The 70,121-nt window shown below is 48.3% G+C and overlaps 3 protein-coding genes across 4 annotated transcripts; 2 read left to right on the forward strand and 1 right to left on the reverse strand.

Annotated features, from left to right (window-relative positions):
* The first annotated feature begins 32,871 nt into the window (after window positions 1-32,871).
* On the forward strand, window positions 32,872-37,030 carry LOC129326356 (protein sel-1 homolog 3-like). Its single transcript, XM_054974512.1, has 4 exons — window positions 32,872-33,557; window positions 36,243-36,362; window positions 36,466-36,606; window positions 36,977-37,030. Exons 1-4 carry the CDS (start codon window positions 33,300-33,302, stop codon window positions 37,028-37,030), a joined length of 573 nt encoding a protein of 190 aa, XP_054830487.1. The 5' UTR covers window positions 32,872-33,299.
* A 245-nt stretch (window positions 37,031-37,275) lies between these two features.
* LOC129326469 (protein sel-1 homolog 3-like) lies at window positions 37,276-47,037 on the forward strand. The gene is made up of 3 exons (XM_054974638.1): window positions 37,276-37,389; window positions 38,290-38,463; window positions 46,805-47,037. Exons 1-3 carry the CDS (start codon window positions 37,282-37,284, stop codon window positions 46,943-46,945), a joined length of 423 nt encoding a protein of 140 aa, XP_054830613.1. The 5' UTR covers window positions 37,276-37,281; the 3' UTR covers window positions 46,946-47,037.
* A 5,312-nt stretch (window positions 47,038-52,349) lies between these two features.
* LOC129326461 (uncharacterized) lies at window positions 52,350-55,901 on the reverse strand. Of its 2 annotated transcripts, none has more exons than XR_008596695.1 (2): window positions 54,171-55,901; window positions 52,350-52,445 (listed from the first exon to the last, which is right to left on the reverse strand). XR_008596695.1 is itself a non-coding variant. In XM_054974629.1 (2 exons), the coding sequence occupies exons 1-2, from the start codon at window positions 55,533-55,535 to the stop codon at window positions 54,283-54,285; spliced, it is 783 nt and encodes a 260-aa protein (XP_054830604.1). In that variant the 5' UTR covers window positions 55,536-55,901; the 3' UTR covers window positions 53,968-54,282. The 2 variants fall into 2 exon arrangements, 1 of the variants encoding a protein (XP_054830604.1); XM_054974629.1 differs by lacking the exon at window positions 52,350-52,445 and having other exon boundaries at window positions 53,968-54,610; window positions 55,081-55,901.
* Window positions 55,902-70,121: the final 14,220 nt, after the last annotated feature.

Here is a 70,121-nt window from a genome sequence, read left to right on the forward strand (position 1 = left end):
AAATATTGTTTCAGTTTCTCTCAGTCTGCATTAAATTGTCCTGGATCAAGTTCTTTAAGTTTCCTTGTCATTTTGTCCATCTCAGCCATGTACAGCAATTTATATATCCAATCTTCTATAGTCGGTATCTCTTGCACTTTCCATTTCTGCGCATACAAAAGCTTTGCCGCTGTAGTCATATAAAATAGCAATGTTCTATGTTGTGCTGGAAAGTCTTCCATTCCCAAGTTCAGTAGCAGCAATTCTGGGTTTTTATTCACTTGGATTTGTAAAATCTCATTAATTGCTTCTATTATTTCTCCCCAGTACTGCTTTGCTACCTCACATGTCCACCACATATGATACAACGATCCTTCATGTTTTTTACATTTCCAGCATTTATTCGACATATTACTATTTCCCAGCGCAATTTTCTTTGGTGTCAGATACATCCTATAAATCATTTTGTAGACATTCTCCTTGATATTTATGCACGTCGTCATCTTCAATGTTGTTTTCCACAGGTATTCCCACGCCTCCATTGTTATCTCTTTATGAAAATTTACAGCCCATTTTATCATCTGAACTTTTACTGTCTCATCTTCTGTAAACCATTTTAAAAGAATTTTATATATCCTTGAAATTTCCTTTTTGTCCTCTTGTAAAATTACATTTTCCAATTCAGAGTTCTCCAATCTTATTCCCCCTCTCGAACAGTCCGCATGATAGAGGTCTCTGATCTGTCTATATTGGAACCAACTGTAATTTGGAGACAACTCCTCCTCTGTTTTTAATCTCAATTTTGAATGTTCAATTCTAGTTATACGTTAAACACTGCTGCTCACTATCAACAGTTCTCGGATCTATTACCTCATACGGAACCACCCAAGCAGGAATTCCCTCTTGTAAGTAATTTTTATACTTCTTCCAAATTGCAAAACGGCTACTCCGAATATAATGGTGCAAAAACATAGAATCTGCTTTCACTTTGTCGTACCAAAGGTATGCATGCCATCCGAATATTTTCTTATATCCTTCCAAGGCCAGTAATTTGCGATTTTTCAATGTCATCCAAACTTTTATCCATGCCAAACATATTGCTTCATGATATAATCTCAAATTGGGCAGCTGCATTCCACCTCTTTCTTTAGCATCCTGTAATACTTTCATTTTCACGTGAGGTTTCTTGCCTGCCCACACAAAGTCCGATATTTTCTTTTGCCATTTTTCAAATTGTTTGGAGTCCTGGATAATTGGAATTGTTTGCAACAAGAACATCACCCTTGGCAAAACATTCATCTTTATTGCTGCGATTCTCCCCAACCACGACAAACTCAGCTTGTTCCATTTTATCAAATCACGCTCTATTTGAATCCATAGTTTCTCATAGTTATTCTTAAACAAGTCTATATTTTTCGCAGTCAGTTCAATTCCCAAATATTTCACCTTGTTTGTTACTTCGCAGTCCGTTATTTCCATTAGTTCCTGTTGTTTCTGTTTAGTCATATTCTTACACAGAATCTTTGACTTCTTTTTATTTATAGAAAATCCAGCCAAATCTCCAAATTCTCTTATTTTGCTTATTACTTTTGGCATATTCTCGATTGGGTCTTCCACAATCAACATAACATCATCCGCAAATGCCCAGACCTTGTAGGAAAACTCCTTTATTTTTATCCCTCGGATTGCATCATCTTCTCTTATTTGAGTCATCAGTATTTCCAAAATCAGAATAAACAACAATGGTGACAGCGGGCAACCCTGTCTTGTGCCTTTGCCTATTCTTAACTTTTTAGTCACTTCGTCATTTACAACAATTGCTGCACTTTGGCCACTATAAATTTCTTTCACTGCTCGTATGAACTTATCTCCCATTTGCAGCTTTTCCATGGTGGTAAACATAAAGTCCCAGTTTAAATTGTCAAAAGCCTTTTCAGCATCTACGAAGAAGAAACCCACTTCACGGTCACATCTCTTATCATAATATTCAATAGCGTTTATAACTGTCCTTAAATTGTCTTTTATTTGTCTGTTTGGCAAAAAACCAGCCTGTTCTTCCTTAATAAATTCTGACATCCAACCTTTTAATCTCTCTGCTAAGATCTTTGCAAACATTTTATAGTCATTATTCAGCAAAGAAATTGGTCTATAATTTTTAACATTGGTCAGATCTTGTCCCTCTTTAGGAATCAATGATATATTGGCTTCACTCCATGTATCAGGCATTCTCCGGTCTCGCATAACTCCATTGATCACTTCTTTCAAACAGGGCATCAGTTCATTGACCATTACTTTATAAAATTTAGCTGTTAGTCCATCTGGCCCAGGTGCCTTTCCTAATTTTGTTGACTGTATTGCCTCTTTTATTTCCTCATCCGTAACTTCCCTGTTCAGTTTTTGTTTCCATTCTTCCGAAATTACCGGAAGCTTCATCTTTTCCAAATAACTCGCTATTGAATCCTTATCCACTTCTGTTTTTTGGTACAACTTGGCATAGAATTTAAAAAAGGCCCTACTAATGGCTGCTTGGTCCGTATATGTCTCATTGTCCTCACAAATTTTATTTATAACTCTCTTTTCTTTCTTTTTCTTCAATTGCCACGCTAAATACTTCCCAGGTTTATTTGCACCTTCAAACGACTTCTGATTCAGTCTTTTTAAATTCCATTCCAATTCTTTGTTATTCATTGCCGTCAGTTGCTCTTGTAAAATTTTAATGTCCTGATAAATCTTCTTTTTCCCTGGTCTCTTCTTTAGTTGCATCTCTTTGGCCTTTATTTTTTCCATAATAGCTATTCTCTTCTCCTCCTTTTTCTTCCTGTCTCTTCCGTTTAGTTCCATTAGTATGCCTCTAACCACCGCCTTATAAGTGTCCCATACTCTGTTAGTTGGAACTTCATTATTCATGTTATGCTGTATAAAAAATTTGGTCTCTCTCCGCAGAAATTCAACATTTTCTTCTTTCTGCAACAAATCTTCATTTATTCTCCATCCTCTTCTCTTACTTCTCTTCCCAAATCTCCACATAACAGGGTTATGATCCGAGCCTACCATAGGCATTATTTCCGTCTCCTTAGTCCACAATGCTAAATCTTTGGAGGCCCAGATCATGTCAATTCGCGATAAAGTAGAGTGTTTCATAGAGTAAAATGTATATTGTCTACTTTTTGGGTTTTGTCTTCTCCATACATCTTCCAAAGTCTCCTGATCCATTAGTGCAAAAAAAGATTTCGGCAATAGTCCTCTTTTCTTTCGTGCAACTGTAGTTTTCTTATCTTCTTCTACATTGGTTACTCCATTGAAGTCTCTGGCTAGTATTATTTGATCATACGATAGCTCATCCAATTGCTTCCCCAACTCTTCAAAAAAATTTTCTTTTGCTCCATTAGGTGCATATACCCCAATCACCAATAACTTTTTTGAATTCCAAATTATTTCCACTGCTAAATATCTGGCTTCCTCATCTCTCACCACTAGTTTGGGCTGCAATTCTTCTTTTATATACAACACCACTCCCCTTTTCTTTTTTTTGGATCAGCCACAAATTCACTTCCCAATCTTGCAAATTTTAAATATTTTTCATCTTGCTTTTTAATATGGGTTTCTTGTAAACATACAATATCGCATTTTTGTTTTAATAGCCAGTGGAAGGTACTTTTTCTCTTACTAGGTGAATTAAATCCGTTTACATTCCACGATATAATTTTGCACTCCATAATCATGATCTTGCTGTTGGTAAGTCTTTTTCATTGTCCCTGATGAAGTTGCCCATCTCTGACTCAGATCTGATACGCTTTTTAACTCCTCCAAACTCGAAAGACAATCCTTCAGGCATTTCCCATTTGTATCTTATTTTCATGTCTTTCGATATCTGGACTAGCTCTTTATACTTTTTCCGATCCAGCAACACCGATCTGGGCAATTCCTTCATAATGATCACAGCTTTGCCATCGACCTCTAATGGATCTTGAAATTGTTTACTCAAAACCATTTCCCTTGTTTTTCTAGTCGTAAATTGCACGATCACGTCTCTTGGTAATTTCCTCTGGGTCGCAACTCTTGAATTTATTCTGTATACCACGTCTAGGATAGCCGCCACTTCCTCTTCCTCTTTCCCCAGGTACTCAGTTAGAACTTCTGTAATTTGCTCTTGGGCAGATTTACCCTCAATTTCCGGCAAACCACGAAATCTCAGTTGTTTCTCCATATGTTTACTTTCCGCCACGGCCATTCTTCCTCTTATCGCTCTCATCTCCGTCCTCTGCGTGTTTGCTAGATCGTCCATCCCTGCTTCAACTACCTTAAGCCTTTGCTGTGTGGCTTGTAGCTCATTCTGTATTTTTTCCATACCTTTCGTTACTTCCGCCAATTCACTTTTAAATGTCTCTTTAAGCTCTTTCGCCATCTCTTTCATCATCCCTTGCATCATCTCTTTAAGTTCCTTATTAGCTTCTGTAAATTTTTTATCCAAATTTTCCACCGCTGCTTGCCACTCCTTTTTCGACATCGTGGGGCTGGCTTTACCTCGCTCCCACGAGTCCACTCTTCTTCTTAACTCCGTGGCGTTTATTTTTTACAATATTGTTTTTTTTAAAGTCCCGAATTAACTTTATTTTTTAAAAACAGTTCATTTAATCAATCCAAAATGTCAGGCGTCTTTTCTCTATGGTTATTTGAACTATAGTCCAATTCCAAGATGGCCTACTTCCTTTTCCGCTGAAGCCACGACCTTTCCCTTTTCCAAAATGGCGATCTTCTACTTCCTGCTCCTTGGAAAAGGCCGCTTCGCTCCAGCCTCTCTATTGCTCTGACGTACTTCCTGTTCCTTTGCCACCCACAGCAGTTCTCGCGATGTTGAGACTTTCTCACAGACCCTTATCTCTTCCCGGCCGCAGGTATGTAAACTATAATTGAATTTCTTTGCTAACTCCTTTTAACAAAGTCACTTTTGAAAACTTTTTCTTGCCGGAATTTCCCCTCCTTCTAATCACTCTGTCGCAGTTCTTAATTTCAATGTAGCACTTTAGTTCTTTAAATAATCCGTCCCGTTTCAAGAGATAGTAATCTTTACCTTCTTAGTCGATTTATTGGGTTGTAATCACTGTTTCAATGTCCAAATTCACTCCGATTCCCCTTGTTGCTGTATGAAGCTTGGGCATGAAGGTCTTATGCCAACCGAATTGGCTCCAGGACTGCTGTAGAGATCTTGGCAAACCTGTCTTCGGGTGGGACCTCAAGGGACAAGTGGGAGTCCATTGTGTAGGACCCCCCCTCGCCCGAGATCAACACGCCCTGAGGTTCTTGAGCGTTCAAAGCCTGTTCTCCGCCTGAGAACAGTTGGCTGCGGGCGATTTTCCGCCCCCCCCCCAGCCTTAAAATCAGCAGCCCGGACAGCTCAGCTCTTAGAACTGCGTTAGAACCCCATGGATCCCAAACCGGAAGTCAGAATCCTGTACCTCACAGACCCCCTCCCCAATCTTTCCCAGGAAGATGAAGCGGCAGAGAGCCAAAGGCACTGCTCTGCCCCCACCTCTGTTCAGAAACTAGGAAATTGCCGGGACCACCCGGCAGCCGTGATCATGCAAACATTATCTCTGGGGCCAAGACGACTTCAGCCCCAGCCCTGCAAAGACCTGCCCTGGTTCCTTCCATGTACCTTCCCCTAAGAGACTTCCCCCTTCTCCTGTGGTCTCATCTGCAGGTTTCCCGAGAGCCTTTATCTGAATGACGTAGAGGGATGGTTTGTCCTGGGGGGCTCCAAGTACATCCTGGGGGTGCAGGGATTTTTCAGCCCCTCCAGCTACTACAGGAGCAGCACCCAGGCCTCATTGCAGGTCAGTCCTACTTCTCTGTGTCCTCTGGGGTGGCTCTCCTGGGGTCCTTCTTCTGTTACTCCCCAAGGTGAGTTCCTTTGGGGTATTTTCTGAGCTAGCACAGCATCACGGGCGGAGTGTGCAGACTTCACCTGCTGGAAAAGCACAGATCCCACAGATCTCTTCTGCAGGATCCAAACCCATTCTGCCAAAGGTTATCTGTTGGCTATGCTCTTGGGTCTGTGATGACCCTCCCACACTTGCAAAGCGTCCCTTGATCTCACAGCCATCAAGTGATGAACCGGCTCTTCATGCTCTGGATGCGCTTTGTTTCCTTTCTTCCTCACTTAGACTGAACCACCAAAGCTCTTGCAACACCTGGACCTGCCCCAGTGGTTTGCCACATGCCAAGAGTTTAAGGACGCTGTTTTTGCCCGGCTGCCTCTCTACCAAATCCAGCGAGCTTGGAAGCTTTGGCAAGGTGAGCCACACCTCCCTCTTTCCTGGGACTGTGGCCCAGCCTCTTCTTGAAACCACGTAAGCCCCCTGGGCAGTTGCTGTCAGTCAAAGGCAAAGGGAGATTGGCGTGTCGGAACTGGGCCCACTGCATGGATTTTTCAAGGGAGGATGGTTTCCCAGCCCCTCCAAAGCATTGCAAAAGAATGGCTTGGAACCTGCTTGCAACGTGGCTTTCTCACTCCACCCCTTCCCATGCAGCCCTCCCCCAAAGCAGGTGTGGGGGGCCTCCAGGACCACCGTGGGACGTGGCAGAAAAGTCTGCAGAAGAAGAGCCCAGCGGCCCTTTGAGAGGTCTGCACAGCAGTTCCTCCCCAGTGGGCTTGATCTTCGGAGGTGGACACTTCTCTTTTTTGCTAGTCTCCCAGCAAGATTTGCTTCCCCGGGAGAGTTTGGGGGTTAGACCTCTGCTGTGTTGCTCTTTTCGTTGTGTCAGTCAGCCTCAGGTCATTTTGGAAATCTGCCTTGCTCTATAGAGGAGAGGAACATTTCAGATAAGTAAATGGAAATCTGTGGCAATGCCCCCTCTTGGATTAAGCATGCGCAGATTTGAATCCAGCCCTCGTCATTTCAAAGTTGGCAGTTTCAGAGGATAATTTGGCAGCAGAGAATAGGACTGGAAGCAAGGGGCTTAAATTACATGCAGAAAGGTACTGGCTGGATATTAGGAGAAACTTTTTTCAGGGTCATAGTAGTTCATAGGTGGAATCAGCTGCCTAGGGAGGTGGTGAGCTCCCCTTCACTGGCAGTTTTCAAGAGGAGGCTGGATGAATACGTCAGAGATGCTTTCGGCACACCCTGCATTGGGCAGGGGGCTGGACTAGAAGGTCTGTATGACCCCTTCCAACTCTATGACTCTGTGAAAGGCAGCAAGCCACATTTTCAAAACACAAAACTGTGCTCTCTGAGAGCGTTGTAGGTAAAAACAAATCAAACAGCACCAATGGGGCCACCTTTGGGGGGCCAGCTACTTAAAGTACTGAATATTTTAACAGATCTTAATAAATTCTCTTAAAGGCATTCTTATTGTGCAATTTAAGCTTCATTTCCCACCCCACGCCGCTTGGAAAACTTTCACCTGTCCTACCCAGACCCCCTGAAATGCTGTCCCTGGCCTGGCACACTGAACTGTGGCCCAAGACAACTTTTTCCTCTGCAAATTCGGCTATAACAATCTGCACCGAAAGATCTATGGACTTCATACAGCAGTTCTCTGACTCCCACACCCTCTGCAGCTCCCCGACCCTCCAATTTTTATTCCTGGGTCAACAAACCCTCCAGAACAGCAGGGGGGCGCTAAATGGGGTCTGTACTGGAAGGGGAGAATCATAAAAGCTTGCTGTCCCCTCTTTCAAAGATTTGTGTTTTATTTGTCCATTTATTTCCAACACTTGTTTGCCACCTTTCTACCCAAATAGGGTCACAGAATCATAGATTGGAAGGGATCTCCAGGGTCATCTAGTCCAACCCCCTGCACAATCAAGAAATTCAAGACAATGAACATTATACAAACTAAAAACAAAAATTAAAATGTTTAGAAAGTCCTTGGAACTGTGGAGTAGAATACAGGCCCCAAGGTACGGCGTGTGCCTTCAGGGTAAAGCACTAACCAGCCTTCCTGGACCCTTTTACCTGCCTCCCCCTCCCCTCCCCTCCCCTCCCCTCCATTTGCTCCTGTCTTGCCATACTCTTCTGCAGCGGTCTCCTCCCCTTATAACACTGACTCCTGGAGCGCTGAGGCCATGCCTGTGTGGCTCTTCTGCCCTGTGTACAGCACTAAGTGCATGACTGGCACTGAAGACATGTCGTTGTGCGGGACTGGGCAGGGGTGGGGGAAGAAGGTCTGTGGGCCTCTGCGCAGGACTGAACTTTTGGAAGGGCCTTCCACACTGCGTCCTCTTCCAGACTCCCTCCTCCTTACTGTTTCAGAAACATGCCATCCCGAATACGAGGCTCTTGCTGTGCAGCAGAGGACAAGCTCTCCTGGGGAGCCACGCTGTTGGCAGTGGGAAGCCCCGTATCCCCGCCGGCGAGAAGCCGTATACACCCTTCTGCAGCGGGCAGTTTGGAGAAGAGGTAAATCTGCGGCCATTAGAGAACAAGGCTCTTGCAGGTCTCCACGAATGGCCACAGAACTGTGGAGCCACGCAGTTGGGCCTGAGGCTGCTAATTCAATGGCCTTTGCCTTAGCTCATTTACTCTCATTTCAAAGGGATAGTGAAAGAGATCTGTCTTAACAGCTGATGTCTCCCGTCCCTGCAGGTGACCAGTTCGTGAACATGGAGACCGTGGCCAGCGCACTCTTCCAAAGGTTTGAGAAGCAAGTGGCAGGTCTACAGGATCTGGCCCATTTGAACAACTTTTACCCCCAGCTGCTGCAGGCCGGCTGCCTGGGATACTCCAGAGCCCTCTATCTCATCTCCACCCTGTACCGGACTGGCTTGGGACTGCCCTTGGACTCCACCAAGGTACCTCTTCATGGGGCTGGTATCACACTGCCCTTTTATTCGCTAGAGTGCCCGTTGTGCACGCAGGTTCAGTTCCTGGCATCACCGGGCTGCAGGCGCTGACAAAGACCCCTCTCTGCCTGACCCTTGACGAGTGGCTGCAGGTCAGAGGAGAGCAGACTGACCCTGATGGGCCAAGGGTCTGTCTCAGGAGAAGGCAGGCTCTTGTGCTGCTCAGTTGTGGCTGCTAGAGACAGAAGGATCCCACCACAGGCAGCCAACCGGGAGGCTCCAAGGTGAGGGGTGGAGAGCAGAGCAACAGCAGAGCCACTGTCCAGTGGCCGTAGCATGTGTCAGCATCAGACCTGGTGCAGTGCCGTAGCCGTTTGCACCCTTGTCGTTAATGCCCCCACTTTTCTCTCTCAGGCCCTGAAATTTGGCCTTCTCTCCGCCCAGGCGGACGATCGTCTTTCCGGAATGCAGCTGGGCCACAAACACCACCTGGGGGTGGATGGACTTCCTGTGGACCTCTCTTACGCCTACTACGCCAATGTTGCAGCTCAGACCTTAGCTGACCGGGAGCTGTCCAGGGAGGGGCAGGTGCAGTTTTCCCTCTCGCTCTTAAATTAGTTGTTTCTGGAGAAGGTGTGCCCTGACCTGGGAGGGGGGGCAGGCTAGCCTGATCTCATCAGATCTCAGAAGCTGGGCAGGGTCAGCCTTGGATGGGAGAGCTCCAGAGAAGATGAGGGTTGCAGAGGCAGGCAATGGCAAACCACCTCTGTTAGTCTCTTGCCATGAAAACCCCAGCAGGGGTCACCACTAGTTGTCTTTGACTTGACGGTGCTCTCCACCACTACCAGAGAAGGTATGAGCCCCTTTCCTGGCCTGGGGACAGCAGGCAGAAAGGTAGTTCATACACACACCCAGAGCCGTCCACAAACATCCCACACCCGTTAGAACTGACAAGATCCAGGAAGGCTTAGCTGAACCAGGCAACTGCTAAACAGGTAAAACTGTTCTACGGTCTAGTTTATGCTTTATTGATCAACCCTGAGATGTCCAGATTACCTTGGTCTACTCATATGAACTGTGTAATGTGGAGAAAATGTACTTGTGGAAGATGCAGCCCAAGCCTTCGTGAGCAGAGCGCTCCCTTCCCAAGCGTGCCATGCTCAGAGAGGTTCCTCCTCTCCCGTGTTTGCTCTTCTCTCTCTGCTGTGGCTCTTGCAAGCTGGCCTCAGCCCAAGGCAAGGCCTAGAAGAAGGCTGGGGATGACCCAAAGCACTGCCAGCCTTCCCAGAGCACAGCCTGGCGTGCCACCAGTGAATCCAAGAGGTAAAGCCACTCTGATTGGATTCTGTGGCTCAGCGGTAGAGCATCTGCTTGGCATGCGGGAGGACTGAGGTTCAAACCCCAGCAGCTCCAGTTAAAAGGACCAGGCAGTAGAGGATGGGGAAGACCTCAGCCCGGGACCCTGGAGAGCCGCTGCCAGTCAGAGTAAGCAATATGGACCATGATGGATGAAAGTAGCTGGAAAGAAAAGAGACAGAAGCAGAATAGAAACCAAACTAGAAGGGGATACCAAGGGTCATCTAGTCAACCCCCTGCACAATGCAGGAAATTCACAGCTAATTCCCCCTGAATAGACAGGAAGGATACAGAAGAATCTGGCCTGCCCCCTTACCAGCTCTGCTAGTCTCTCTGGAATACTAGTGTGTTTTGTGCAACCCGGCATCACACAGTCCTCCATTTCCAGCCCCTCAAACTCTCCCCCCAAGTATCGTGCAGTGGAGGAGGAGGTGGAGAGGGAGCCACAGAAGGAGGAGTTCTGCCCATCTCGTGGTCCTGCCACTTCCTGATTTTTCTCCAGGGTGGGTGGAGAAGGGAGGAAGGCAGGTTTACGTCCAGGAGGCAGTGAGTAGGGAATTGCACGCCATCTCTACATTCTTCTCCACATGGGAGACAAGTGTAAGAAACACTGAGGCTGGGATATGAGTAGGCAGGCTGTGCTCACACACATGGTGGGTGCCACCTGATGGTAGCCAGTGAACCACCACTGTGAGCAGGTTCAATACAGGCAGCTTTGTGCAATCTGAACAGCTAGATAGCTCACTTCGAAGACCTTGCAAGGAAACATCTAAGCATCATTGAAACGGAACATTGGAAATGTTTTCGCTTTGAGCTTGCGCTTAGGAGCATGAGCTAAATGTACAGAGACATCTGCCCCCCCCCCCCGCTTAGTTTCTTTACTTATATTATTTATAGTCTGTCTTTCCCACTGGACTCAAGGCGGATTCCTCAGAAGAAGTCAATACAATCATCCAGATGGAACATCCAATAGAAAATACAATCGGGTTAGACTTGTAGAAACCTGGAATCAACCAGAGATCAGAAACAGTAGTGAAGCAAAGCATAAGTATTAAGATGACACATTAAATGATGCAAAAAATACATACTAGGAACTTACTTACAGCACAAGATAGTACGAAGCGTATACAGTGGTATAGTCTACAGTTCCTAACCCTTTACCCCAAGCTTCTTTCTGAATCATGTTATTACAGTATAGTCCTGTGCAAAAAGCCCTCTGGAATAATTCAGTTTTGCATAGATTATGGAAAGACAGGAGGGTGGAATCCTTCTTGATCTCAACAAACAAGCTGTTCCATAGGGTGGGGGCCACAACAGAGAAAGCCGTGCGTACACGCAGTTGCTGATTTTGTCCATTCATGTTATGAGATCACCAGGAATAAGAGCATCCTTCTCCCACTTTGAGGCTTTGCTCCTGTAAAGCTTCCTTGCCGTTGCTCCATCTGGTGTAGTGAGGTCTTCCGTGCCTGGCAGGGGCACTGCAGGTCTGAGATGGAGAAGTGATTGCGCAAACTCTGCTACCAGATGCAGAGGAGTTAGCCGTGTAGCGCTTTCGTGGAGAAGCTGAGAATTGCTCTTCAGCTCTTGCGCTTGCCCACCCTGTGTTCAAATCCTGAGCCTCGAGTTCTGCTCAGTTCTGGGCCCGTTGTTGCTATCTTGCCATCCCCCATACAGGCCTTTGTGGAGCACATCCGGCTGATTGACGAGGATGCCCTCAAGCTGCAGACCAAAGAGAACGATGACCTCTTTGTGTGGCTGAGGTTCCAGGCTCGGAGAGGCATGGCCGAGGCTCAGGTAGGCTCAAGTCTCCCCAAAGCGTCTGTGTTCCTCCATCGCCACGATGGTGGTCTGGAGAGGTCGTGCCAACTGTGCCCACGTGCCCCTCCCTCTCTTCCAGCAAGCGGTGAGCAGGATGTTGTTCTGGGGGCAGCAAGGAATCTCCAGCAAGCTGAAGGAAGCGGTGAAGTTCTACGAGAAAGGAGCCGCTTGGCTCAAAGACCCCACCCTCATGTACGACTATGGAGTGGTGCTTCTGAAGGTGAGCAATGGCACCCGTCTCTTTTTCCCCATGGCCGTGGGCTGCCAGGGTCAGCGTGCTGTGGGCTTGGCATCACAGGGTTGGATCAGAAGGGGGAGTCTAAAGGCCATCTAGTCCATCCTCAAGCCCTCAGTTAGCTCCACAAAAGGCCAACCTGCATAATTCATGCCACAGAGTGTGCCACGGCAAATTGCAATTTCCTCTGGGTCTTGTCATCGTTGATGACTTGTGGAAACGAGCCAAGCCCTGATCCATGTATTCCTTTGCAGCGCCCCTTCCCTTAGGCCCAAAGATCACAGGGGCAAGATGACTTCTCTGACCTGCCCTTCTCCTGAAACCACTTAATTCCTTTATGCGTGTCCTCTTTCAGTCACTCATTCATTTACTCCCCTTGAGTGATCTGTTTGGAGCGATCACATACTGATGCAGTGCAGGTGCCAGGGCCGTCGTCACACGGGCATCTCTTCCGTTAAATTTACAGCATATAGCGTCCTACCTGTTATCGGCACAGTAACGTTTCTTTGGGTCACCTAACGGCCTTTCGTGCCACCAGCTGTCCACACCGAAGCACTCTGTTCTGTTCTCTCTAACCGCGCAGAAGCAGCTCCTCCCCCCCTTTTTTTAATTATTCTGGCGTTTAATTCCGCGATAACGGAATAACAGCATATAAACATTCGGTTGGGGCAAAACATTATGACCTTTTTGTTTTTCCAACTTTGAAATTATATAAATAGCCCTTTGCCCGCAGAAAACTCCCTGTCTGATGTGATCCCCATCACTGAAGACTGCCATGGCGATTGTGTCATTTTTACTTCAGCAGAAAGTTTGCATTGTGTTATGTCGTTATGGCGTTATAAGGACATAATAAAATTAAAAAAGGGGAGTTGCGGGAAGAAATGGATTCTGGGATTGAAGGGAGGGCATAGGGCGTTGCGAGGCGAAATACATCGGTGTGAGGCATTCACACTGAGGCACAAAATAGCACGACTATCAAGCACAAAGCAGAAGAGAGAAAATCGCTATAGTGTTGGAATAAGGTGGGTGTTTGCCAGGAAATAGCGCCATTTTAGCGCTAAATAAAAGCCCGTGTGACGACGGCCCAGGCGTGAACTGAATCCACCTGCAGTGATCGCAGGGGACTGTGACGGTGCCTGTAGTGCCGCGGACTGGAGGCTGTTCCAGTCAGCAGAGCCTTATTTCCACTGCAAGCCACAATGGGGAGTGAGTCACCCATTGACCACACAAGCTTTTGTCTCCAGGGCCAAGGAGTGACGCAGGATATCCCCAAAGCTCTGGACTTGCTCAATCAGGCAGCGGAGCAGGTGAGTGTGGCAGGTGGTTCAGGTACTGTGGGCTACATCCCAGCGCATGGCAGAGCACACGCCCGTGAGAGACCCCTGGGCAACTTCCGCCCTCGAGCAACCTCATCCCCCCTAATCTCAGCTCTCTCCTGTTAAAAGTGAGTCTCGGGACTGCAAGTGGCCCAGCCCCCTAAGCTAGGAGTCAGAGAGTCCCACAGGACAGAGCCCGGTGTTTGGACTGACATGGTAAAACTTTTCAGGGGAAATCTGTTGGCAACTCCTTTGGCAAACCGACCATTCCAACACACAGTTTCCGAGCTCCAAAGCTGCAGGGCTTCCCAAGCCAGCCATAATGGGGCAACCTCGATGGAGGGCCTACCTCCGAACACAGAAGGTTCATTCAGCTGTCATGGCTTATTAGCAATTTCTTATTACTTTTGGTATCTGAAGAAGGGAGCTCTGACTCGCTAAAACTCACACCCTGAAAATTTTGTTGGCCTCTGAGGTTCAACTGGCTCAAACCCTACCATTCTACCCCAGACCAACCCAGCTACCTACCTGAAACTACCACTTTCTCAGGAGGCTTTTCAGAACTGGTTGGCTAAGCCTCTGGTGGATAATATTGGGGTGGGATCTGGCTTCAATCCCAGAGGCAGGATGGACTTTCCAGCCATAAATCCATAGGTGTCCATCAGCAGAGAGTTTCTGACAGTGTAGGGGGTGGGTTTGAAGACCCACTGAGGGTCCCTTCCCATTCCATGGAAGAATGACAATAATAGCCAGTAGAACAGTTGAAAAGGCAGACAGCAAGGTTTGGGTTCCACCAGGAAGGAAGATCTGCATCTGGGGGAGCCTGCATTCGACATAAGGTGGATGTTTAAAAAATTCCCTGCTTCCACTATCTCCCCCCAACCCTGCAGGGTTTCCTCCCAGCTCTCACAGCCTTGGGATGGTATTATCAGGTCTTTGAGAATGACTACAGGAGGGCCGTGGAGTTCTGGGAGAAGGCCGACGAGATGGGGGACCCCGTGGCCCCCTCCAACCTCGGGGCCTTCTATGCCTACGGCCAGTACCCGGGGAAAGACAGAGATGAGGTGAGTTTCCCAGGAATGGGGGGTGGGCGTGATGGGCTGTCCCTGTCTCCTGCAAGAAGGTCCAAGCGTCCCCACCAGGGATAAGCAGTGTTGGAAATAGCAATGTCTGGTATACTGCAGCAGCATGAAGGAAGAAGAGCCTACCATGCAGGGGGCAGCAAGGATCACTTAGTTAGGACAGTGAGAGTAGCACCTCTCGTTTCCTGGGGGTCATTTCCTTGTCTTGTCTCCTATTGGGCTAAACAGGGCAATATCCTGCTTCTTCTCTCTCCTGCCACACTTCTTCTCATTCTCTGCAAGATGTAGTCAGATAGCTAGGATCTATCTCTCCCTCTTTCCCTTCAAGTATGTAACTTCCTCAAATAAAGCTTTTGCCTCTCTAACCAGCTCGGCGTTTAATTCCGCAGCGTTGTTTTACACTCGCTCTAACAGGGTTATGGGCCCAGAGGCAATTAACGCAAGCTGAAGTTAAGAGAGAGCAATAAAACTCCTGCCATAGCCGCAGGCTAAAGTATAGAGGGCAGACAATAGAGGAAAGATGTCCTCTTTTCTTTCGTGCAACTGTAGTTTTCTTATCTTCTTCTACAATGGTTACTCCATTGAAGTCTCCGGCTAGTATTATTTGATCATACGATAGCTCATCCAATTGCTTCCCCAACTCTTCAAAAAAATTTTCTTTTGCTCCATTAGGTGCATATACCCCAATCACCAATAACTTTTTTGAATTCCAAATTATTTCCACTGCTAAATATCTGGCTTCCTCATCTCTCACCACTAGTTTTGGCTGCAATTCTTCTTTTATATACAACACCACTCCCCTTTTCTTTTTTTTGGAACCAGCCACAAATTCACTTCCCAATCTTGCAAATTTTAAATATTTTTCATCTTGCTTTTTAATATGTGTTTCTTGTAAACATACAATATCGCATTTTTGTTTTAATAGCCAGTGGAAGGTACTTTTTCTCTTACTAGGTGAATTAAATCCGTTTACATTCCACGATATAATTTTGCACTCCATAATCATGATCTTGCTGTTGGTAAGTCTTTTTCATTGTCCCTGATGAATTTGCCCATCTCTGACTCAGATCTGATACGCTTTTTAACTCCTCCAAATTCGAAGGACAATCCTTCAGGCATTTCCCATTTGTATCTTATTTTCATGTCTTTCAATATCTGGACTAGCTCTTTATACTTTTTCCGATCCAGCAACACCGATCTGGGCAATTCCTTCATAATGATCACAGCTTTGCCATCGACCTCTAATGGATCTTGAAATTGTTTACTCAAAACCATTTCCCTTGTTTTTCTAGTCGTAAATTGCACAATCACGTCTCTTGGTAATTTCCTCTGGGTCGCAACTCTTGAATTTATTCTGTATACCACGTCTAGGATAGCCGCCACTTCCTCTTCCTCTTTCCCCAGGTACTCAGTTAGAACTTCTGTAATTTGCTCTTGGGCAGATTTACCCTCAATTTCCGGCAAACCACGAAATCTCAGTTGTTTCTCCATATGTTTACATTCCGCCACGGCCATTCTTCCTCTTATCGCTCTCAGCTCCGTCCTCTGCGTGTTTGCTAGATCGTCCATCCCTGCTTCAACTACCTTAACCCTTTGCTGTGTGGCTTGTAGCTCATTCTGTATTTTTTCCATACCTTTCGTTACTTCTGCCAATTCACTTTTAAATGTCTCTTTAAGCTCTTTCGCCATCTCTTTCATCATCCCTTGCATCATCTCTTTAAGTTCCTTATTAGCTTCTGTAAATTTTTTATCCAAATTTTCCACCGCTGCTTGCCACTCCTTTTTCGACACCGTGGGGCTGGCTTTACCTCGCTCCCACGAGTCCACTCTTCTTCTTAACTCCGTGGCGTTTAGTTTTTACAATATTGTTTTTTTTTAAAGTCCCGAATTAACTTTATTTTTTAAAAACAGTTCATTTAATCAATCCAAAATGTCAGGCGTCTTTTCTCTATGGTTATTTGAACTATAGTCCAATTCCAAGATGGCCTACTTCCTTTTCCGCTGAAGCCACGACCTTTCCCTTTTCCAAAATGGCGATCTTCTACTTCCTGCTCCTTGGAAAAGGCCGCTTCTCTCCAGCCTCTCTATTGCTCTGACGTACTTCCTGTTCCTTTGCCACCCACAGCAGTTCTCGCGATGTTGAGACTTTCTCACAGCCCCTTATCTCTTCCCGGCTGCAGGTATGTAAACTATAATTGAATTTCTTTACTAACTCCTTTTAACAAAGTCACTTTTGAAAACTTTTTCTTGCCGGAATTTCCCCTCCTTCTAATCACTCTGTCGCAGTTCTTAATTTCAATGTAGCACTTTAGTTCTTTAAATAATCCGTCCCGTTTCAAGAGATAGTAATCTTTACCTTCTTAGTCGATTTATTGGGTTGTAATCACTGTTTCAATGTCCAAATTCACTCCGATTCCCCTTGTTGCTGTATGAAGCTTGGGCATGAAGGTCTTATGCCAACCGAATTGGCTCCAGGACTGCTGTAGAGATCTTGGCAAACCTGTCTTCGGGTGGGACCTCAAGGGACAAGTGGGAGTCCGTTGCGTAGGACCCCCCCTTGCCCGAGATCAACGCGCCCTGAGGTTCTTGAGCATTCAAAGCCTGTTCTCCGCCTGAGAACAGTTGGCTGCGGGTGATTTTCCGCCCCCCCAGCCTTAAAATCAGCAGCCCGGACAGCTCAGCTCTTAGAGCTGCGTTAGACCCCCATGGATCCCAAACCGGAAGTCAGAATCCTGTACCTCACAGACCCCCTCCCCAATCTTTCCCAGGAAGATGAAGCGGCAGAGAGCCAAAGGCACTGCTCTGCCCCCACCTCTGTTCAGAAACTAGGAAATTGCCGGGACCACCCGGCAGCCGTGATCATGCAAACATTATCTCTGGGGCCAAGACGACTCCAGCCCCAGCCCTGCAAAGACCTGCCCTGGTTCCTTCCATGTACCTTCCCCTAAGAGACTTCCCCCTTCTCCTGTGGTCTCATCTGCAGGTTTCCCGAGAGCCTTTATCTGAATGACGTAGAGGGATGGTTTGTCCTGGGGGGCTCTAAGTACATCCTGGGGGTGCAGGGATTTTTCGGCCCCTCCAGCTACTACAGGAGCAGCACCCAGGCCTCATTGCCGGTCAGTCCTACTTCTCTGTGTCCTCTGGGGTGGCTCTCCTGGGGTCCTTCTCCTGTTACTCCCCAAGGTGTGTTCCTTTGGGGTATTTTCTGAGCTAGCACAGCATCACAGGCTGAGTGTGCAGATTTCACCTGCTGGAAAAGCACAGATCCCACAGATCTCTTCTGCAGGATCCAAACCCATTCTGCCAAAGGTTATCTGTTGGCTATGCTCTTGGGTCTGTGATGACCCTCCCACACTTGCAAAGCGTCCCTTGACCTCACAGCCATCAAGTGATGAACCGGCTCTTCATTTCCAGATTCATAGTCCTTGGACATAGATCCAGAGGAGTTAACCATGTTAATCTGTAGTTGCAAAATAGTAAAGAAGAGTCCAGTAGCACCTTTAAGACAAACCAACTTTACTGTAGCGTAAGCTTCGAGAACCACAGCTCTCTTCTTCAGATGCATCGTCAGAGAGCTATGGTTCTCGAAAGCTTACGCTCCAATAAAGTTTGTTAGTCTTAAAGATGCTACTGGACTTTTTAGTCCTTGGATGCTCTTTGTTTCCTTTCTTCCTCACTTAGACTGAACCACCAAAGCTCTTGCAACACCTGGATCTGCCCCAGTGGTTTGCCACGTGCCAAGAGTTTAAGGACGCTGTTTTTGCCCGGCTGCCTCTCTACCAACTCCAGCGAGCTTGGAAGCTTTGGCAAGGTGAGCCACACCTCCCTCTTTCCTGGGACTGTGGCCCAGCCTCCTCTTGAGACCACGTAAGCCCCCTGGGCAGTTGCTGTCAGTCAAAGGCAAAGGGAGATTGGTGCGTCGGAACTGGGCCCGCTGCGTGGATTTTTCAAGGGAGGATGGTTTCCCAGCCCCTCCAAAGCATTGCAAAAGAATGGCTTGGAACCTGCTTGCAACGTGGCTTTCTCACTCCACCCCTTCCCGTGCAGCCCTCCCCCAAAGCAGGTGTGGGGGGCCTCCAGGACCACCGTGGGACGTGGCAGAAAAGTCTGCAGAAGAAGAGCCCAGCGGCCCTTTGAGAGGTCTGCACAGCAGTTCCTCCCCTGGGGGCTTGATCTTCGGAGGTGGACACTTCTCTTTTTTGCTAGTCTCCCAGCAAGATTTGCTTCCCCGGGAGAGTTTGGGGGTTAGACCTCTGCTGTGTTGCTCTTTTCGTTGTGTCAGTCAGCCTCAGGTCATTTTGGAAATCTGCCTTGCTCTATAGAGGAGAGGAACATTTCAGATAAGTAAATCGAAATCTGTGGCAATGCCCCCTCTTGGATTAAGCATGCGCAGATTTGAATCCAGCCCTCGTCATTTCAAAGTTGGCAGTTTCAGAGGATAATTTGGCAGCAGAGAATAGGACTGGAAGCAACGGGCTTAAATTACATGCAGAACGGTACCGGCTGGATTATTAGGAAAAACTTTTTCATGGTCAGAGTAGTTCAAAGGTGGAATCAGCTGCCTAGGGAGGTGGTGAGCTCCCCCTCACTGGCAGTTTTCAAGAGGAGGCTGGATGAATACGTCAGAGATGCTTTAGGCTCACCCTGCATTGGGCAGGGGGCTGGACTAGATGGTCTGTATGACCCCTTCCAACTCTATGATTCTGTGAAAGGCAGCAAGCCACATTTTCAAAACACAAAACTGTGCTCTCTGAGAGCATTGTAGGTAAAAACAAATCAAACAGCACCAATGGGGCCACCTTTGGGGGGCCAGCTACTTAAAGTACTGAATATTTTAACAGATCTTAATAAATTCTCTTAAAGGCATTCTTATTGTGCAATTTAAGCCTCATTTCCCACCCCTGCCCGCTTGGAAAACTTTCACCTGTCCTACCCAGACCCCCTGAAATGGTGTGTCCCTGGCCTGGCACACTGAACTGCTGTGGCCCAAGACAACTTTTTCCTCTGCAAATTCGGCTATAACAATGTGCACCCAAAGATCTGTGGACTTCATACAGCAGTTCTCTGACTCCCACACCCTCTGCAGCTCCCCGACCCTCCAATTTTTATTCCTGGGGCAACAAACCCTCCAGAACAGCAGGGGGGTGCTAAATGGGGTCTGTACTGGAAGGGGAGAATCATAAAAGCTTGCTGTCCCCTCTTTCAAAGACTTGTGTTTTATTTGTCCATTTATTTCCAACATTTGTTTGCCACCTTTCTACCTAAATAGGGATCTCCAGGGTCATCTAGTCCAACCCCCTCCACAATCAAGAAATTCAAGACAATGAACATTATACAAACTAAAAACAAAAATTAAAATGTTTAGAAAGTCCTTGGAACTGTGGAGTAGAATACAGGCCCCAAGGTACGGCGTGTGCCTTCAGGGTAAAACACTAACCAGCCTTCCTGGACCCTTTTACCTGCCTCCCTCTCCCCTCCCCTCCCCTCCATTTGCTCCTGTCTTGCCATACTCTTCTGCAGCGGTCTCCTCCCCTTATAACACTGACTCCTGGAGCGCTGAGGCCATGCCTGTGTGGCTCTTCTGCCCTGTGTACAGCACTAAGTGCATGACTGGCACTGAAGACATGTCGTTGTGCGGGACTGGGCAGGGGTGGGGGAAGAAGGTCTGTGGGCCTCTGTGCAGGACTGAACTTTTGGAAGGGCCTTCCACACTGCGTCCTCTTCCAGACTCCCTCCTCCTTACTGTTTCAGAAACATGCCATCCCGAATACGAGGCTCTTGCTGTGCAGCAGAGGACAAGCTCTCCTGGGGAGCCACGCTGTTGGCAGTGGGAAGCCCCGTATCCCCGCCGGCGAGCAGCCGTATACACCCTTCTGCAGCGGGCAGTTTGGAGAAGAGGTAAATCTGCGGCCATTAGAGAGCAAGGCTCTTGCAGGTCTCCACAAATGGCCACAGGACTGTGGAGCCACGCAGTTGGGCCTGAGGCTGCTAATTCAATGGCCTTTGCCTTCGCTCATTTACTCTCATTTCAAAGGGATAGTGAGAGAGATCTGTCTTAACAGCTGATGTCTCCCGTCTCTGCAGGTGACCAGTTCGTGAACATGGAGACCGTGGCCGGCGCACTCTTCCAAAGGTTTGAGAAGCGAGTGGCAGGTCTACAGGATCTGGCCCATTTGAACAACTTTTACCCCCAGCTGCTGCAGGCCGGCTGCCTGGGATACTCCAGAGCCCTCTATCTCATCTCCACCCTGCACCGGACTGGCTTGGGACTGCCCTTGGACTCCACCAAGGTACCTCTTCATGAGGCTGGTATCACACTGCCCTTTTATTCGCTAGAGTGCCCGTTGTGCACGCAGGTTCAGTTCCTGGCATCACCGGGCTGCAGGCGCTGACAAAGACCCCTCTCTGCCTGACACCCTGACGAGCGGCTGCAGGTCAGAGGAGAGCAGACTGGCCCTGATGGGCCAAGGGTCTGTCTCAGGAGAAGGCAGGTTCTCGTGCTCAGTTGTGGCTGCTAGAGACAGAAGGATCCCACCACAGGCAGCCACCTGGGAGGCTCTAAGGTGAGGGGTGGAGAGCAGAGCAACAGCAGAGCCACTGTCCAGTGGCCGTAGCATGTGTCAGCATCAGACCTGGTGCAGTGCCGTAGCCGTTTGCACCCTTGTCGTTAATGCCCCCACTTTTCTCTCTCAGGCCCTGGAATTTGGCCTTCTCTCCGCCCAGGCGGACGATCGTCTTTCCGGAATGCAGCTGGGCCACAAACACCACCTGGGGGTGGATGGACTTCCTGTGGACCACGACCTCTCTTAGCCTACTACGCCAATGTTGCAGCCCAGACCGTAGCTGACCGGGAGCTGTCCAGGGAGGGGCAGGTGCAGTTTTCCCTCTCGCTCTTAAATTAGTTGTTTCTGGAGAAGGTGTGCCCTGACCTGGGAGGGGGGGGGCAGGCTAGCCTGATCTCATCAGATCTCAGAAGCCTTGGATGGGAGAGCTCCAGAGAAGATGAGGGTTGCAGAGGCAGGCAATGGCAAACCACCTCTGTTAGTCTCTTGCAATGAAAACCCCAGCAGGGGTCACCACTAGTTGTCTTTGACTTGACGGTGCTCTCCACCACTACCAGAGAAGGCATGAGCCCCTTTCCTGGCCTGGGGACAGCAGGCAGAAAGGTAGTTCATACACACACCCAGAGCCGTCCTCAAACATCCCACACCCGTTAGAACTGACAAGATCCAGGAAGGCTTAGCTGAACCAGGCAACTGCTAAACAGGTAAAACTGTTCTACGATCTAGTTTATGCTTTATTGATCAACCCTGAGATGTCCAGATTACCTTGGTCTACTCATATGAACTGTGTAATGTGGAGAAAATGTACTTGTGGAAGATGCAGCCCAAGCCTTCGTGAGCAGAGCGCTCCCTTCCCAAGCGTGCCATGCTCAGAGAGGTTCCTCCTCTCCTGTGTTCGCTCTTCTCTCTCTGCTGTGGCTCTTGCAAGCTGGCCTCAGCCCAACGCAAGGCCTAGAAGAAGGCTGGGGATGACCCAAAGCACTGCCAGCCTTCCCAGAGCACAGCCTGGCGTGCCAGCAGTGAATCCAAGAGGTAAAGCCATTCTGATTGGATCCTGTGGCTCAGCGGTAGAGCATCTGCTTGGCATGCGGGAGGACTGAGGTTCAAACCCCAGCAGCTCCAGTTAAAAGGACCAGGCAGTAGAGGATGGGGAAGACCTCAGCCCGGGACCCTGGAGAGCCGCTGCCAGTCAGAGTAAGCAATACGGACCATGATGGATGAAAGTAGCTGAAAAGAAAAGAGATAGAAGCAGAATAGAAACGAAACTAGAGGGGAACCTGAGGGTCATCTAGTCAACCCCCTGCACAATGCAGGAAATTCACAGCTAATTCCCCCTGAATAGACAGGAAGGATACAGAAGAATCTGGCCTGCCCCCTTACCAGCTCTGCTGGTGTCTCTGGAATACTAGTGTGTTTTGTGCAACCCGGCATCACACAGTCCTCCATTTCCAGCCCCTCAAACTCTCCCCCAAGTATCGTGCAGTGGAGGAGGAGATGGAGAGGGAGCCACAGAAGGAGGAGTTCTGCCCATCTCGTGGTCCTGCCACTTCCTGATTTTTCTCCAGGGTGGGTGGAGAAGGGAGGAAGGCAGGTTTCCGTCCAGGAGGCAGTGAGTAGGGAATTGCACGCCATCTCTACATTCTTCTCCACGTGGGAGACAAGTGTAAGAAACACTGAGGCTGGGATATGAGTAGGCAGGCTGTGCTCACACACATGGTGGGTGCCACCTGATGGTAGCCAGCGAACCACCACTGTGAGCAGGTTCAATACAGGCAGCTTTGTGCAATCTGAACAGCTAGATAGCTCACTTCGAAGACCTTGCAAGGAAACATCTAAGCATCATTGAAACGGAACATTGGAAATGTTTTCGCTTTGAGCTTGCGCTTAGGAGCATGAGCTAAATGTACAGAGACGTCTCCCCCCCCCCCCGCTTAGTTTCTTTACTTATATTATTTATAGTCTGTCTTTCCCACTGGACTCAAGGCGGATTCCTCAGAAGAAGTCGATACAATCATCCAGATGGAACATCCAATAGAAAATGCAATCGGGTTAGACTTGTAGAAACCTGGAATCAACCAGAGATCAGAAACAGTAGTGAAGCAAAGCATAAGTATTAAGATGACACATTAAATGATGCAAAAAATACATACTAGGAACTTACTTACAGCACAAGATAGTACGAAGCGTATACAGTGGTATAGTCTACAGTTCCTAACCCTTTACCCCAAGCTTCTTTCTGAATCATGTTATTACAGTATAGTCCTGTGCAAAAAGCCCTCTGGAATAATTCAGTTTTGCATAGATTATGGAAAGCCAGGAGGGTGGAATCCTTCTTGATCTCAACAAACAAGCTGTTCCATAGGGTGGGGGCCACAACAGAGAAAGCGTGCGTACAGGCACTTGCTGATTTTGTCCGTTCATGTTATGAGATCACCAGGAAGAAGAGCATCCTTCTCCCGCTTTGAGGCTTTGCTCCTGTAAAGCTTCCTTGCCGTTGCTCCATCTGGTGTAGTGAGGTCTTCTGTGCCTGGCAGGGGCACTGCAGGTCTGAGATGGAGAAGTGATTGCGCAAACTCTGCTACCAGATGCAGAGGAGTTAGCCATGTAGCGCTTTCGTGGAGAAGCTGAGAATTGCTCTTCAGCTCTTGCGCTTGCCCACCCTGTGTTCAAATCCTGAGCCTCGAGTTCTGCTCAGTTCTGGGCCCGTTGTTGCTATCTTGCCATCCCCCATACAGGCCTTTGTGGAGCACATCCGGCTGATTGACGAGGATGCCCTCAAGCTGCAGACCAAAGAGAACGATGACCTCTTTGTGTGGCTGAGGTTCCAGGCTCGGAGAGGCATGGCCGAGGCTCAGGTAGGCTCAAGTCTCCCCAAAGCGTCTGTGTTCCTCCATCGCCACGATGGTGGTCTGGAGAGGTCGTGCCAACTGTGCCCACGTGCCCCTCCCTCTCTTCCAGCAAGCGGTGAGCAGGATGTTGTTCTGGGGGCAGCAAGGAATCTCCAGCAAGCTGAAGGAAGCGGTGAAGTTCTACGAGAAAGGAGCCGCTCGGCTCAAAGACCCCACCCTGATGTACGACTATGGAGTGGTGCTTCTGAAGGTGAGCAATGGCACCCGTCTCTTTTTCCCCATGGCCGTGGGCTGCCAGGGTCAGCGTGCTGTGGGCTTGGCATCACAGGGTTGGATCAGAAGGGGGAGTCTAAAGGCCATCTAGTCCATCCTCAAGCCCTCAGTTAGCTCCACAACGGGCCAACCTGCATAATTCATGCCACAGAGTGTGCCACGGCAAATTGCAATTTCCTCTGGGTCTTGTCATCGTTGATGACTTGTGGAAACGAGCCAAGCCCTGATCCATGTATTCCTTTGCAGCGCCCCTTCCCTTAGGCCCAAAGATCACAGGGGCAAGATGACTTCTCTGACCTGCCCTTCTCCTGAAACCACTTAATTCCTTTATGCGTGTCCTCTTTCAGTCACTCATTCATTTACTCCCCTTGAGTGATCTGTTTGGAGCGATCACATACTGATGCAGTGCACGTGCCAGGGCCGTCGTCACACGGGCATCTCTTCCGTTAAATTTACAGCATATAGCGTCCTACCTGTTATCGGCACAGTAACGTTTCTTTGGGTCACCTAACGGCTCTTCGCGCCACCAGCTGTCCACACCGAAGCACTCTGTTCTGTTCTCTCTAACCGCGCAGAAGCAGCTCCTCCCCCCCCCTTTTTTAATTATTCTGGCGTTTAATTCCGCGATAACGGAATAACAGCATATAAACATTCCGTTAGAGCAAAACATTATGACCTTTTTGTTTTTCCAACTTTGAAATTATATAAATAGCCCTTTGCCCGCAGAAAACTCCCTGTCTGATGTGATCCCCATCGCTGAAGACTGCCATGGCGATTGAGTCATTTTTACTGCAGCAGAAAGTTTGCATTGTGTTATGTCGTTATGGCGTTATAAGGACATAATAAAATTAAAAAGGGGGAGTTGCGGGAAGAAATGGATTCTGGGATTGAAGGGAGGTCATAGGGCATTGCGAGGCGAAATACATCGATGTGAGGCATTCACACTGAGGCACAAAATAGCACGACTATCAAGCACAAAGCAGAAGAGAGAAAATCACTACAGTGTTGGAATAAGGTGGGTGTTTGCCAGGAAATAGAGCCATTTTAGTGCTAAATAAAAGCCCCTGTGACGACGGCCCAGGCGTGAACTGAATCCACCTGCAGTGATCGCAGGGGACTGTGACGGTGCCTGTAGTGCCGCGGACTGGAGGCTGTTCCAGACAGCAGAGCCTTATTTCCACTGCAAGCCACAATGGGGAGTGAGTCACCCGTTGACCACACAAGCTTTTGTCTCCAGGGCCAAGGAGTGAAGCAGGATATCCCCAAAGCTCTGGACTTGCTCAATCAGGCAGCGGAGCAGGTGAGTGTGGCAGGTGGTTCAGGTACTGTGGGCTACATCCCAGTGCATGGCAGAGCACACGCCCGTGAGAGACCCCTGGGCAACTTCCGCCCTCGAGCAACCTCATCCCCCCTAATTTCAGCTCTCTCCTGTTACAAGTGAGTCTCGGGACTGCAAGTGGCCCAGCCCCCTAAGCTAGGAGTCAGAGAGTCCCACAGGACAGAGCCCGGTGTTTGGACTGACATGGTAAAACTTTTCAGGGGAAATCTGTTGGCAACTCCTTTGGCAAACCGACCATTCCAACACACAGTTTCAGAGCTCCAAAGCTGCAGGGCTTCCCGAGCCAGCCATAATGGGGCAACCTCGATGGAGGGCCTACCTCCGAACACAGAAGGTTCATTCAGCTGTCATGGCTTATTAGCAGTTTCTTATTACTTTTGGTATCCGAAGAAGGGAGCTCTGACTCGCTAAAACTCACACCCTGAAAATTTTGTTGGCTTCTGAGGTTCAACTGGCTCAAACCCTACCATTCTACCCCAGACCAACCCAGCTACCTACCTGAAACTACCACTTTCTCAGGAGGCTTTTCAGAACTGGTTGGCTAAGCCTCTGGTGGATAATATTGGGGTGGGATCTGGCTTCAATCCCAGAGGCAGGATGGACTTTCCAGCCATAAATCCATAGGTGTCCATCAGCAGAGAGTTTCTGACAGTGTAGGGGGTGGGTTTGAAGACCCACTGAGGGTCCCTTCCCATTCCATGGAAGAATGACAATAATAGCCAGTAGAACAGTTGAAAAGGCAGACAGCAAGGTTTGGGTTCCACCGGGAAGGAAGATCTGCATCTGGGGGAGCCTGCATTCGACATAAGGTGGATGTTTAAAAAATTCCCTGCTTCCACTATCTCCCCCCAACCCTGCAGGGTTTCCTCCCAGCTCTCACAGCCTTGGGATGGTATTATCAGGTCTTTGAGAATGACTACAGGAGGGCCGTGGAGTTCTGGGAGAAGGCCGACGAGATGGGGGACCCCGTGGCCCCCTCCAACCTCGGGGCCTTCTATGCCTACGGCCAGTACCCGGGGAAAGACAGAGATGAGGTGAGTTTCCCAGGAATGGGGGGTGGGCGTGATGGGCTGTCCCTGTCTCCTGCAAGAAGGTCCAAGCGTCCCCACCAGGGATAAGCAGTGTTGGAAATAGCAATGTCTGGTGTACTGCAGCATCATGAAAGAAGAAGAGCCTACCATGCAGGGGGCAGCAAGGATCACTTAGTTAGGACAGTGAGAGTAGCACCTCTCTTGTTTCCTGGGGGTCATTTCCTTGTCTTGTCTCCTATTGGGCTAAACAGGGCAATATCCTGCTTCTTCTCTCTCCTGCCAAACTTCTTCTCACTCTCTGCAAGATGTAGTCAGATAGCTAGGATCTATCTCTCCCTCTTTCCCTTCAAGTATGTAACTTCCTCAAATAAAGCTTTTGCCTCTCTAACCAGCTCGGCGTTTAATTCCGCAGCGTTGTTTTACACTCGCTCTAACCGGGTTATGGGCCCAGAGGCAATTAACGCAAGCTGAAGTTAAGAGAGAGCAATAAAACTCCTGCCATAGCCGCAGGCTAAAGTATAGAGGGCAGACAATAGAGGAAAGATGTCCTTTTTTCTTTCGTGCAACTGTAGTTTTCTTATCTTCTTCTACATTGGTTACTCCATTGAAGTCTCCGGCTAGTATTATTTGATCATACGATAGCTCATCCAATTGCTTCCCCAACTCTTCAAAAAAATTTTCTTTTGCTCCATTAGGTGCATATACCCCAATCACCAATAACTTTTTTGAATTCCAAATTATTTCCACTGCTAAATATCTGGCTTCCTCATCTCTCACCACTAGTTTGGGCTGCAATTCTTCTTTTATATACAACACCACTCCCCTTTTCTTTTTTTTGGAACCAGCCACAAATTCACTTCCCAATCTTGCAAATTTTATATATTTTTCATCTTGCTTTTTAATATGGGTTTCTTGTAAACATACAATATCGCATTTTTGTTTTAATAGCCAGTGGAAGGTACTTTTTCTCTTACTAGGTGAATTAAATCCGTTTACATTCCACGATATAATTTTGCACTCCATAATCATGATCTTGCTGTTGGTAAGTCTTTTTCATTGTCCCTGATGAATTTGCCCATCTCTGACTCAGATCTGATACGCATTTTAACTCCTCCAAATTCGAAGGACAATCCTTCAGGCATTTCCCATCTGTATCTTATTTTCATGTCTTTCAATATCTGGACTAGCTCTTTATACTTTTTCCGATCCAGCAACACCGATTTGGGCAATTCCTTCATAATGATCACAGCTTTGCCATCGACCTCTAACGGATCTTGAAATTGTTTACTCAAAACCATTTCCCTTGTTTTTCTAGTCGTAAATTGCACGATCACGTCTCTTGGTAATTTCCTCTGGGTCGCAACTCTTGAATTTATTCTGTATACCACGTCTAGGATAGCCGCCACTTCCTCTTCCTCTTTCCCCAGGTACTCAGTTAGAATTTCTGTAATTTGCTCTTGGGCAGATTTACCCTCAATTTCCGGCAAACCACGAAATCTCAGTTGTTTCTCCATATGTTTACTTTCCGCCACGGCCATTCTTCCTCTTATCGCTCTCATCTCCGTCCTCTGCATGTTTGCTAGATCGTCCATCCCTGCTTCAACTACCTTAACCCTTTGCTGTGTGGCTTGTAGCTCATTCTGTATTTTTTCCATACCTTTCGTTACTTCTGCCAATTCACTTTTAAATGTCTCTTTAAGCTGTTTCGCCATCTCTTTCATCATCCCTTGCATCATCTCTTTAAGTTCCTTATTAGCTTCTGTAAATTTTTTATCCAAATTTTCCACCGCTGCTTGCCACTCCTTTTTCGACATCGTGGGGCTGGCTTTACCTCGCTCCCACGAGTCCACTCTTCTTCTTAACTCTGTGGCGTTTATTTTTTACAATATTTTTTTTTTTAAAGTCCCGAATTAACTTTATTTTTTAAAAACAGTTCATTTAATCAATCCAAAATGTCAGGCGTCTTTTCTCTATGGTTATTTGAACTATAGTCCAATTCCAAGATGGCCTACATCCTTTTCCGCTGAAGCCACGACCTTTCCCTTTTCCAAAATGGCGATCTTCTACTTCCTGCTCCTTGGAAAAGGCCGCTTCTCTCCAGCCTCTCTATTGCTCTGACATACTTCCTGTTCCTTTGCCACCCACAGCAGTTCTCGCGATGTTGAGACTTTCTCACAGACCCTTATCTCTTCCCGGCCGCAGGTATGTAAACTATAATTGAATTTCTTTGCTAACTCCTTTTAACAAAGTCACTTTTGAAAACTTTTTCTTGCCGGAATTTCCCCTCCTTCTAATCACTCTGTCGCAGTTCTTAATTTCAATGTAGCACTTTAGTTCTTTAAATAATCCGTCCCGTTTCAAGAGATAGTAATCTTTACCTTCTTAGTCAATTTATTGGGTTGTAATCACTGTTTCAATGTCCAAATTCACTCCGATTCCCCTTGTTGCTGTATGAAGCTTGGGCATGAAGGTCTTATGCCAACCGAATTGGCTCCAGGACTGCTGTAGAGATCTTGGCAAACCTGTCTTCGGGTGGGACCTCAAGGGACAAGTGGGAGTCAGTTGCGTAGGACCCCCCCCCCTCGCTCGAGATCAACGCGCCCTGAGGTTCTTGAGCATTCAAAGCCTGTTCTCCGCCTGAGAACAGTTGGCTGCGGGCGATTTTCTGCCCCCCCCCGCCTTAAAATCAGCAGCCCGGACAGCTCAGCTCTTAGAGCTGCGTTAGACCCCCATGGATCCCAAACCGGAAGTCAGAATCCTGTACCTCACAGACCCCCTCCCCAATCTTTCCCAGGAAGATGAAGCGGCAGAGAGCCAAAGGCACTGCTCTGTCCCCACCTCTGTTCAGAAACTAGGAAATTGCCGGGACCACCCGGCAGCCGTGATCATGCAAACATTATCTCTGGGGCCAAGACGACTCCAGCCCCAGCCCTGCAAAGACCTGCCCTGGTTCCTTCCATGTACCTTCCCCTACGAGACTTCCCCCTTCTCCTGTGGTCTCATCTGCAGGTTTCCCGAGAGCCTTTATCTGAATGACGAAGAGGGATGGTTTGTCCTGGGGGACTCCAAGTACATCCTGGGGGTGCAGGGATTTTTCGGCCCCTCCAGCTACTACAGGAGCAGCACCCAGGCCTCATTGCAGGTCAGTCCTACTTCTCTGTGTCCTCTGGGGTGGCTCTCCTGGGGTCCTTCTTCTGTTACTCCCCAAGGTGAGTTCCTTTGGGGTATTTTCTGAGCTAGCACAGCATCACGGGCTGAGTGTGCAGACTTCACCTGCTGGAAAAGCACAGATCCCACAGATCTCTTCTGCAGGATCCAAACCCATTCTGCCAAAGGTTATCTGTTGGCTATGCTCTTGGGTCTGTGATGACCCTCCCACACTTGCAAAGCGTCCCTTGATCTCACAGCCATCAAGTGATGAACCAGCTCTTCATGCTCTGGATGCGCTTTGTTTCCTTTCTTCCTCACTTAGACTGAACCACCAAAGCTCTTGCAACACCTGGATCTGCCCCAGTGGTTTGCCACGTGCCAAAAGTTTAAGGATGCTGTTTTTGCCCGGCTGCCTCTCTACCAACTCCAGCGAGCTTGGAAGCTTTGGCAAGGTGAGCCACACCTCCCTCTTTCCTGGGACTGTGGCCCAGTCTCCTCTTGAGACCACGTAAGCCCCCTGGGCAGTTGCTGTCAGTCAAAGGCAAAGGGAGATTGGCGTGTCAGAACTGGGCCCACTGCATGGATTTTTCAAGGGAGGATGGTTTCCCAGCCCCTCCAAAGCATTGCAAAAGAATGGCTTGGAACCTGCTTGCAACGTGGCTTTCTCACTCCACCCCTTCCCGTGCAGCCCTCCCCCAAAGCAGGTGTGGGGGGCCTCCAGGACCACCGTGGGACGTGGCAGAAAAGTCTGCAGAAGAAGAGCCCAGCGGCCCTTTGAGAGGTCTGCACAGCAGTTCCTCCCCAGTGTGCTTGATCTTCGGAGGTGGACACTTCTCTTTTTTGCTAGTCTCCCAGCAAGATTTGCTTCCCCGGGAGAGTTTGGGGGTTAGACCTCTGCTGTGTTGCTCTTTTCGTTGTGTCAGTCAGCCTCAGGTCATTTTGGAAATCTGCCTTGCTCTATAGAGGAGAGGAACATTTCAGATAAGTAAATCGAAATCTGTGGCAATGCCCCCTCTTGGATTAAGCATGCGCAGATTTGAATCCAGCCCTCGTCATTTCAAAGTTGGCAGTTTCAGAGGATAATTTGGCAGCAGAGAATAGGACTGGAAGCAATGGGCTTAAATTACATGCAGAAAGGTACTGGCTGGATATTAGGAAAAACTTTTTTCAGGGTCAGAGTAGTTCAAAAGTGGAATCAGCTGCCTAGGGAGGTGGTGAGCTCCCCTTCACTGGCAGTTTTCAAGAGGAGGCTGGATGAATACGTCAGAGATGCTTTCGGCACACCCTGCATTGGGCAGGGGGCTGGACTAGAAGGTCTGTATGACCCCTTCCAACTCTATGATTCTGTGAAAGGCAGCAAGCCACATTTTCAAAACACAAAACTGTGCTCTCTGAGAGCGTTGTAGGTAAAAACAAATCAAACAGCACCAATGGGGCCACGTTTGGGGGGCCAGCTACGTAAAGTACTGAATATTTTAACAGATCTTAATAAATTCTCTTAAAGGCATTCTTATTGTGCAATTTAAGCTTCATTTCCCACCCCTCCCCGCTTGGAAAACTTTCACCTGTCCTACCCAGACCCCCTGAAATGCTGTCCCTGGCCTGGCACACTGAACTGCTGTGGCCCAAGACAACTTTTTCCTCTGCAAATTCGGCTATAACAATCTGCACCGAAAGATCTATGGACTTCATACAGCAGTTCTCTGACTCCCACACCCTCTGCAGCTCCCCGACCCATCAATTTTTATTCCTGGGTCAACAAACCCTCCAGAACAGCAGGGGGGCACTAAATGGGGTCTGTACTGGAAGGGGAGAATCATAAAAGCTTGCTGTCCCCTCTTTCAAAGATTTGTGTTTTATTTGTCCATTTATTTCCAACATTTGTTTGCCACCTTTCTACCCAAATAGGGTCACAGAATCATAGATTGGAAGGGATCTCTAGGGTCATCTAGTCCAACCCCCTGCACAATCAAGAAATTCAAGACAATGAACATTATACAAACTAAAAACAAAAATTAAAATGTTTAGAAAGTCCTTGGAACTGTGTAGTAGAATACAGGCCCCAAGGTACGGCGTGTGCCTTCAGGGTAAAACACTAACCAGCCTTCCTGGACCCTTTTACCTGCCTCCCTCTCCCCTCCCCTCCCCTCCATTTGCTCCTGTCTTGCCATACTCTTCTGCAGCTGTCTCCTCCCCTTATAACACTGACTCCTGGAGTGCTGAGGCCATGCCTGTGTGGCTCTTCTGCCCTGTGTACAGCACTAAGTGCATGACTGGCACTGAAGACATGTCGTTGTGCGGGACTGGGCAGGGGTGGGGGAAGAAGGTCTGTGGGCCTCTGCGCAGGACTGAACTTTTGGAAGGGCCTTCCACACTGCGTCCTCTTCCAGACTCCCTCCTCCTTACTGTTTCAGAAACATGCCATCCCGAATACGAGGCTCTTGCTGTGCAGCAGAGGACAAGTTCTCCTGGGGAGCCACGCTGTTGGCAGTGGGAAGCCCTGTATCCCCGCCGGCGAGCAGCCGTATACACCCTTCTGCAGCGGGCAGTTTGGAGAAGAGGTAAATCTGCGGCCATTAGAGAGCAAGGCTCTTGCAGGTCTCCACAAATGGCCACAGAACTGTGGAGCCACGCAGTTGGGCCTGAGGCTGCTAATTCAATGGCCTTTGCCTTAGCTCATTTACTCTCATTTCAAAGGGATAGTGAAAGAGATTTGTCTTAACAGCTGAGGTCTCCCGTCTCTGCAGGTGACCAGTTCGTGAACATGGAGACTGTGGCCGGCGCACTCTTCCAAAGGTTTGAGAAGCGAGTGGCAGGTCTACAGGATCTGGCCCATTTGAACAACTTTTACCCCCAGCTGCTGCAGGCCGGATGCCTGGGACACTCCCGAGCCCTCTATCTCATCTCCACCCTGCACCGGACTGGCTTGGGACTGCCCTTGGACTCCACCAAGGTACCTCTTCATGGGGCTGGTATCACACTGCCCTTTTATTCGCTAGAGTGCCCGTTGTGCACGCAGGTTCAGTTCCTGGCATCACCGGGCTGCAGGCGCTGACAAAGACCCCTCTCTGCCTGACACCCTGACGAGTGGCTGCAGGTCAGAGGAGACCAGACTGGCCCTGATGGGCCAAGGGTCTGTCTCAGGAGAAGGCAGGTTCTCGTGCTCAGTTATGGCTGCTAGAGACAGAAGGATCCCACTGTCAGGTCTGACTTTGTATGATCTTATGTAGCCAGAGCAACGCCATTTTAACTATGTCTTTGCAAGCTTTCTTCCCTTGCAGGTGCAATCTACTTCAAAGACTGAACTGTTTTGTCTACGACCTCGGCTCATCCTGAGAATGTTTTGTTTCTGCAGCTTCCTGCAACATGTTATGGGAACAGTGGGGGGTGGCTGGGCACCGCTCTCTATGCTAGCTTGTGTTTAACCTTGTATCTCCCACCACAGGCAGCCAACTGGGAGGCTCCAAGGTGAGGGGTGGAGAGCAGAGAAACAACAGAGCCGCTGTCCAGTGGCTGTAGCATGTGTCAGCATCAGACCTGGTGTAGTGCCGTAGCCGTTTGTACCCTTGTCATTAATGCCCCCACTTTTCTCTCTCAGACCCTGAAATTTGGCCTTCTCTCCGCCCAGGCGGACGATCGTCTTTCCGGAATGCAGCTGGGCCACAAACACCACCTGGGGGTGGATGGACTTCCTGTGGACCACGACCTCTCTTACGCCTACTACGCCAACGTTGCAGCCCAGACCGTAGCTGACCGGGAGCTGTCCAGGGAGGGGCAGGTGCAGTTTTCCCTCTCGCTCTTAAATTAGTTGTTTCTGGAGAAGGTGTGCCCTGACCTTGGGGGGGGGCAGGCTAGCCTGATCTCATCAGATCTCAGAAGCTGGGCAGGGTCAGCCTTGGATGGGAGAGCTCCAGAGAAGATGAGGGTTGCAGAGGCAGGCAATGGCAAACCACCTCTGTTAGTCTCTTGCCATGAAAACCCCAGCAGGGGTCACCACTAGTTGTCTTTGACTTGATGGTGCTCTCCACCACTACCAGAGAAGGTATGAGCCCCTTTCCTGGCCTGAGGACAGCAGGCAGAAAGGTAGTTCATACACACACCCAGAGCCGTCCACAAACATCCCACACCAGCTAGAACTGACAAGATCCAGGAAGGCTTAGCTGAACCAGGCAACTGCTAAACAGGTAAAACTGTTCTACGGTCTAGTTTATGCTTTATTGATCAACCCTGAGATGGCAATAAGAACATAAGCAAAGCCATGTTGGATCAGGCCAGTGGCCCATCCAGTCCAACATTCTGTCACACACAGTGGCTAGAAATCCAGTGCCATCTAAAGGACTGTCAGTGAGGCCAGGACATCAGAAGCCCTCCCACTGCCTTCCTTCCAGCACCAAGACAACAGAGCACCACCTCCCCACAAAGAGAATACCATCTATCTCCTGTGGCTAATAGCCACTAATGGACCTCTGCTCCATATATTTGTCCAGATTACCTTGGTCTACTCATATGAACTGTGTAATGTGGAGAAAATGTACTTGTGGAAGATGCAGCCCCAGCCTTCGTGAGCAGAGCGCTCCCTTCCCAAGCGTGCCATGCTCAGAGAGGTTCCTCCTCTCCCGTGTTCGCTCTTCTCTCTCTGCTGTGGCTCTTGCAAGCTGGCCTCAGCCCAAGGCAAGGCCTAGAAGAAGGCTGGGGATGACCCAAAGCACTGCCAGCCTTCCCAGAGCACAGCCTGGCGTGCCACCAGTGAATCCAAGAGGCAAAGCCATTCTGATTGGATTCTGTGGCTCAGCGGTAGAGCATCTGCTTGGCATGCGGGAGGACTGAGGTTCAAACCCCAGCAGCTCCAGTTAAAAGGACCAGGCAGCAGAGGATGGGGAAGACCTCAGCCCGGGACCCTGGAGAGCCGCTGCCAGTCAGAGTAAGCAATACGGACCATGATGGATGAAAGTAGCTGGAAAGAAAAGAGACAGAAGCAGAATAGAAACGAAACTAGAGGGGAACCTGAGGGTCATCTAGTCAACCCCCTGCACAATGCAGGAAATTCACAGCTAATTCCCCCTGAATAGACAGGAAGGATACAGAAGAATCTGGCCTGCCCCCTTACCAGCTCTGCTAGTCTCTCTGGAATACTAGTGTGTTTTGTGCAACCCGGCATCACACAGTCCTCCATTTCCAGCCCCTCAAACTCTCCCCCCAAGTATCGTGCAGTGGAGGAGGAGGTGGAGAGGGAGCCACAGAAGGAGGAGTTCTGCCCATCTCGTGGTCCTGCCACTTCCTGATTTTTCTCCAGGGTGGGTGGAGAAGGGAGGAAGGCAGGTTTACGTCCAGGAGGCAGTGAGTAGCGAATGGCACGCCATCTCTACATTCTTCTCCACATGGGAGACAAGTGTAAGAAACACTGAGGCTGGGATATGAGTAGGCAGGCTGTGCTCACACACATGGTGGGTGCCACCTGATGGTAGCCAGCGAACCACCACTGTGAGCAGGTTCAATACAGGCAGCTTTGTGCAATCTGAACAGCTAGATAGCTCACTTCGAAGACCTTGCAAGGAAACATCTAAGCATCATTGAAACGGAACATTGGAAATGTTTTCGCTTTGAGCTTGCGCTTAGGAGCATGAGCTAAATGTACAGAGATGTCTGCCCCCCCCCCGCTTAGTTTCTTTACTTATATTATTTATAGTCTGTCTTTCCCACTGGACTCAAGGCGGATTCCTCAGAAGAAGTCGATACAATCATCCAGATGGAACATCCAATAGAAAATGCAATCGGGTTTGACTTGTAGAAACCTGGAATCAACCAGAGATCAGAAACAGTAGTGAAGCAAAGCATAAGTATTAAGATGACACATTAAATGATGCAAAAAATACATACTAGGAACTTACTTGCAGCACAAGATAGTACGAAGCGTATACAGTGGTATAGTCTACAGTTCCTAACCCTTTACCCCAAGCTTCTTTCTGAATCATGTTATTACAGTATAGTCCTGTGCAAAAAGCCCTCTGGAATAATTCAGTTTTGCATAGATTATGGAAAGACAGGAGGGTGGAATCCTTCTTGATCTCAACAAACCTGCTGTTCCATAGGGTGGGGGCCACAACAGAGAAAGCCGTGCGTACAGGCACTTGCTGATTTTGTCCGTTCATGTTATGAGATCACCAGGAAGAAGAGCATCCTTCTCCCACTTTGAGGCTTTGCTCCTGTAAAGCTTCCTTGCCGTTGCTCCATCTGGTGTAGTGAGGTCTTCTGTGCCTGGCAGGGTCACTGCAGGTCTGAGATGGAGAAGTGATTGCGCAAACTCTGCTACCAGATGCAGAGGAGTTAGCCGTGTAGCGTTTTCGTGGAGAAGCTGAGAATTGCTCTTCAGCTCTTGCGCTTGCCCACCCTGTGTTCAAATCCTGAGCCTCGAGTTCTGCTCAGTTCTGGGCCCGTTGTTGCTATCTTGCCATTCCCCACACAGGCCTTTGTGGAGCACATCCGGCTGATTGACGAGGACGCCCTCAAGCTGCAGACCAAAGAGAACGATGACCTCTTTGTGTGGCTGAGGTTCCAGGCTCGGAGAGGCATGGCCGAGGCTCAGGTAGGCTCAAGTCTCCCCAAAGCGTCTGTGTTCCTCCATCGCCACGATGGTGGTCTGGAGAGGTCGTGCCAACTGTGCCCACGTGCCCCTCCCTCTCTTCCAGCAAGCGGTGAGCAGGATGTTGTTCTGGGGGCAGCAAGGAATCTCCAGCAAGCTGAAGGAAGCGGTGAAGTTCTACGAGAAAGGAGCCGCTCGGCTCAAAGACCCCACCCTGATGTACGACTATGGAGTGGTGCTTCTGAAGGTGAGCAATGGCACCCGTCTCTTTTTCCCCATGGCCGTGGGCTGCCAGGGTCAGCGTGCTGTGGGCTTGGCATCACAGGGTTGGATCAGAAGGGGGAGTCTAAAGGCCATCTAGTCCATCCTCAAGCCCTCAGTTAGCTCCACAACGGGCCAACCTGCATAATTCATGCCACAGAGTGTGCCACGGCAAATTGCAATTTCCTCTGGGTCTTGTCATCGTTGATGACTTGTGGAAACGAGCCAAGCCCTGATCCATGTATTCCTTTGCAGCGCCCCTTCCCTTAGGCCCAAAGATCACAGGGGCAAGATGACTTCTCTGACCTGCCCTTCTCCTGAAACCACTTAATTCCTTTATGCGTGTCCTCTTTCAGTCACTCATTCATTTACTCCCCTTGAGTGATCTGTTTGGAGCGATCACATACTGATGCAGTGCAGGTGCCAGGGCCGTCGTCACACGGGCATCTCTTCCGTTAAATTTACAGCATATAGCGTCCTACCTGTTATCGGCACAGTAACGTTTCTTTGGGTCACCTAACGGCTCTTCGCGCCACCAGCTGTCCACACCAAAGCACTCTGTTCTGTTCTCTCTAATCGCAGGGGACTGTGACCGTGCCTGTAGTGCCGCGGACAGGAGGCTGTTCCAGACAGCAGAGCCTTATTTCCACTGCAAGCCACAATGGGAAGTGAGTCACCCGTTGACCACACAAGCTTTTGTCTCCAGGGCCAAGGAGTGAAGCATGATATCCCCAAAGCTCTGGACTTGTTCAATCAGGCAGCGGAGCAGGTGAGTGTGGCAGTTGGTTCAGGTACTGTGGGCTACATCCCAGTGCATGGCAGAGCACACGCCCGTGAGAGACCCCTGGGCAACTTCCGCCCTCGAGCAACCTCATCCCCCCTAATCTCAGCTTTCTCCTGTTAAAAGTGAGTCTCGGGACTGCAAGTGGCCCAGCCCCCTAAGCTAGGAGTCAGAGAGTCCCACAGGACAGAGCCCGGTGTTTGGACTGACATGGTAAAACTTTTCAGGGGAAATCTGTTGGCAACTCCTTTGGCAAACCGACCATTCCAACACACAGTTTCCGAGCTCCAAAGCTGCAGGGCTTCCCGAGCCAGCCATAATGGGGCAACCTCGATGGAGGGCCTACCTCCGGACACAGAAGGTTCATTCAGCTGTCATGGCTTATTAGCAATTTCTTATTACTTTTGGTATCCGAAGAAGGGAGCTCTGACTCGCTAAAACTCACACCCTGAAAATTTTGTTGGCCTCTGAGGTTCAACTGGCTCAAACCCTACCATTCTACCCCAGACCAACCCAGCTACCTACCTGAAACTACCACTTTCTCAGGAGGCTTTTCAGAACTGGTTGGCTAAGTCTCTGGTGGATAATATTGGGGTGGGATCTGGCTTCAATCCCAGAGGCAGGATGGACTTTCCAGCCATAAATCCATAGGTGTCCATCAGCAGAGAGTTTCTGACAGTGTAGGGGGTGGGTTTGAAGACCCACTGAGGGTCCCTTCCCATTCCATGGAGGAAATGACAATAATAGCCAGTAGAACAGTTGAAAAGGCAGACAGCAAGGTTTGGGTTCCACCGGGAAGGAAGATCTGCATCTGGGGGAGCCTGCATTCGACATAAGGTGGATGTTTAAAAAATTCTCTGCTTCCACTATCTCCCCCCAACCCTGCAGGGTTTCCTCCCAGCTCTCACAGCCTTGGGATGGTATTATCAGGTCTTTGAGAATGACTACAGGAGGGCCGTGGAGTTCTGGGAGAAGGCCGACGAGATGGGGGACCCCGTGGCCCCCTCCAACCTCGGGGCCTTCTATGCCTACGGCCAGTACCCGGGGAAAGGCAGAGATGAGGTGAGTTTCCCAGGAATGGGGGGTGGGCGTGATGGGCTGTCCCTGTCTCCTGCAAGAAGGTCCAAGCGTCCCCACCAGGGATAAGCAGTGTTGGAAATAGCAATGTCTGGTGTACTGCAGCAGCATGAAGGAAGAAGAGCCTACCATGCAGGGGGCAGCAAGGATCACTTAGTTAGGACAGTGAGAGTAGCACCTCTCTTGTTTCCTGGGGGTCATTTCCTTGTCTTGTCTCCTATTGGGCTAAACAGGGCAATATCCTGCTTCTTCTCTCTCCTGCCACACTTCTTCTCACTCTCTGCAAGATGTAGTCAGATAGCTAGGATCTATCTCTCCCTCTTTCCCTTCAAGTATGTAACTTCCTCAAATAAAGCTTGTGCCTCTCTAACCAGCTCGGCGTTTAATTCCGCAGCGTTGTTTTACACTCGCTCTAACCGGGTTATGGGCCCAGAGGCAATTAACGCAAGCTGAAGTTAAGAGAGAGCAATAAAACTCCTGCCATAGCCGCAGGCTAAAGTATAGAGGGCAGACAATAGAGGAAAAATGGTGGACTCCTATAGTGCACAGCAGGGGTTCCAAGTCGATCGGTTACAAGATGGGAGAAACTACAATCTTTGGGCAGAAAGAATAAAAGCGCACCTCATACAATTGGACGTCTGGTCTGCAGTAACAGATGAAAAACCGACTGGAGATCCTCAGAAGGAAGCCAAATGGGTCAATCAAGACAACAAGGCAAGATCTATTATCATTAATGCTTTAAGTGATAAACCATTGATAAGAGTTATTCATGAGCCCACTTCTAGACAAATGTGGACGTCTCTTCTAGAAATAAACCGTCAAGAATCAATTAAAACTAAAATTTTGCTAATGAGGCAATTGTATCGGATTCAGATGAAGCCACAGCAACAGCTGAAAGATCATATTGCAGATTTCATGGAATTAACACAGAAATTAAGATCCCTTGGAAAGGAGCTCCAGGATGAGGATTTGGCTATAATTCTGCTATCTAGCCTTCCTCAATCTTATACAAGCATAGTACATGTTTTGGAAATGAAAGAAAGTCTAAGCTTAAACTATGTACTTGCAAGACTGCCAGAGGAAAGCCTTAACAAACAGTTTTATAAAAGTGAGCCAAAAGACCTAGCTTTAAGAGTCAGTTCAAGAAATGATTTCATCTGCAGCATCTGCAGAAAGAAAGGACATTTAAAGGAAGACTGTTGGTTTCGTGATTCACAGAGAGTGAGCAAACCGCCACGAGGGACGGAAACAAAAGGCTTTAGGAATGCTAATGCAGCCATTAAGTCACCTAATGCCGATGGTCAAAGGAAAAACAGATTTGATAAGAATTGTTTAAATGTTGGCAAGAATGATCAAAGCATATGCAAATGGGCAATTGACAGTGCATGTACTAACCATCTATGCAATCAAGAAAGTTTCTTTAATGAGATGAATGATAGTCATGAAAAACGGTATACGGCAAATGGAGAAGCTTTAACGGCCCGGGGACAAGGGACAGTATCTGCATGTTGCGCGCTACCCAGTGGCCAAACTAGAGAAGTGCAGATCACTGATTGTCTCTGCGTACCTGAAGTTAAGACTAACTTATTATCGGTTTCAATTATGGCAAAGAAAGGAATTGAAACTGTATTCAAAGGAGAGAAATGTTTTATTAGCAATGAAGGTGAGTTAATTGCACAAGGCACATTAGAGGATGGCCTGTATATGCTGGATTGCTCTGAAGGCGCAGTGAATTTAATTGAAAAGTGCACCCACAAGAATTGTACCAGTCTTATCCATAGAAGGCTTGGACATGCTAATATGGATTATATATATCAGCTTGAAAGGCAGAATCTGACTAATGATTTGCAAATGAGAAAATGTCCTGATGCAGAGAAATGTGTTTGCTGTATTCAAGCCAAAGGCACAAGACCTTCTTTCACCAAACAGAGTGAGAAGCAGACGACAAGACCACTGGAGCTGATTCACAGTGATGTCTGTGGACCCATGGGAACAGAAACACCCAGTGGAAGTAAGTACTTTCTGACTTTTACTGATGATTTTTCAAGATTTACTGTGATTTACCTGCTCAAGGAAAAGAGCCAAGTACTGGAAAAATTCAAAGTGTACCTAGCAATGGTGCAGAACAGATTCCAGAGAAAACCAATGGCTATCCGCACAGACAATGGAGGCGAGTACGTGGGGAAGGAGATGACAAGCTTCCTAGCAGATGAAGGAATAGAGCATCACCTGATCGTGCCATACACCCCCGAACTCAACGGGATAGCGGAGAGGAAAAATTGTTCTCTCACAGAAATGTGCAGGAGCATGCTGCAAGAAGCACAGCTACCTCAAAAATATTGGGGAGAAGCTATCAACACTGCTGCCTATCTGCAGAACATGCTACCTACAAAGGGTGCAAGCAGCACACCATTTGAACTGTGGTACAACCGCAAGCCCAATGTAAGGCATCTGAGAGTGTTTGGATCAAAGGCCTACACTTATGTTCCGAAGAAAAAGAGGTCTAAGATGGATCTCAGAACAGAAGCAGGCATATTTGTTGGATATGCACTGGGATGCAAGGGATATCGAATCCTCAACCCAGAGACAGACACGGTGAAGATCCGCCATGTGGTGCACATTGATGAAGAAGAGAAGGCAAGCAAGCCTGACACCAGAGAGTCTACACCAAAGGAAGCGGATGCAGCACAGCAGCCAGAGATTGTGCAACTCTGGGACCTGACTGAGACGCAAGAGACACCTGCAGAGCCCACAGAAAGAGAAGGGGAAGCAGAGCCAAGTGTCAGACGCTCAGACAGAACAAACAAAGGAGTTCCACCACTGAAATTCTCTTACCTGGCAAAAACAGAAGCTGTACCAGAACCTTCTAGCGGGGAAGACATAGAAGGAATGCCAACAAGAGAAGCAGAGACATGGAGAAAAGCTGCAAAAGAGGAAATTGACTCTCTGATCCAGAACAAGGCATGGATCCTCACAGAACTACCACCTGGAAAAAGGACAGTAGGATGCAAATGGATTTTCAAAACCAAACTTGATGCAGATGGAGAAGTACAAAAGTACAAAGCAAGACTAGTTGCAAAGGGATATTCCCAGAAGTATGGAGAAGACTATGATGAAACCTTTGCGCCAGTAGTGAAACACACTTCGGTAAGAACACTGCTGAGCATAGCAGCCGCAAGGAAGATACATGTGGAGCACCTGGATGTGAAAACTGCTTTTCTACATGGAGAGCTGGAAGAAGACGTGTATATGACACAGCCTCCTGGATTTGAACAGTCCAAAGACAGAGGACTTGTATGCAAACTGCAGAAGAGCATTTATGGACTGAAACAGGCTGCAAGAGCCTGGAATCAGAAACTGAACCAAATGCTCATCAAAGAAGGATTCAAGCAAGGCGGGGCAGAACGCTGCCTGTACTCAAGAAAGAAAGACAACAAATGGACTTTTATTCTGATTTATGTAGATGATATTCTTCTTTGTTATGAAGATCAACAAGATTGTGATGAAATAATTCAGCACCTGAACCAAGAGGCTGAAGTAAAGCGTCTTGGAAATGTCAGCTTTTACCTTGGAGTTCAAATAGAGCGAGAGGAAGATGGAAGCTATCTTCTCAATCAAAAGCAAAAGATCATGGATTTCCTAGACTACATGGACATGAAAGATGGAAAACCAACATGTACTCCAATGGAAACAGATTTCCTGAAACAAAATGGAAACAATGAACCTCTGAGAAACATCAAAGTATACAGAGAAGCAATTGGAAAACTGCTCTACATAAGTACAGTGACCAGACCTGACATAGCAGCAGCAGCTGGAATACTGTGCAGGAAAAATGCATCACCAAGTGTGAATGACTGGCAAGCAGTCAAAAGCCTGGCAAGATACCTGAGAGGTACTGCACAACTGAAGCTCAAGCTACCAGCAAGCGACAATCCCAGACTAGTGGGATTCATGGATGCTGACTGGGCAGAAGACATCACAGACAGAAAGTCTACCAGTGGACGAGTATTCTTTTATGGTGGAGGAGCAATCAGTTGGACAAGCAGAAAGCAAGACCTAGTAGCGGCATCAACTACAGAAGCTGAATACATATCAGCAGCAGAAGCATGCCAAGAACTCAAGTGGATTCTACAACTATTAGAAGACTTTGGGATAAATGAACCCAAACCTATACAACTCTTTGAAGATAATCAATCTTGCATAAAGCTTGCAAATACAGAAAGAATTGGATCAAGAACCAAGCACATTGACATAAAGAGTCACATTGTGAGAAATATGCAAGAAGACGGGCTTGTTGAGCTACAGTACTGCCCTACAGAAGAAATGATAGCAGATGTCTTCACCAAGCCACTTGCCAAAGAGAAATTTCAAAGTCTACGTGAAAGACTGAATTTTGTGGACTTTGTACACTAGACATTGAGAAGGGGTATTGGAAATAGCAATGTCTGGTGTACTGCAGCAGCAAGAAGGAAGAGGAGCCTACCATGCAGGGGGCAGCAAGGATCACCTAGTTAGGACAGTGAGAGCAGGATCTCTCTTGTTTCCTGGGGGTCATTTCCTTGTCTTGTCTCCTATTGGGCTAAACAGGGCAATATCCTGCTTCTTCTCTCTCCTGCTCCACACTTCTTCTCTGTCTCTGCAAGATGTAGTCAGATAGCTAGGATCTATCTCTCCCTCCTTCCCTCAAGTATGTAACTTCCTCAGATAAAGCTTTTGCCTCTCTAACCAGCTCGGCGTTTAATTCCGCAGCGTAGTTTTACACTCGCTCTAACAGATTCTTACACTGTTACCAGAACGAGTCTCCTTGAGATTTGGGGAAATTAGCAGAGCAAGGAGACGGCCCAGTGAGAGGTGGTAACGGGGGATCTTTTAACCAATATATACCAGGATTACTTGCCCCGGGAGAACTCTTTTAATAAGCAGGCAGATGTTCAATAGGTGTGACTTTTATTAAAGTAGCAGCAAAAGATCAGTTACACAGAGTGCACACAGCTCTCATACACACATCAAACTAGACAACAATAAGGAAAGTGGAGAGCAATGCAAGAGGAAGCCATAGTTACCAGTCTTGGAGACACGGGGGTAGGGGGGAGGTCCATAAGGGACCAGCTTTGAGGTGTTCAGCACATCGCAGGGAGAAGAAGGGGGCTCAGACCAAAGTCTGAGGACGTGCAGGAGAAATGCACATACCTGACAGCTAGAAAGCTGCCCTCTTGCTTAAAACAATAATTCAATAATAAGTCTCCGGCATTGTAAAGCAGTAAAATGAGACAAGGTTTGATCGAGCATCTCTGAGTAAACAAGCACAACCAAATGGTTGACTGATAGCTCCTGAGCATGGGACAGGATTATTTATGGATTATTTATGGAAGAGGTGATGGGGGAAGATCAGAGGGATCCAAAACTCTGCACCCCTTTGATCTGTAGATTTTGCACAAATTCCAGGGGGCTGTGGGGCTGTTAGCGCACCATTCCCATGACCCCCAGTTCAGTATTTTTCCAGTCTCCTGGCCAGGAGATGGCAACAGCATTCCTGCCTTTGCCAGGGCAGCGCATGTTATGTAGAGTGTGGGCCTGGTGGGGTGGGCTGCCACACAGTGCCACGGAGGCTGTGACGGACAGCTGCGAGTCTCCCTAAGAACAGCCAATCGGAGCTGTTGGAATGTGAGCAGTGGGAGAGTTGGGGGAAAGCCGTTAAGTGGCAGTTGGGAGCGCTGAGGGGTCCCGCTGGTGGCTTGCGAAAGCTGCTCTACCAACACTGCTTCTGACTGACTCCGGCAAATCCCACCAGGTCCGGGCAAGAGATGCATAAATCCGAGGGAAGAGTTTCTCTGCTTCGCTCCCAGTCACAGACACGCTTGCTCCGTGCTGCCATGTCTGGTGGTGGCTAGAAATACAAATCAGGCAGCCACAAGTGTGAGGAGGCGGAGCTTTGGGGAAGCATTTCCTCTTCGGCAAAGCTGGTCTTTCCTCCCTGCATGCACGTCTGTCACTACCAGAGCTCACCTGCTCAATGCCTTAACAAAGACAGGAAAATGAAGCTCTACCAGAGTTCAGCCGCATGAGAGGGACGTTCAGAACAGTGTATCTCCTTTGCTGCCTCAACCACTAACGATACATGTCTTTGAAAGAACTCTGACAACTCAAAATCTCCTCGAGATATGCAAGAGTAGCTTTCACTCTGGGACACAATGCAAAGGCTAAGAGAGATGGATTCTCCTGAGATGAGATGATTGAGTCCAAGTTCACTGTGTCGGAAGACGCTAGCTAGGAAGCGTAGTTTTAAAAGACTGTGCTGGCAGAGATCGCGCCGTAGTGGACATCTTCTCTCACAGGCCTCCACTCCACACTGTATCACCTTCCGGAGCTTTTACACTGTCGCTGTCCCTGCTTAAAACTTTGCTCCCAAAGAGGATGTGGCTGGCTAAGAATTCCCACCTCCCTTCCCAAAGAAGAGAACTTTTTCTGGCTTCAGCAGACATGGCTGCCATTGGAGGATGACGACACTCCACGCTTCTGCCTCATCTCCCTGGCCAGGACTGACAAGGGATTGGGAATCGTGGCCAGAGGCCTCCTTGGGCTCCCTCCCTTACTTCCTTCCCATCTCCTGAGGAGCAGTGAGATCGAAGTGGATGAGCCTCTTCGTTGACTAACTCCTTTACTCACCGTCACCAAGATGCTAAATATCACATCTGATGAATCTGTGGATGAAAATAACAACACAATCAGTGATTCTGCATTGGCAAGCTCATTGCTAGTTGTACAGCTGCCTGAGGGCTGCGTCTATCAGTTATTTCTCATCTGCAAAATGGCCCTGATGTGTTCCCTATCTGCCTCAAGAGAACAGCCTCTGAAGGAGTGTTCTTTTTTTCTCTGCGGGTAAAAGAAGGGAGTGCTGATTGCTTCAGAGTATCTGATCTTCCCCCTTCAATTCTCCGGACAGAGTCCCTTGGTTTGCAAAGGGGAGCTGCCCGGGTTACCCTCAAATCTTCTGCCTTGAGCTTCTTGGATAGAAGGCAGGATAAAAGGAGAAAGAGAGAATGGTCCTTTACCCTTTGGCTTTTGGGGGCAGGAGGCTGGGCGGGAGGCGTGGATTTCCGCCTCCACGCTGATGTTACTCATAACCTGAGAGAGAGAAGACATCGTATTATTTTGCAAGTAAATCAGTTTCTGTCTTTTTTTCCCCTGCTGGTCAATGTGGCGCTTGAGTATTGGTGACTGTGGGTTGAAATGAGGCCTCTGGACGGGTGAGCGGAGGGCGCTGTGATGGGAGGGTGGCTGGACCTTGCGGACTGGAGGGAACTGCAGTTGGCAGCCAGCATGCTGAGAGAAAGCATTCATTCTGGATAAGTCCAGCCAACTTGGAAGACCAACAGGGTTCTTCGGGTATGAGGCTTTGAGGGTCAGAGCACCCCCCTTAAGAATAAATGGACATCAATCAGACTTTCAAAGCCACAACCCCCCCCCCCAAACCAGTGTGAATGTTCCAGAACACTCCATTGTGGTGAGCAAGCTACAAAGCAAAACATGTACGATAAAAGAAAAGCAAGGATGAACACGTGGCCTTGGGTGACCCACTCCTCTCATCCCAGCTCCTCTGCAGCTCAGAAGGGCAGTACATGGGCACATTGTTGTTATTATAAGCAAAGTTATTAATATTAGTAGTGGGTGATGTTGCATACATATTGCACACAGAACTTTATGGCTGGAAACAGCTTTGAGCTGTTAGGAATGACAAATAAGTCGTATGTTGGCCCCAGGAACCTAATTAAAGGATTTCATGTTTGGGCTGTTAGCACAGTCTATTGTTTAGCAGACAAAGCGTGATTATAGGTGGCTGTCAGCTGGTTCTGCTGACTGGTGTAAGAAACCAACAAAGCATACACTTGCTTATATTTAGAAAGGAAATAAGAGCTCTTTCTTGTAGGAATGCCATACTCTGATAGGAAAGGGGGAAAGACAGATCCTAACTACCTATCTAGTCTCAGGATAGGCCTGGATGCTAAGACAAGTCCTGCATCCATGCTTGCCAGATGGAGGGAGGAGAAGGAGAAAGATGGTGCCTGGAACAAAGCCAGGAAGAGAAGAGTGAGAAGGAGGAAGTCAAAAGGAGGAAGACCAGAGAAACATCAAAGGATAGTTAGAGCAAGGTTAATGTGATGATAAAAGAGTATAAAGCCACGTAGCTATTCTTCTGTTTGTTAGAGAATGAGTGAGCAGCAAAATCCCTTCTACCTCCCGTTCCCAGAGATCCCTGCAGGATCTGACCCGCGACAAAGAAATATTGATCGTGCCACTAATAATATTTATTTAATTTGCTTTTCAGGAAATACAGCTTACCGTCAGAAATCTGGCTGTCCGAGCAACAGCCCCCCTTGCTGATTTGCTCCTCGGTGCAGGTATTTCCCACTGGGAAGGCATGATTTCCATCGAGGGAGGAGTCACCCGTATTGAATTCGCCTGGTGAAGCTTCAGGCTCACTGGTCCCTGGTGGACAAGTTACAAAGCAAAACACGTACGATCAAAGAAAAGCAAGAATGAAGTTGGAACGTTTCAGCATGCCACAGTCCAGCCAATTTCAACCCGTTCTGGCTGCGAGAACTCCATGCTCCCTCCACAACCCGCAGAAAAGAGCTTTTGAGAAGCATTTCAGAAACAGAGTGAGGAAGAGAAGAGTGAGAAGAAGTGCCCCTGAGTGAAACCTGAGGAGAGGGACAGCGCTGAGTCCTTCTCTTCCAACCATTAGCAGAGGGACTCAGTTGCTGGAATCAACCCCCAGAGAGTGAAGGGCTCCAAGTGCGGACGGGAAAGGTTGAAGCCTGGGGGTTGGACCTGGGGGAGGGACAAGGAACCTCTGCGGGGTGAGCCTGGGGGTGGGTGAGAAGAGAAGGGAGGGAGGCGGAGCTCAGCTATGATTCGACACGCACGGTCTTCACTGAGCCTGCACAACTGCCCAAGGGCTGCGTCTATCAGTTATTTCTCATCTGCAAAATGGCCCTGAGGTGTTCCCTATCTGCCGCAGGAGAACAGCCTCTGGAGGAATGTTCTTTTTTTTCTCTGCAGGTAAAAGAAAGGAGTGCTGATTACTTCAGAGTATCTGGTCTCCCCCCTTCCCCCCTTCAGTTCTCCTGGCAGAGTCCCTTGGGTTGCAAAGGGGGGCTGCCCAGGCCAGCCTCAAATCTTCTGCCTTGAGCTTCTTGGATAGAAGGCAGGATAAAAGGAGAAAGAGAGAATGGTCCTTTACCCTTTTTTTTCCCCCCGGCTCTGCTGGAGGAGGTGGAGAAGAATTCCGCCTCCGTGATAATTTCATCCTGAACCTGAGAGAGAGAAGACATCGTAATATTTTGCAAGTAAATCAGTTTCTGTCTTTTTTCCCCCTGCTGGTCAATGTGGCGTTTGAGTATTGGTGACTGTGGGTTGAAATGAGGCCTCTGGACGGGTGAGCGGAGGGCGCTGTGATGGGAGGGTGGCTGGACCTTGCAGACTGGAGGGAACTGCAGTTGGTAGCCAGCATGCTGAGAGAAAGCATTCATTCTGGATAAGTCCAGCCAACTTGGAAGACCAACAGGGTTCTTCGGGTATGAGGCTTTGAGGGTCAGAGCACCCCCCCTTAAGAATAAATGGACATCAATCTGACTTTCAAAGCCACAACCCCCCCAAAACCAGTGAGAATGTTCCAGAACACTCCATTGTGGTGAGCAAGCTACAAAGCAAAACATGTACGATAAAAGAAAAGCAAGGATGAACACGTGGCCTTGGGTGACCCGCTCCTCTCAGCCCAGCTCCTCTGCAGCTCAGAAGGGCAGTACGTGGGCACATTGTTGTTATTATAAGCAAAGTTATCAATATTAGTAGTGGGTGATGTTGCATACATATTGCATACAGAACCTTATGGCTGGAAACAGCTTTGAGCTGTTAGGAATGACAAATAAGTCGTATGTTGGCCCCAGGAACCTAATTAAAGGATTTCATGTTTGGGCTGTTAGCACAGTCTATTGTTTAGCAGACAAAGCGTGATTATAGGTGGCTGTCAGCTGGTTCTGCTGACTGGTGTAAGAAACCAACAAAGCATACACTTGCTTATATTTAGAAAGGACATAAGAGCTCCTTATTGTAGGAATGCCATACCCTGATAGGAAAAGTGGAAAGACAGATCCTAACTACCTATCTAGTCTCAGGATAGGCCTGGATGCTAAGACAAGTCCTGCATCCATGCTTGCCAGATGGAGGGAGGAGAAGGAGAAAGATGGTGCCTGGAACAAAGCCAGGAAGAGAAGAGTGAGAAGGAGGAAGTCAAAAGGAGGAAGACCAGAGACATATCAAAGGATAGTTAGAGCAAGGTTAATGGGATGATAAAAGAATATAAAGCCATGTAGCTATTCTTCTGTTTGTTAGAGAATGAGTGAGCAGCAAAATCCCTTCTACCTCCCGTTCCCAGAGATCCCTGCAGGATCTGACCCGTGACAAAGAAATATTGATCGTGCCGCTAATTATTTTTATTTAATTTGCTTTTCAGGAAATACAGCTTACCGTCAGAAATCTGGCTGTCCGAGCAACAGCCCCCCTTGCTGATTTGCTCCTCGGTGCAAGTATTTCCCACTGGGAAGGCATGATTTTCATCGAGGGAGGAGTCACCCGTATTTAATTCGCCTGGTGAAGCTTCAGGCTCACTGGTCCCTGGTGGACAAGTTACAAAGCAAAACACGTACGATCAAAGAAAAGCAAGAATGAAGTTGGAACGTTTCAGCATGCCACAGTCCAGCCAATTTCAACCCGTTCTGGCTGCGAGAACTCTGCATGCTCCCTCCACAACCCACAGAAAAGAGCTTTTGAGAAGCATTTCAGAAACAGAGTGAGGAAGAGAAGAGTGAGAAGAAGTGCCCCTGAGTGAAACCGGAGGAGAGGGACAGCGCTGAGTCCTCCTCTTCCAACCATTAGCAGAGGGACTCAGTTGCTGGAATCAACCCCCAGAGAGTGAAGGGCTCCAAGTGCGGACGGGAGGCAACGCCCAGCACCTTCCAAACCACGTACCTGGTCCCACGCGGTTGGCCTTTCTCCCCAGCCTCAGCCTCCTCCACAGCCTCAAACAACTAGAAGGGAACTTGACGATTTTCTCCTGCAGGATTTCAGAGCACAACATTCAGAATCGCACAGCAAAAGCATCAGACACTGGGGGAAACACAGCACAATTGGGGTTCACTCTCAAGGGCCCTGACGGCTGGCAAATGGCCACCATGTGTAAGAAGAAACTTGATCGTCCAAATAATTTTTTGATTATTTGTTTGTAAGAACCTATATAAGCTTTGGCACAGGGCATAGATGGGGGGTTAGGGGCTCAAGCCCCCCCCCCCACGGATTTAGCCAGATAAGAAGGGTTCTCCAAATGCAGAGCACTCCAAAACAAATTACAAAGCTTGAAGGTTATATGTTAAATATATTTTGTAAATTTTTATATTTTTAATTCTTACAAAGGTGCAAGTACTCAAATGTGATATTCTACAATAAATATGCTACAATAAATAGACAGCTAATAAACCTTTATAAATAATCCTAAATATTCATCAAGCGTCCAATCCTTCCAGTCCACTTTGAAAAATCAGAGTTGTAAACTGTATATTCTTAGTTCTTATTCTGTTTCAAAGCTGTTAATATTTGTGTGGAGCTTGAAAACTATAAATATCTGTGTGGAGTATCTTCAGGTGACAGCATTGCCTAGTGGTTACAGCTGACACTCTCCAAGGTTGGGCTATGAGAACCTGTATGATCTTGTTCTTTGTTCTGTTTCAAAGCTTTTGATATCTGTTTGAAGTTTCAGAACTGTTCCTATCCGTATGGAATATCTTCACACAACAACATCGCCCAGTGGTTATAGCTGAGACCATCTAAAAATTGGGCTGTAAGAGCCTGGCGGATGTCGCCAGCCTGCTTTCCCGTTTCCACAATGTCTTTTTCAAAGGCTCAAATCAACATACACTGTAATGAAACCATATGAATATGTAATGTAATGAAACCATTAAATATTACACTATTACAACCTCCCTTGATCAAACGATATATATGCTTGTTACTTACAACCACTCCAACACCCCCACACTCGTTTCCTGGAAGATGAAGGAGCCGACGGACCATTGCCGTAGGGCTCTAACGCTCATGATGTCATATAAATACACTTCTGCAGCCATAAATTACAGATTTAAAGGTACCGTGTTGGGGGCAAAGAGGACTGTCTTCTCTGCCGCCCTCATGTCTCTCCCAGCTCAATCGTCGTGACTCAATAACACCTACGTCTGACTCGGCCAGTGATGGCAATTTGGCTCTGAGCACTGATGCTTTCGTTAGGGGAAATTCCCCCTTGGCCTTATTGCCTCAGTTATATTCCTATACCAAAAGCACAGTTGGACTTGGGTTCTGTGGGAAAGCAGGCTGGGCTGAGCTCTGGCTGCCTCCCTCCCTTATTCCTTCCTTCAACCACAGCATGTATTGGCCTTGCAAAACTAGCAGTTTAGCGGCAGACTGTGGGAGACGGAGATTTACCACAGGGGATGGCCTCTGAAGTCCTTGTTCTTTCAGCTTTCCCTGCACTGTCTCAAGAATGTACCCTTCTTGGTATGTAAAAAGACACCTTAGGATGTCCTATGTGACACTTAAAAGATGGGAATGACCTGTCAGTCTTTTAAGGATTTCTGAGTAGATGTTTTCTTATTTGTATAAGAAGAAACTTGATATTCCAAATAATTTTTTGATGATTTGTTTGTAAGAACCTATATAAGCTTTGGGCCTGCCCTGCGTGGCATGCATTGCCAGAGATACCTGCTTTGCATCAGTTTATTTGGGTCTATTTACTATAATAAACTTTCCTTTGCTTTACCAATATTTCTGCCCCGGTTATTGGGTGCTGAATCCAACCTTGGGGGTCTCCCTGAATGGGGCAATTGGTGGGAGCCCCTCACTCTTTTTTGCAAGGGTCTTTGCGGACAAAATCTCCCTCCCCCTTTCCAACTCGGAGGCCAGGGTGAGAGCAGATCTGGCATCTGAGGTGTCAGAAGTGCCTGCTTGTCCTTTAGTTACGGATAGTTTTGGATTAATTCTGCCTCTAGGTGCTGACAAGGTCCTGGGGAGTGTGAGAGCCCCCACTTCTGCTCTAGTCCTATTCCCGTCCTGGGAGGAGGCATTCGAGCTATTAGTGAAAACTGCCTTCGGGGTCTACTCTGAGCCAGGACGTACCTTCCAGGGGTCCCCTGAGCAGGGTCAGGAGCTGGACCTAGCAGCACTCGAGGTTGTCCTCTTGAGAACTGGCTGTCTTCCCTAGTCAAGTCAAGTCAAGCCAAGGTGGGGGACAGACAGAGCTCCAAAAAGTGGAAGATGTGGGGAGCAATTTTCTCAGTCTCCCTAGGGGAGTTTGCATAGAGGCAGGGGGATGGTTTGGACTGGAAATGCATGTTTTGAATATGCAGGAGAAGAGCATCACAAGGCACATTGGTGCTCACACCATTTGCACGGGTGTAAATCTGATGGCTTCAGTAGGTCTCCTGCAGCAGCCTAGTACTCAAGGCTGCAGCATGTGAAATGCTTTTTCCTTCCAGTTTAAGTACAGGTTGCTTTTTCAAAAGAGAAAGAAAGAATCCTGTCCTCAAATAGAGGAGAAGTTAATTGGAGCTCTGGAATTCGCTTTTCACTCTTAAGGTTCAGCCCGAGCTACTTCCGTAAACACAATCTAAGTCCCATGATTTGAAGGCCAGTGGCAGGGACTGGTTTTATGTTTGTGCGGTGCCCACTACATTTGAGGCATTTTAAGAGATGAAAGGAATAAAAGCAATACATCGGAGAGCATGCAAAGTGACAATCAAGATCGTGGTGCCTTTGAGCATGTACAGAGAACCTTTGCGTCACCACTGAGGGATCCTGCAAGCGACAGAATTCATTTCCTTCCAGCTTTCCAGGCAGGCTTGAGCTCCAGCCCTGTCCATCTGAACGTCAAACAAAGCACAGTCAAGAGTCAGACTCTTCCACCCCCACCAAACCAGGGTGCTGCAGCCTTAAACTCTGCCCCCCCCTGCAATTACTAAGGGCAGAATCATTAACGCAATGGGCTGGCCAGCCTCTAGGTGGGGGGCTGGGATTCACCTGTAGGTATAACTGATCTCCAGGAAACAGAACCCCATTTCCCTGGAGAAAATGGCATCTCCAGAGGGCGGCCTCTATGGCATCACAACCCGGCTGAGGACCAAACCCGACTCTTCCCAGGCACGGCCCCCATTTCTCCAGGAAGATGTAAGATGAAGGTCCTCAGTGAAGTTCCCATTCAAGGAAGGAGGGGGTCCAATAAACCTAGGCTGATCATGAGAGGGAGGGCAGGAAGGGTCACATCAGCGCTTAGTTCACACAGCCCCTTCTTACATGCCCAGGGTAATGCCGATCGCCACCTTGGGGTCAGGTGGCAATTTTCCCCAGACCAGGGATCCTCAGCTAGGGATCCTGGAGGTCTTTTGCCATCTTCTGGGCATGGAGCAGGGGTCACTGCGTGTGTGTGTCGGGGGTGGGGGGTGGGAGGGAGTTGTGAATTTCCTGCCTTGTGCAGGGGGTTGGACTAGATGACCCTGGAGGTCCCTCCCAACCCTATGGTTCTATGAATTTTTTATCTAGCGCACCCATTATTTTTGTTGGAACCGCCTGGCAACCCTAGGCACAGCAGGCATACAAGCCAGCCTTCTTCTCCCGAGTCATTGGCATGGACAGTTTGCCCCCTGACAGAACACGGGAAGAAATGCACGGTGGAGAATTCACACATCTTTGAGGGGAAACAGCATCCCAACCAACAAGCAGGGCTGGAAAATCAGCAGCAGATGCGAGCAGCCCAGGAAAAGCTTTGGCAAACAGACAGAAGGGACTGACTGATGGACTGGCCTGCAGGCCAGCCAACTAGCTGAGAGTCAAGGTGGATTACACAGAATAATTCAGTTCAACAGAATGGGACGGTGGTGAAACGGGGCCTTTCCTCCCCCTGGTAGACCCCGCTCTGCCTACCCCTCCCTCTTCACCTTGCCAGGCACCTGAAGGGGCTGCCTCACTTGCCCGTCTGCAGGTGGTCTCTGCCGCCACTAACCCTACAGGGCTTTCCAGGTAGGCGGGACAGCCTCCTAAACTCCCTTCCTAGCGGACCCAAGCGGAACAGAGGGTCTGCATGAATACAACAAAATTTATTTACGATCATAACTCCACCCAGACAAGTATGCAGTGAACGGAAGACAATATATGACATAAGAAACAAAACCCCAAACCCCTAATCTCTCTCCCTCCTTCTCTGTACCCCTGCCCTAGCGGGACGTTGCATAGGGCGGGCAGGATGCTTTGTTCCTGGGGTGTCACTCCAGCCTCCCCCTCCCCTCAGAGCCCGCCCTCCCCCCCTCTCCTCAGCCACCAACTGTCCACTTTTCAACTCCCGGCCCACCAACTGACTCGCCCTCCCGCCAATCACATTCCACTCCAGAACTGGCCCCTCCCTCCTGCAGCCCCTAGAAAGTCCAATTCACCCACACAATGGCGTCTCTCCACACCTCCCCCTCCATACGTTCCGAGCCGCCGGAGGGGTATCCTCATTCAGAGAGAACCCCGCAGCAGAACCCAAGTTGCCTGGGAGAAACCCATTCGCGATACGTAACATTTGTAAGGATCAGGACGTTTTCCCAGCTTACGAAGTCTCACACCCTAAGTATCTCCGTTTGTCCTGGACAGAAAGTCGGCAATCACATTATATCGTCCGGCAATGTGCTCAGTTTTGAAGCTGCATTCCTGGATCGTCCAGGACTACCTCCGCAATTTCGAATGGGTGTTCTTCATGGCCTGTAACCATTGCAAGGAGGAAGGGTCAGTGAGAAGGCTGACCTCTTGTCCCCACAAATAAGGCCGAAGTTTGTCCAGAGCCCATACAACTGCCCGGCATTCCTTCTGCACTGAGGACAGGTTCTTCTCTCGGGGAATAAGTTTCCTGCTCAGGTAGGCCAGAGGATGTTTGGTTCCATCCCAGCCCTGCATTAGAACCGCCCCAATTTCACGATCTGAAGCATCTGTGGCAACAATGAATAGGGTTGCCAGCTCCAAGTTGGGAAATTCCTGGAGATCTGGGCGGTGAAACCTGAAGACACCGGGAGAAAGTGGAGTTTGAGAGGGTGAGGACCTCGGCATGGCATAATTCCATAGAGTCCACCCCCCAAAGTAGCCATTTTTTCCAGGTGAACCGATCTCTCTGGCCTGGAGACCAGCTGTAATTCCAGGAGATCTCCAGCCACTACCTGGAGGCTGGCAACCGTAACAATGAACCTTTTCTCAAAGTCAGGCGCTCTGAGGACCAGCATGGAGACCAGAGCTGTCTTCAGCCTCTCAAAAGCCACCTGACAGCTACGAGCCCAAGCCACCTTGTCTGGTGCTGGTTTCCTGGTGAGAGAGGTAAGCGGGTCTGCAATCGCTCCAAAATTTGGGATGAACCGTCTGTAGTAGTTAGCCAGTCCTAAGAAAGCTCTGTGGTGCCTCCCGCTTTTGAATAGCCTCCACCTTGTTCCACATTGGGGCGATTCCCCCACTCCCCACCCTATATCCAAGGTATACCTTTTGTTCAGCTTGATGGTGAGGCCTGCTTGTCGTAGGGCCTCCAACACTTCCGCTAAATGTTCCAGGTGTGAGTCCATGTCCACAAATTTATGCAACTCCGAAAGGGTATTTTCCTTGTCATGCCCGGACATTCCCGTACACCACCCCAGTTCCTCCCGTTGTGCAGGCTCTGAGAAGTGCGCCAGAACGTCTAAGGGGTCATCGTCGAGCATCGCATTTTCTCCTTCCTTCCTAGTGACAGGCAACACCATGGGCCTCTCGGTTAATGGTTCCAGCATGTTCACATGCACCACTTTAGTTTTGTGTCCAGACCTCGCCATTGCCACGGCACAGGTAATATCGTCCAGTTTGTCCACAATTGCATGGGGTCCCTCCCATGCAGCTTTCAGATGTTTCACCCCACAGCCTTTCCACAAACACTCAAAAAGAATGGCGTTTCTCCACGGGGACATTAATCAGGGTTTGGCTTGCAGAAGTCTGGAATCAACCAGAGAACAGAAGTAGTGGTGAAGCAAAACATAGATTAGCCTGATACATTAAACAATGCAGAAATTACATAGTAAGAACCTACTTACAGTAACTGATAGCATGAACTATATACTCTGGTATAGTATAGAGTTCACAACCCTTTACCCCAAGCTTGGTTCTGAATCCCTTTGCTAACACAGAATATGTTCCAAGACTGGAAGCAACCAGTTGCCGTTTACTGCTTCTGAACTCTCCAATGGTCTTCTTAAGGTCCGCAAGCAGCAGCGGGGGACATGACAGAGGTTATAAAGCAAGGCATGTTCAGAAATGCTACTCAAAGGGGCGATCCGTGGACTGGTGGCTGGCCTACAAACCCTCAGCCACTGGTCTGTGGCATCTCAGGAAAGGAACAACAGTATAATTTAAAAATTCCACGAAAATTCCACCAAGAAGTATTATCAACTGAAAAGTCAAAATGATAATATAATATTGCACCTAAAATAATATTGATAATTATGCCATTGTACGTTTGCTCCCTTCTTTGCAGCGCTCCTCCCACCTCCCATGGGTGAAATTTAAAGGCTCAGGGGCCTCCCCTCCTCCCTGTATCTGAGGGAGTTTTCACTCTCCAAAGCTTCTCCCCCGAAAATCTTGTGGGTCTTTAAGGGGTCACCCAAATCTTGCTCTTCTGCTCCAGACCAGCAGGGCTACCCACCCGAAACGATACACCTGCTAGAATCACAGCTTTCCTTTTAAAAAGAACAAAAAGTCCACCATGTTTCCAGGCATCTAGCAGGGGTGTCTTTCTCCAATTTCGTGCATAAAAATCTCTTTGAGCCCCTTTATGTCCTTTTACTACGCCTTAAACACATTGTGGATCCCTCCTGTTTATTTATCGGAATTAATTTCTTTGAAAGTCAGTACAATCGATCGGATGAGTTGTGTCTAATAAGCAGTGTATTAGGACGAGGATTACAGCACTCTGAAACAGAGCAAATAATATTAGACATGAGGTTTTTACCAATGCAGAACATGGTATTACATAAGTATATAAACAATGCAGTGAAAGCAGGGTAATACTTAACGGCGAACAGATGATCTATATTATACATGGCCACCCACAAACCAGTTCCCTTCATTCAAGCAGCTTCCTGAACCATTTTGTTATAACATGACTATATTACCTTGATAGGCATGCCCTCTCGAACCATTCAGTTTTATACAGTAAAAAGGAAACAGTACCCCATTTCCCTGGAGAAAATGGCACCTTCAGAGGGTGGCCTCTATGGCATCACAACTAGAGGTGGGCACGATCGGAATCACGATGTGAAAAAAAAAACGATAATGGCATTTGCGCCATCGTGATTCAGCTAATCGATTCCGTCTATGGCAACTGATCCAGTGGTCGGGGGTTTGCTTGTTCAGGACTTAATCTCCTACCTTCCCCTCCCCTCCCTCCCATTCCCCTTCCCTCCCCGTTCTCTTCCTTCCCATCGCTTTCCTCCCATTCCCTTCCCCTTTCTCCCCTACCCCTCTTCCTTTCGCATTCCCTCCCTTCTCCTTCCCCTGCTTTCCCTCTTCCCTCCCCTCCCTTCCCTTCTGTCACTGCCTGTGCCTGAGTCATTGGAGCCTGGGGGTGGCTTGCCCTCCAGGGTGCCTGTCTAGCCAGATGATCCCCTAGGCTGGTCTTGGAAGGTGGGGGAGGAAGGGAGTTTAAGCCCCCCCTGCTCCCTCTCTCCCTTGTGGCTGGGTAGTCTTGGACCTACTCTCTCCCTTCTGCTAGCACTCTCTCTGTCCCACTACTGCGACACCTCCGCCCGCCACCCCAGCCATCCGCCAGCGAACACCCCTGTCTTGCACTGCACGATGATGTCATCGTGGGAGGGGGGTTGCCGCAGGCTCCAGAAACCCGGGCGCCGGCAGTGCTGGTGAGTCGTGGAATCGCTCTCTCCCTTCTGCTAGCGCTCTCTCTGTCCCACTACTGAGACACGCTACTCCTCAGCCGACTTCCTCCCTGACTTGCCTTCAAGGCTTTCCTCAATTGGGGCCTCCCGGGTCACTTCCTGCCCTTCCCCCAGGCTCCAACCTCTGTCCTCCCCCCTGGCTCTGGTCTGCCTTGGGGCCAATTGGGAGCCTTGGGTAGGGTTTCCCTAGGTCCTTTCCTGATGGATCCACAGGGTGGGGCTGGTCAGACCTCTCCAGATGCTGAGGGAGCTTCAATTCCTCCCCTTGTCTGCTCCTGGTACCTTCCAAGCCTTCCAGGGCCTCTTCCTGCTGGCAGCCACAGCAGTGCCTCATTCTGGCCACCTGCGGTCTCCTCTATGCCTCTCCCTCTTGGAATTTCTAGCTTGGCCTAGTGGTTTCCTGCCCTGAGTGCCCCCATGCGCCTGGAGCCGCACACCTGCTGAATGAAAACTTGGGAGGAAGGCTTGGAGGGGGGAGGGCAGGCAAGACGTGCTGCCCCCCCTCCTGTGCTCAACCTACTGCTTATAGAGGCTTGGGGGAAGGCTTGGGGGGAGAGCAGGCAAGCCGTGCTGAATGAAGGCTTGGGGGGAAGGCTTGGAGAGGGGAGGGGAGGTGAGCCGTGCTGCTCCCCGCCCTCCCCTTGCTCAACTTACTGCATATAGAGGCTTGGGAGGAAGGGTTAGAGGGGAGAGTGCATGCAGGCAAGCCACGCTGCCCCCCTCACCAGAAATGAAGGCTTGGGAGGAAGGCTTGGAGGAGGAAGGGCAGGCAAGCAGCACTGCTCCCCCTGTACCCACCTACTGCATATAGAGGCTTGAGGGAGTGCTTGGGGGTGTAGCAGGCCGTGCTGCTCCCCACCCGCTGTTCTCAACCTACTGCACTGAAATATTATTATTATTATATAGAGGCTTAGGGGAAGGCTTTGGGGGAAAGCAAGCAGGCAAGCCTCGCTGCCCTCCACCATAGATGAAGGCTTGGGAAGATGGCTTCAAGGGAGTAGGTCAGGCAAGCCACGCTCCCCCCCCCCTCCGTGCCCACTGACTGCAGATAGAGGCTTGGGGGGAGGCTTGGGGGGAAAGCAGGCAAGCCGTGCTGCTCGCCCCCCTGCCAGCTGAATGAAGGCTTGGGTTGAAGGCTTGGAGGGGGGAGGGCAGGCGAGCCGCCCTGCTCCCCCGACCCGTGCTCAACCGACTACATAGAGAGGCTTGGGGGAAGGCTTGGGGGGAGAGCAGGCAAGCCATGCTGCACCCCTCCCCCCCGCACCAGTTGAATGAAGGCTTAGGAGGAAGGCTTGGAGCGGGGAGGGCAGGAGAGGCACGCTGCTCCCGTTCCACGTGCTCAACCTACTATATATACAGGCTTGGGAAGAAGGCTTGGAGGGGAGAGTGCAGGCAGGCAAGCCTCGCTGCCCCCCACCATAGATGAAGGCTTGGGAGGAAGGCTTGGAGGAGGAAGGGCAGGCAAGCAGCGCTGCTCCCCCTGTACCCACCTACTGCTGATAGAGGCTTGGGGGAAAACTTGGGGGGACAGCAGGCAAGCCGTGCTGCACCCCCCACCAGCTGAATGAAGGCTTAGGAGGAAGGCTTGGAGGGGGGAGGGCAGGCAAGATGCGCCTCACCCCCTCCTGTGCTCAACCTACCGCTTATAGAGGCTTGGGGGAAGGCTTGGGTGGAGAGCAGGCAAGCCGTGCTGCACCCCCCCCCCCCGCCCACCAGCTGAATGAAGGCTTGTGAGAAAGGCTTGGAGGGGGGAAGGCAGGCAAGCCATGCTGCTCCCCACCCCCACCCCCCATGCTCAACCTACTGCATATAGAGTCTTAGGGGAAGGCTTCCCGGGTCACTTCCTGCCCTTCCCCCAGGCTCCAACCTCTGTCCTCCCCCCTGGCTCTGGTCTGCCTTGGGGCCAATTGGGAGCCTTGGGTACGGCTTTCCTTGGTTCTTTCCTGATGGATCCACAGGGTGGGGCTTGTCAGACCTCTCCACATGCTGATGGAGCTTCAATTCCTTCCCTTGTCTGCTCCTGGTACCTCCCAAGCCTTCCAGGGCCTCTTCCTGCTGGCAGCCACAGCAGTGCCTCATTCCGGCCACCTGCGGTCTCCTCTATGCCTCTCCCTCTTGGAATTTCTAGCTTGGCCTAGTGGTTTCCTGCCCCGAGTACCTCCATGCACCTGGAGCTTCCTGGGCCAGCCCAAGGCTGGCGTTGCCTCCCACGGCTTGTGTGGCCTGTGCAGCTTCTCCTGGCACTTGTTTGGGGGTGACGAGGCCCTCACCAGCTGTCTTCATCCCTTCCAGTCCCTGCCTCAGCTAGGCGGGTTCCTCCTTGGCCACCATCACCATTGACATCCTCCATGTCTCGGAGGAGCCTTCTCCTGTCTCCAGCATCCTTCTCCCTTGTAGGGGCTTCCGCCTTCTACGGGGGCCCGCCAAGGTAAGTTCAGGAGAAGCGGGCTGCTGCCTACCTCTGGACACCTTCTCTCCCTTCCCCTCCCCTTCCTTTCCCCGTTCCCCTCCCCTCCCCTCCCCTATGCTTACGACACGCACGGTCTTCCCACCACAACATCTTTCTGCCAGTTATTTCTCCTCTGCAAAATGGCCCAAAGCTGCAAACCACCAGCTCTGCAGGTTACAGCCAGCCTCTGGTTGGAGGCTCAGGATCATCATCTTTCTGTCTACTTGTTCGCCTTTCCACCTAAGGAAAAAGAAGAAAAACCAGCAACATAATTAATACACATTACTTTCCCATTGTTTGGATCCTCGCTTGAAGCCTCTTCCAGGAGAATTAAGGAGGATTTGAATGGACACGTCACTGGACTAGTAATTGATAGTATATGAATTAAGGTGGCTACCTTTCAGGAGTCTACTTTTGTATGATATTGGATTTATATATTTATTGTACTGGATTAGTCATTTGTATGATATTTTATGACATTTATTGTTATCAATGCCCATGGATCAATCACTTGATTCTCTGCGCCTCTCCTCCTATTATTGGTCTCAGAGAAGACCATTTGCTCTTGAACAGCTTCAAGAGGTTGTCCCTAATCTGTTTGGTTGTCATGCCATAAACGATGGGCATGACTGCCCAAGGATGCAACAAGTATACTCACACTGATTAGGTTGTGGACGGCCTGAGTCGCAGACTTGGCTAAGCAAAACACAATGGAGGAGATAAGGCTGCAAGAAGAGACTGTGAGGATCACAATGAGGCGAGTGCCACGCGTGTGGAAGGCCTTGTGCCAGATGTGGCCAGAAGTCCTGGAGATGTCACTGCAAGACAACCTCATGAGGGCCATGTGCTCGCAGACAAAATGCCCAATGATGTTGGACCGGCAGAACCGCACTTGGGAAGCCAGAATGAAAACTGGGCTGACAAAAATGGCGTTCCGATATGGCCTCCAACAAGGCTTCCACAGGCCAACTGACAAAAACGAACTAAGCAAATGTCCCCGTGAATGGAGGAGATAAGGCTGCAAGAAGAGACTGTGAGGATCACAATGAGGCAAGTGCCACGTGTGTGGAAGGCCTTGTGCCGGATGTGGCCAGACGTCATCAGCAGTGCCACGTGAATAATACGGCTGTACGAAGTCAGGAGAAAGCCGAGGTCAAAGATGGTGGTGATGGCCCTTGTCACCAGGCCTACGATCTTGTTCCTGGAGATGTCACTGCAAGACAACCTCATGAGGGCCATGTGCTCGCAGACAAAATGCCCAATGATGTTGGACCAGCAGAACCGCACTTGGGAAGCCAGAATGAAAACTGGGCTGACAAAAATGGCGTTCCGATATGGCTCCAACAAGGCTTCCACAGGCCAACTGACAAAAACGAACTAAGCAAATGTCCCCGTGAATTAACAGTCAAATTAACAATATTTCATTCAATTTATCAATTTAAAGTGCAAAGTGCATATAACAGTGAACCACAATCATATCAATATCCATATCAACTCCTCAACCTAGAAGCCCCAGCACACAAAGCAATATGCCGTATATCAACACAGGCTTCTAGTACAATTTACAGTAAATGTCCAATAAACAGGCAATAAATATTCTATACATTAAATTCTAATTGATGGAGATAATATATTCAGCTTGTACTACTCGTACTTGTAGCGCTAGCAGCATTTTAATATAATATTGATAATTTTGTCATTGCTTTTAGCCTGATTTTATGACTAAAATATTGTTAAGTGATTTGTTCTTAATGGTTCCATTTGCTGCCAAGTTTTCAATAAGTTTTAACATTTTGACTTCCGGTTTGGGATTTATGGAGGTCTGACGCAGCTCCAACTGCGGAGCTGACCGGACTGCCGTTTTAACCGGCCGGCGGGGGCAAAATAGCCCGCGGCCGACTGCTCTCAGGCGGAGAGCAGGCAAAGAACGCTCAAGACCTCAGGGCGCGTTGATCTCAGGCGAGGGGGGGCTCTATGCGACGGGCCCCCTCACGACCCTTGAGGTCCCACCCTGTGACAGGTCGGCAAAGATCTCTGCGGCAGTTTTGGGGCCAATGCGGTTGGCATAAGACCTACGTACCCAAGCTTCAATAGGGGAAAGAGGAGTGGAGGAGAAACAAAGATTGAAACAGTGATTACAACCCATGGAAAGTGAATGGGAAGGTAAAGATCACTATCTTCTGATACGGGACAGATTGTTAAAAGTAAAGAAGATTAAAAGTAGATTTTAAAACTGCAACAGGCTAATTATAACGAGGAGAAGACTCGGCAAGAGTCGAAACAGAAAAAAGACTAAGTTTAAAGAAGTTATTAAAGAATTTGGACTATTGTTTTGAATACTTGCGGTTATGGGGCTGTGAGAAAATCCTGCCATCGCGAGAGCTACTGTGGGAAGTCGGGAGACAGGAAGTACGTAATAATAATAGAGTTGCTGGAGAGAAGCGGCTCCTGCCGGAGGGCAGGAAGAAGGGAATCACCATCTTTGAAAGGGGAAAAGCCGCGGCTTCAGCGGAAGAGGAAGTAAGCCATTTTGGATTACAAAAACCATAGAAGAACCATAGAGAAAAGACGCCCGACATTTTGGATTTTCTAAAAGTTTTTTCTTTGCAAAAAGACTGGGACATTTAAATTAAAAATTAAAAAGACGCTTAATTTCACGCCACGGAGTTAAGGAAGAGGGCGGACTCGTGGGAGCGAGCCAAGGCAAGCCCCACGATGTCGAAAAAAGAGTGGCAATCGGCAATAGAGAACCTAGACAAAAAACTCTTAGAAGTGATTAAAGAACTTAAGGACATGAAACCGGAGCTGATCAAAGAGGTTAAACAGACAGTGAAAAGTGAGCTGTCAGAAGTAAAGAAAGGTATGGAAATAATGCAAAATGAACTGCAAGGAACACAGCAGAGAGTTAAAGTAGTAGAAGGCGCGGTGGAGAATTTAGCTGACACGCAACAAACAGAGATGAGGCTGATGAGGGGGAGAATGGCGGTTGCGGAAAGTAAACACATGGAGAAGCAGCTAAGATTTCGCGGTTTGCTGGAAGTGGAAGGAAAGACAGCGCAAGAACAGATGACGGAGGTGTTAGCTGAATACCTGGGGAAGGAGGAGGAGGAAGTTGTGGCTATCCTGGACGTGGTATATCGTGTAAATTCAAGAATTGCGACCCAGAGGAAACTACCAAGAGATGTGATTGTGCAATTTACGACCCGAAATATGAAAGAGAAGATTGTGACTAAACAGTTTCAAGATCCATTGGAGATTGACGGCAAGACGATTATCATTATGAAGGAAATACCCAGATCGGTGTTATTGGACCGGAAAAAATATAAGGCGCTAATTCAGATTTTGAAGGACATGAAAATCAGGTACAGATGGGAATTACCAGAAGGAGTGTCCTTTGAATTTGGAGGGGCCAAAAGACGCATCAGATCGGAACGAGAGATGGAGCGATTTATAAGAGACAATGAAAAGGACTTACCAGCAACAAGATTATGATTATGGAGTGTAAAGTTTTATCTTGGAATGTAAATGGACTTAATTCACCGAATAAGAGAAAAAGCATCTTTCACTGGCTATTAAAACAAAAATGTGATATTGTTTGTTTGCAAGAGACCCATATTCGAAAACAAGATGTAAAGTATTTAAAATCCAAAAAATTGGGCAATGATTTTGCAGCGACCTCTAATAAGAAAAAAAGAGGAGTAGTGCTTTATATTAAAGAGGAGCTGCAGCCAAAGTTTGTAATGAAAGATGTGGAAGCCAGATTTATAGCAGTGGAATGCGTATGGAATTTAAAGAGAGTGCTGGTAGTTGGAATTTATGCACCTAATGGAGCAAAAGAAAGCTTCTTTGAGGACTTAAGGAAGCAACTAGATGAACTTTCATATGACCAGATAATACTTGCTGGAGACTTCAATGGAGTGACAAATCTGGATTTAGACAAAAAATCATCAACTGCACAAAAGAAGAGAGGATTGCTACCAAAGTTGTTTTTTGAACTGATACAACAGGAAACCTTAGAAGATGTATGGAGAAGACAAAATCCGAAAAGCAGACAATTTACGTTCTACTCCGCAAGACACTTTACACTATCAAGAATTGATATGATCTGGGCCTCAAAAGACTTAGCATTATGGACTAAGGAAGTGGAAATAATGCCGATGGTAGGCTCGGATCATAATCCAATTATGTGGAAATTGGGGAGAAGGAGTAAAAGGAAAGGATGGAGAATAAATGAGGACTTACTTCAAGAGGGAGAGAATATGGAGATGCTGAGAAGAGAGACAAAGTTCTTCATACAATACAACATGAATAAAGAAGTACCAACCAACAAGGTTTGGGACACTTACAAGGCGGTAATTAGGGGCATACTAATGGACTTAAATGGAAGAGCCAGAAAAAAGAAAGAGGAGAAGAGACAGGAGATTATGGAGAAAATAAAAGCCAAAGAAATACAGTTAAAGAAGAGACCAGGGAAAAAGAAAATTTACCAGGGCATTAAAATATTACAAGAACAGCTGACAGCAATGAATAATAAAGAATTGGAGTGGAATCTTAAAAGACTGAATCAAAAAGGGTTTGAAGGTGCAAACAAACCTGGGAAATATTTGGCATGGCAATTGAAAAAGAGAAAGGAAAAGAAAACAATAAATAAAATATGTGAAGATAACAAAACATATTTGGAACAGACATCCATTAGTAGAGCCTTCTATAAATTTTATGCTAAATTGTATAATAAGAAAGAGGTGAATAAAGAATCAATAGCGACATATTTGGAGAAAATGAAGCTCCCAGTAATCTCGGAAGCGTGGAGAGACAGACTGAACAATGAAGTAACGGATGAGGAAATAAAAACGGCAATACAATCAACAAATTTGGGAAAGGCACCAGGGCCAGACGGACTTACAGCTAAATTTTATAAGACAATGGCCAACGAACTGGTACCATTCCTAAAAGAAGTGATCAATGGAGTATTAAAGGATCAATGGATTCCAGATACCTGGAAGGAAGCTAACATTTCATTGATCCCCAAAGAGGGCCAAGATCTGACTAATGTGAAAAATTACAGGCCTATATCCTTACTTAACAATGACTATAAAATCTTTGCGAAGATACTGGTAGAGAGAGTGAAGGGGTGGCTTTCGGAAATTATTGAGGAGGAACAAGCAGGTTTTTTACCTGGTAGACAAATCAGAGACAATTTAAGGACAGTGATCAATGCTATTGAGTATTACGATAAGCGTTGTGACAAAGAGGTTGGTTTCTTCTTTGTTGATGCTGAAAAAGCGTTTGACAATTTGAACTGGGACTTTATGTTTGCCACTATGGAAAAGCTACAAATGGGAGAAAAATTCATAAGAGCAGTTAAAGAAATCTACAGAGACCAGAATGCAGCAATTGTGGTGAATGATGAGACTACCAAGAAATTGACTATAAGTAAAGGAACAAGACAAGGTTGCCCGTTGTCTCCGCTGCTATTCATCTTGGTATTGGAGATATTGATGATACAAATACGACAAGATGAAGAAATCCGCGGAATAAAAATAAAAGACTTTTCTTATAAAGTTAGAGCATTTGCGGACGATATAATGTTAATTGTGGAAGACCCAATGGAGAATATGCCAAAAGTGATAGAGAAGATCAAGGAGTTCGGAGATTTGGCAGGGTTTTATATTAACAAAAAGAAGTCAAAGATATTATGCAAAAATATGACTAAGCAAAAACAACAACTGTTAATGGAAATAACGGACTGTGAAGTAACAACCAAGGTGAAATATTTGGGAATTGAACTGACTGCAAAGAATATAGATCTATTCAAAAACAACTATGAAAAATTATGGACTCAGATTGAGCAAGATTTGATCAAATGGAATAGATTGAATTTGTCATGGTTGGGAAGGATTGCAGCAGTTAAGATGAATGTGTTACCAAGAGTAATGTTTTTGTTACAGACAATACCAATTATCCGAGACTCCAAGCAGTTTGAAAAATGGCAGAGGAAAATATCAGACTTTGTTTGGGCAGGCAAGAAGCCTCAAGTGAAAATGAAAGTTTTACAAGATGCAAAGGAAAGAGGCGGAATGCAACTGCCCAATCTAAGACTTTACTATGACGCAATTTGCCTAGTGTGGCTAAAAGACTGGATGACGTTGAAGAATAAGAAATTATTGGCCCTAGAGGGATATAAAAAAATATTCGGATGGCATGCATACCTATGGTACGACAAAGTAAAAGTGAACTCTATGTTCCTACATCATTACATACGGAAAAGCCTATATGCAACCTGGAAGAAGTATAGAGGCTTTCTACAAGAAGGAACCCCCATGTGGGTAGTTCCATATGAAGTAATAGATCCGAGAGCTGTCGATACTGAGCAACAGTGTTTAACATATAAGGAGATAACTAGGGATGTGCGTTTCGGCATTCAGAATGCCGAAAGAATGCCGAAACAAAAGTTTTTCGGCTTCTTTTGGGGAATGCCGAAACGTTTCGGGGAATGCCGAAACGTTTCGGGTAGCCGAAAGAAAAAAGCCGAAACGTCTTGGGATTCTTTCGGCTTTCTTTCGGCTTTTCTATGGGAAAATGCTTCCGTCTTCCAGGACGCCTGGAGGAGGCATTTTCCCACCGAATAAGCCCAAAATTGGTGGGGACCTTCCTCTAACCCTTCTCTAACAACCACCCAAGTTTCAGACAGATTGGACTTTGGGGGGCCATGTTATGGCCCCCCAAAGCAGGTCCCCCATCCTCCCATAAGAAAGCGAAGGAGCAGCATATTGTTAGCATGCTGCTACTCATCTTCTTCATTATTTCATAGGGGAAAAAATGAAGAAGCAGGCTTCCTTTGCCAGGGGTGGCATTTTGCATGCAAAATGCCCCCTCACCCTCAGGGGCCCTTCTCCCACCCCTCCTCCCACCCCCCACCAAGGCTCAGCCTGCTCCCACTTGGGGGGGCCATTTCATGGCCTCCCCAAGTAGGTGCTCTAATCTCTACCACTGACAGCTGGGGGAGGCTTGTGTTGCCAGGGGTGGCATTTTGCATGCAAAATACCCCCCAACCCTCTGGGGCCCTTCTCCCACCACTCCTCCCACCCCCCACCAAGGCTCAGCCTGCTCCCACTTGGGGGGGGCCATTTCATGGCCTCCCCAAGTAGGTGCTCTAATCTCTACCACTGACAGCTGGGGGAGGCTTGTGTTGCCAGGGGTGGCATTTTGCATGCAAAATGCCCCCAAGCCCTCTGGGGCCCTTCTCCCACCCGTCCCCCACCCCCACCCAGGCTCAGACTGCTCCCACTTGGGGGGGGCATTTCATGGCCTCCCCAAGTAGGTCCTCTCAGCCCCTAAAGTCCACCCCTTACAGCCCCACACAAACCCAATTCCCCCCCAGCTGCCACACACAGACCCAAATCCCCACATTAGCCCCTCACAGACCCAAATCCACCCCCACCTGCCCCACACCCATAACCCCAGGAACAGGCTGGCAAAGGCCAGCCCTCTCCCTTTGTTCCCTATGCTGGGAACTTCTAAACTCTCTTTCCCTGGGCAATTCTGCACAGCCCAGGGGTGCCACAATGGTGGGCACACTTCTGAGTGCCAGCTGGTCCCTGTGAAAGAGCACCTGAACCACAGACACCCTCCCTCAAATTCCCCCACCACCTACAGAGATGGCTGGCCAGCCAGCCCCATTGTTCCCTATGATGGGAACCAACTGCACAACAAAGAATAAAACAAGAACAACACAAAATAAAGTTTTAAATTTTTTTTTCTCCCTTCCAAAGTACAAGTAGGCAAAGCATTATGACACATTACACCAGCAGTCCCCCACACAGAAAAATAACACAACTCACTTAACATCAGAGAATCACAAAGCATGATTCCTGTCAAAAACACTTTATTTCTTGAACAGCTTTAGGTTACACAGCAGGGGGGGAACACCAAAGGGCATGGAAGCAGTATCTTACACAAAAATAACACAACTCACTTCACATTAAAGAATCACCCCAAAAATTGCTGTCAAAAGCACTTTATTTCTGTAACTGCTTTAGGTTACACAGTAGGAAGGCACCACAGAGCAGGAAAGCAGTGTACTACACAAAAATAACACAACTCACTTCACATCAGAGAATCACACAAACACAATTGCTGTCAAAAACGGTGAAGTGGGTTGTATTACTTTTTGTAGTACATTGCTATCATGCCCTGTTGTGCCCTCCTACTGTGTAACCTAAAGCTGTTCAAGAAATAAAGTGTTTTTTGCCAGGAATTGTGTTTTTGTGATTCTCTGATGTTAAGTGAGTTGTGTTATTTTTGTGTAAGATAGTGCTGCCATGCCCTTTGGTGTTCCCCCCTGCTGTGTAACCTAAAGCTGTTCAAGAAATAAAGTGTTTTTAACAGGAATCATGCTTTTGTGATTCTCTGATGTTAAGTGAGTTTTGTTTTAATTTTTCTGTGTGGGGGACTGCTGGTGTAATGTGTCATAATGCTTTGCCTACTTGTACTTTGGAAGGGAGAATATAATTTTTTTAAAACTTTATTTTGTGTTGTTCTTGTTTTATTCTTTGTTGTGCAGTTGGTTCCCATCATAGGGAACAATGGGGCTGGCTGGCCAGCCATCTCTGTAGGTGGTGGGGGAATTTGAGGGAGGGTGTCTGTGGTTCAGGTGCTCTTTCACAGGGACCAGCTGGCACTCAGAAGTGTGCCCACCATTGTGGCACCCCTGGGCTGTGCAGAATTGCCCAGGGAAAGAGAGTTTAGAAGTTCCCAGCATAGGGAACAAAGGGAGAGGGCTGGCCTTTGCCAGCCTGTTCCTGGGGTTATGGGTGTGGGGCAGGTGGGGGTGGATTTGGGTCTGTGAGGGGCTAATGTGGGGATTTGGGTCTGTGTATGGCAGCTGGAGGGGGAATTGGGTTTGTGTGGGGCTGTAAGGGGTGGACTTTAGGGGCTGAGAGGACCTACTTGGGGAGGCCATGAAATGCCCCCCCCAAGTGGGAGCAGTCTGAGCCTTGGTGGGGGGTGGGAGGAAGGGTGGGAGAAGGGCCCCAGAGGGCTGGGGGGCATTTTGCATGCAAAATGCCACCCCTGGCAAGACAAGCCTCCCCCAGCCGTCAGTGGTAGAGATGAGAGCAGAGCACCTACTTGGGGAGGCCATGAAATGGCCCCCCCAAGTGGGAGCAGGCTGAGCCTTGGTGGGGGGTGGGAGGAGGGGTGGGAGAAGGGCCCCAGAGGGCTGGGGGGCATTTTGCATGCAAAATGCCACCCCTGGCAACACAAGCCTCCCCCAGCTGTCAGTGGTAGAGATTAGAGCACCTACTTGGGGAGGCCATGAAATGGCCCCCCCCAAGTGGGAGCAGGCTGAGCCTTGGTGGGGGGTGGGAGGAGGGGTGGGAGAAGGGCCCCAGAGGGTTGGGGGGCATTTTGCATGCAAAATGCCACCCCTGGCAACACAAGCCTCCCCCAGCTGTCAGTGGTAGAGATTAGAGCACCTACTTGGGGAGGCCATGAAATGGCCCCCCCAAGTGGGAGCAGGCTGAGCCTTGGTGGGGGGTGGGAGGAGGGGTGGGAGAAGGGCCCCTGAGGGTAGGGGGGCATTTTGCATGCAAAATGCCACCCCTGGCAAAGGAAGCCTGCCTCTTCATTTTTTCCCCATAGGAAATAATGAAGAAAGATCAGCAGCAGCATGCTAACAATATGCTGCTCCTTCGCTTTCTTATGGGAGGATGGGGGGACCTGCTTTGGGGGGCCATAACATGGCCCCCCAAAGTCCAATCTGTCTGAAACTTGGGTGGTTGTTAGAGAAGGGTTAGAGGAAGGTACCCACCAATTTTGGGCTTATTCGGTGGGAAAATGCCTCCTCCAGGCGTCCTGGAAGACGGAAGCATTTTCCCATAGAAAAAAGCCAAAAGAATGCCGAAATAATGCCAAAAGAATCCCGAAAGCCGAAAGCCGAAAGAGATTCTTGTTTCGGCTTTCGGCTTTAACGATAGAGAATCTTCTTTCGGCTTTCTACTTTCGGCTATAGCTGAAAATTTTTGGCTTGCACACCCCTAGAGATAACCCGAATAGAATCTTCCAAACTTAAAATAAAGACACAGGATGAGTTATCACTCAACTATGATTGGTTCCAGTATAGGCAGATTAGAGATCTCTACAATTTGGATTGTGCA

The sequence above is a fragment of the Eublepharis macularius genome, chromosome 3 (genome assembly GCF_028583425.1).
Source record: "Eublepharis macularius isolate TG4126 chromosome 3, MPM_Emac_v1.0, whole genome shotgun sequence".
In the NCBI taxonomy this organism is placed as follows: domain Eukaryota; kingdom Metazoa; phylum Chordata; class Lepidosauria; order Squamata; family Eublepharidae; genus Eublepharis; species Eublepharis macularius.

Excerpts from the sequence above, each read along its gene's own strand:
- LOC129326356 (XM_054974512.1), top strand. The coding sequence starts at position 33,300 with ATGTGTCAGCATCAGACCTGGTGTAGTGCCGTAGCCGTTTGTACCCTT. Across the intron at positions 33,558-36,242 it reads AGCTGTCCAGGGAGGGGCAG|GCCTTTGTGGAGCACATCCG; the intron begins GTGCAGTTTTCC and ends TTCCCCACACAG. Across the intron at positions 36,607-36,976 it reads ATGGAGTGGTGCTTCTGAAG|TCACTCATTCATTTACTCCC; the intron begins GTGAGCAATGGC and ends GTCCTCTTTCAG.
- LOC129326469 (XM_054974638.1), top strand. The coding sequence starts at position 37,282 with ATGGGAAGTGAGTCACCCGTTGACCACACAAGCTTTTGTCTCCAGGGC. Across the intron at positions 37,390-38,289 it reads TCAATCAGGCAGCGGAGCAG|GGTTTCCTCCCAGCTCTCAC; the intron begins GTGAGTGTGGCA and ends CCAACCCTGCAG. Across the intron at positions 38,464-46,804 it reads CGGGGAAAGGCAGAGATGAG|GAAATACAGCTTACCGTCAG; the intron begins GTGAGTTTCCCA and ends TTTGCTTTTCAG.
- LOC129326461 (XM_054974629.1), bottom strand. The coding sequence starts at position 55,535 with ATGTCCCCGTGGAGAAACGCCATTCTTTTTGAGTGTTTGTGGAAAGGC. Across the intron at positions 54,611-55,080 it reads ACCATCAAGCTGAACAAAAG|GTTTCACCGCCCAGATCTCC; the intron begins GTATACCTTGGA and ends CGGTGTCTTCAG.